This window comes from Hevea brasiliensis, chromosome 16 (assembly GCF_030052815.1).
Source record: "Hevea brasiliensis isolate MT/VB/25A 57/8 chromosome 16, ASM3005281v1, whole genome shotgun sequence".
NCBI classification, from domain to species: domain Eukaryota; kingdom Viridiplantae; phylum Streptophyta; class Magnoliopsida; order Malpighiales; family Euphorbiaceae; genus Hevea; species Hevea brasiliensis.
The window spans coordinates 3,368,322-3,418,826 of record NC_079508.1 but is presented as its reverse complement, the minus strand read 5'-3'; the positions used below and the strand labels follow the sequence as shown (position 1 = coordinate 3,418,826).

The 50,505-nt window shown below is 34.5% G+C and overlaps 1 protein-coding gene across 1 annotated transcript; it reads right to left on the bottom strand.

The window, feature by feature from the left end:
• Nucleotides 1-27,454: 27,454 nt before the first annotated feature.
• LOC110653490 (biotin carboxylase 2, chloroplastic) lies at nucleotides 27,455-48,137 on the bottom strand. Its single transcript, XM_021809150.2, has 16 exons — nucleotides 47,878-48,137; nucleotides 47,311-47,639; nucleotides 45,354-45,495; nucleotides 43,231-43,329; nucleotides 42,970-43,026; nucleotides 42,003-42,074; nucleotides 33,942-34,031; nucleotides 33,416-33,475; nucleotides 31,192-31,377; nucleotides 30,997-31,089; nucleotides 30,834-30,915; nucleotides 30,273-30,379; nucleotides 28,972-29,047; nucleotides 28,477-28,523; nucleotides 28,313-28,375; nucleotides 27,455-27,748 (listed from the first exon to the last, which is right to left on the bottom strand). The coding sequence occupies exons 1-16, from the start codon at nucleotides 47,926-47,928 to the stop codon at nucleotides 27,701-27,703; spliced, it is 1,602 nt and encodes a 533-aa protein (XP_021664842.2). The 5' UTR covers nucleotides 47,929-48,137; the 3' UTR covers nucleotides 27,455-27,700.
• Between the last annotated feature and the right edge of the window lie 2,368 nt (nucleotides 48,138-50,505).

The window sequence follows — 50,505 nt, the reverse complement described above, 5'->3', positions numbered from 1 at the left end:
AGCAGCTCAGTCTGCTGCTCCTCTAGTCTCTATATCTGCGACAGCAATAAAAACTATCGCTGAGTACTAGGACTCAGTGGTGCACAACATACTAAAATAATCTTCATGCAGAACTTAAATCACATTTATTCAAAAATTTGACTGAACATGAGAATTAAATACAAATCATGCATTATGAGATTTTAATCCCAAACAATTTCATTTTGAAGTATCAAATCACATTTCATAAAACCCACAGTTAGATCATGCCATTCGAAACAAATATAATCTCAATAGCCAGAGGCTAAAGAGAAATCACATCACAAGGCTAGCTAGCTCAAATATATGGATATCCATTCACATCCTCTTCTACTGGCACAACTCAACACTTCTCCATAGAAGGAATCAAAATTCGAAACTGACTACCCCCACTAGTCAGTCGTGCTAGTGAGGTGTTCAAATATATGGTCATGACACTGTGGTTTCAAAACTTATCTTAACAATTTGCTAAACATTGTTATTTCAAATATACACAATAACTTTCACAATTTAATTTAAAACATCATAAATAAGGTCACAATAAACTTTCAACAATTCAAAGCAAAAGTAAAATGCATATTTTATTCACTTTATCAATGAATTTTAAAGCATAGTGATGTTGTGCACAAACCTCAAGCGAGTCGCCTCTTGGCCTTGACTCAGTTCCTTGGGTTCTTTCCCGGTATTCTTTTCAACTGAAACACACAATTTTACAGTGTTTCAGTACCATAACTTAGCATAAATCCAAAAATAAATTTAACTTTACTTTTACCTAGCTCTAACATGCTAAACTCGACGTTCTTGAAATTTTGTGTTTCGATGTTACTATTCACTATATTATTCAAGTCAAATTGTTGACTTTCTAAGGCTTAATAGGTATGGGAATTTCAAATTCACCCACATACCACATTTTGGTCACTAAATTTGTTGGTTTTGGTCATTTTCTCAAAACTTAGGTTTTTTAGGCAAAATTGCCAAATTTTTAGTTTTGGTGTCTAAGGTTGCACTGTTCCATTGGTCATTTTCTGTTGGAATTTGTCAAAACTTTCTTCATAGAAAATATTTTCTATTTTCTTAAGTTTATTCTCCTTTTTGAATCACTCCAATTGGAGTTTTGTAGCTCAAGTTATGTCCAACATACGGTTACTGTTCAGGCTGCAGATTTTAGTTATGGCAGGTTTATTGATCCAACTTCGTTCAGCAATTTGATCAAGTTAAGTCCATAATTTGGTCTAATTTTATTCATATGAAATGTTCTACTATGTCTTAGGTTTCCATCGGTTCAAGAATAGCTTAAATCAGAGTTTTCTAGAGAGAGTTATAGCCATTGAAACTTTACTATTCATATGGTAAATCTGCAGTCCTGCAGATTCAGTGATCCAACTTTGCTCAGTAATTTGATTGGGTTAATGGCATAATTTGGGTTGGTATTCTTCATGAAGTTTTAGGTCTATATATCATCTAACCACTGGTAAAATTTAGTCAGTTGTACAGAGGCAGACTGTGATTTTTCAACTTTGGTCAATTTATTCACTAGGTTTTGGTCACTTTTTGGGCATGCTTCCTAAATTAAAATTTTGTCATTTAGTGCCTATTTTCATTCCCAATTGGTCCCATACCAATTGGACTTGTAAAATTTAACTTTTGGTCCCTTAAAGTTGAACCACACTCCCTCCGAATTTGGCTTTAATTCCAACACTTCTAACACACTTAATTAGGTCACAAATAACCATTTTTCACTTCACATTCGGTCAAATACATCATTTACCAATTTCTCACATTTTTGTCTCTAAACCCTAAGTATCCAAAACCCTAATTTGCATAATTTACTCCACTAATGACATTTAAGTGTGAAATCAACATCCACACACTTAATCTAACTTCTCTAACACTTAAATTCCAAAATTTTCCATCAATTCATGAATATATATATCAAACCCTAGCTGACCAAAATTCATGATTAGTCCTCCAACAATTAATTTCATTTCTTTTTTTTTTTTAGTTTCTAAGTTACTTTAAGCATATTTACATGAAATTTGAAGAAATAATTTAGAGTTCATTACTAACCTTTTTTTTTTTGTTGAATTTCTCCCTCTTCAAATCTCCTTTCTTTCCTCTTCTTTTTGTTGTCAATAGGCTTGTCAAGATCCAAGAACAAGATTTACTTAAAGGAGTTAGGGGGTTTATAAAATAAAATCAAGCTTTGAAAGCTTAAGATGGGTGTTAATGGTGGAAAGGAAATGAGAGAATTGAGAGAGAAAAGGGGTGACGGAAAAAGAAGAAGAAGAAGTAAAATTTTTTTTTTTTTTATTTTGGATATTTATCTCTTAATTGACTTAGTCAAATTATCTAGTAAATAAAAATTATTTATGACTTCATATGTGATGTCACCATGATGATGTCACTACCTTTTTAACTTTTCTTTTTCCTTTTTTTTCTATTTATTTTTCTATTAGTTCTTTAATTTAATTCTCGACTCTGAAATTTTCTTTTCTCCAATTTTATTTGACAGTTAGGTTAGGAGTCAGCTCTCGGGGTCAATTGACCAAATTGCCCCTCACCGGTTCAACCCAGTTTGTAAATAATTCAATACTTCTTTCGGCTCCGTGACCTAATTATTTGACTGCTTAACAACCTTTTTTCGTGATTTTCTCTTTTCCACAGTGTTCATAATGGTCCTAAGGACCGCAGTGTCACATTTTACGGTTCGAAATTTGGGTTTAAATCGACTTCGCAGTCGTTCCCGAGAAGGTCACCCATCGCTGTGACTATTGGCTCGTTTAACTTCTTATGTTCTGTTTTTCTTATTTATACTTAACTAATTGGCAATTACTAATTATTTGTGTTTATGGCTTCTCTAGTTGTCATAAGTATGGTTCTAATCCCCTTAATTGTCAGGACCGACACTGGTCACCGGAATAGTGAAATATACTAGGCTATACAAATAGGGGTGTTACATGTAGGTTTTTATAGCTAATATACATGATATTCTTAGTCATTGGCTATAGTGGCTTTTTAGACAATGATTACTCTTTTTGGATATTTTATGATATATTGATTCATATATTCGCTTAAATATTAACTCTCAATGAATTGCTCTTGTTTTAGCAATGCTTTTGCACTATCATACATTTAGGAATTATGGCATCATATCATTGCATTCATTGAGTCGAAACCAACCTCCTTTATGTGCTCTCCTTATTTTATCTATTAAGGCATCAATTTTTTTGAAAGGAGGAGTATACTAAAGGGGAGAATTTTTAAAAAATACACACTTCACTTATGCTTAATTTTTTCATCCACTAATTGTTTGTCATCATTAAAAAGGGAGAGGTTATTGGACCTAGGGGTCTTAATCCATGTTTCATTGTTTTGATGATAATAAATAATTAGTGTGCTACTAATTCACCTTGAAAGTGTTTATGTTAAGATTGTATGTCTCAAATTCAAAATTATGAAATTACTTCAAAATCAACATTGAATGAGAGTAAGAAATTGAAGAAAAGCTCATGGGAGACTCTACAATATAATTTTTTTTTATTTTCTTTATACCATGTGAATTTCAATTAATTAATTATATTAACTCAAGTCTAGGTATTTGCAAAAATTTCTTAGTGTCTTACTTTTTACCTATTTATTAACCAAGGGGAGTTAAATTAAATTTTCCTTTTCGAGAAATGAAAAATTAGTTTTGAAAATGTTTAGGTGGAAAATTTATTAAATTAGCTTTCCAACGGTTCAAACGGATCGAAAATCTGATTTCAGGGTAAAAAGTTATGAGATTCTTAAGCTTTTGTGGTCTTTAGTCCAGTGGGGACTTTGATAGTTGAAGTCATGTTTTTAAACTTGCTATTTTGGCACTTCAACCTTCAGCAACCAAAGAAAGGACTTCTGCAGCCAAATCTAGGTTTTTAAAACTCGATAAAACAGGGTTTTAATTAGTTAAATAGCTATTTTTGCATTTAATGCACCCTCAACGGTCATTTGCTTGCCAAAACTATAAATAGGGACCATTTATGACTTGAAGGAAGTTACAACAACTTGCTATTTAAGAATTTATTGAGTTTAAAAGCATTTCCTTACTTTCTCTCTCTAGAACTTGAGCTATTACATTTAATTTCTTAAGAACTTCTTTATCAATTGTATTTGTTGTATTCTAAGAGTGAGATTGGAGTTGATTAGCGTATTTATTGTATCTAGAGTGTGCTAAAGCATTAAGTTGCTCTTGTGAGAAAAGAAATTTATAAAAGAGTAAGGGTTTGCTCTTGTGGCTTTATAAAGGGTTTGTTCTTCACCCAAAAAAGAAATTTGGTAAAGTTAACTCTCATGAAGGGCCTTGAGGAGAGGACGGACCTCTGTAAATCAATTGTGTCATCATTCTTCCTCCACCCTTCTTTGTGTTTGTTTTTCCTTAATTTCCTTTAGCCTTCAAATTTGTGAACCCAATTCACCCCCCTTCTTAGGTTGCTTAAAGGACAACAAGATAATATCATTTTGGCCTAAGAAATTATTCATACAATGTGAAATAAGAGAAATGGGAGGAAATGGATGGCTATTAAAGTTGGCCTTTAGGAGGCCTATGACCGCTTGGGTTGGAATGTTATCCGGTCTACTCTTTATCTCATCGGGTCCCTCAATGTTTTGATTAATGTTATTATGCGGATATATTATGTCAACTATAATGTGCATTATGTGGAATAAGGAGATGATAGGTTTCTTCACTCCTTCGAAGGGTTTCAGGTAGCACGACCCAATTTGCCCCTATATTTTTGTTCTCTATGTTGAAAGATTATCTCATGGGATTGGAAGCCCATTTTTCTTTCAAAGGGGGGCCCAAAGTTATGCCATCTCTTATTTACTGATGATCTTTTGCTCTTTACTAAGGCCTCTCCCCATCAAATGGAAATTATTTTGAGAGTTTGTGAGCAATTCACCAAAGCTTCAGGATAAAGGATTATTGTTAATAAAACTTCCCTTTACTGCTCGAATAATGTGAAACTTGAGGAAGCGGTTGCTATAGGTAATGTATGTGGTTTCAAGTTGACTAATGACTTAACGAGATATCTTAGGGTACCTATTATTCATGGACATGTTAGTCCTGAGAAGTATGATTATTCGATCGATCGTATTAGGAGACACTTGTCGAGATGAAATGTAAGATCTCTATCCCTAACTGGAAGGATTACCCTTACCAAGGCAGTGATTATGTCCATTCTAGTGTATGCCTTATAAACAATGAATTTGCCAATTTCAGTGTGTAATGCTATAAAGAAATAATGTAAGGGGTTTTTTCTAGGGTGGTAATGGAGATAAGACAGGGTTGGTGTTGGTTAATTGGGATTTGATTTTTCAATCGAAGTTGTGTGGTGGTTTAGGAGTTAAGAAAGTTGAGCATGTTAATAAAGCTTTTTTTGTAATGAAGTTGGTGTGGAGTCTTATTATGGACAGGCATAAGCTTTAGGTGCAAGCTTTAAGAGCGAAATGCTATACTGGGGAGGATGAGGTGCCCATTAAGTTCAACATTGTGAACTCATCATGGTTGTGGAGAGGTATTATGAAAGTTTGAGATCATGTTTGAGGTGGTATTAAGTGGTCAGTGGGGAATAGTTACTCAGTGAAATTCTAGATGGATAGTTGGTTACCCAATTGTGAACCCTTTCTCTTTCATACCTTTATCCTTATTCATGAAGAAGAAGCTACTAAGAGTGTCTCAGAGTTTATTAGGGAAGATGGGAGTTGGGTTGGATGAAGTTTAGTCATTTGCTTCCTGCTAATGTGTTGCATAGAATAGCGGGTACTTTTATTAGTAGTTCTAATAGGGAAGTTGATACAGTCTGTTGGAATGCCTTTCGAGTGGAAATTCATGGTATAATATGCTTACACTGCTCTTACTAATAATAGGTAGATTCTTAATAAGTGAAGATGGAAAAAGGTTTAAGGCTGGCCTGGAACAAAAACTATTCACTCTTTCTTATGGTTGGTGTTTCATTAAAGGCTCCTAATTAATTTTGAGCACTGTCGTAGGCATATAGCCATTAATAACCATTATCCCTATTTGTCTTGTGGCAGTTGAGACTACTTTGCATGTTCTCTGTGACTACTTTCCAACTAAGAGAGTGTGGAACTCCATTCTTCCTCTCTTAATGAGTGAGATGTTCTATAATGTATTAATGTGGAGCATTAGTTGGAGGATAATTTAGTGTCAGGGTCTATTTTGATTGATGGGGTTTCATGGAATGTTTTATTTGCTATTTTCAAAGTAAAGTAGTCATTGTGGCCTATGCTAAAGAGTGCGTGAATGCTGCTAATTAATGCCCTTGGTAGCTTAAATTTGGAGAGGATGTTGAAGGAATGGTGTTGGTTGGGTTGGGATCTTCCAGTCTTTGACTTGTACAAGCTTAATGTGGCTTCAGGTGGGCTTACTTCAACAGGGGGAGTTATTCGCAATCACATTAGGGCTTGGTGCAGTGTTTTTGCTGTGAACCTTAGATCATGCTCAGTCATTATGGTAGAGCTCTAAGGTGTGTTCTATGGGCTAGAGTTGGCCTGATGCAAGCTCACGTCTAGGCTAGAAGTAAGCTCACATTCTGTTGAAATGATTTTCCCATGGAACGTCCAAAACCAAGCAGCAATCACAACTTAAATAACTCTTTTACTAACAAGATGACATAAAACCAACATGTGATAAATAACCACTTTGATTAGTAGAAGAAAGTCAAAGATCTACTACAAATAGGGCAACTTGTGCCAGATTACACCAAATATGAAAATGAGACAATATAAGTGACTAACTTATATTGAATCTAAGTTCTTAGTGAAACTTAGAAAGAACATTCATAAAACTCTCTCAAATGAGTTCTTAAGCTTACAAGCTTAACAATGACAGATTCTAAAAACTAAACTAATAAAATGAAGAAGAAAGCCTTATAAGGCTGCCCATGGTTCTGCCAACACTTGGAGTCTTTATCCAAGAGTTTCTCCAAGTATTGGATAAAATACATTCACCCCCATTTTAGGTAAAAACCACATTTATAAGTCTGAACCAAATCTGAATTTTAAAATCTGATCATAAAAGAAGTTTCTTTTGTCTATAACTAAAAATGGCAATGTTGTTTTTTCCTTTATATCTTGGACAAAAGACTCTCCTGCTTTCCTTTGCAACTTAGATAAAGCTCACAAGGTGCAAGGCTGTTGAATGGACAAAATTAGAATCTCTTTGAGATGGAAGAGGTTTGGTTTGGTGCACTTAGTCAGACCTTAGTTCGGCTCGCTTTGCTAGACTATGGTTCTGTTTACTTTGAATATTGAATTGCATCAACATACCATACTTGCACTCCTATTGAATTCCTTGCATGTTGGGTTGCCATACTTGATCAATATGTGCTTGAATTAGTCCTTGCAATGCATTGGCCCTAGCTCTTGTGATTGCTCCTTTAAACATGGGAAGTGGTTTAGCCATGTTACCCTCATGATGCTCATTATAGCCTAGATGTGAGCTTGCATCAAGAAGGGAGAAAAAGTCAGGCATAAACCACTTCAGCTACCGAAGTCCTCAACTTCGGTTGTCGAAATCTCAGGCCTTGGACACCCTTTTTTATTTGCTAAAGTTTCTGAGAAATTGCATGCTTTGGTTGCCACAACTTTGGTTTTTGGCAAACGAACCTGGAAATTTCTAAAATTTCCAAGTCGAAAACCTACAGAATCCTTCTCCCAAAAACCTCAAAACTCATCCCAACATTCCAAAACATAATCTAATCACATATACACATCTCTAAGGCCTAAAACAATGTGAAAACATACTCAATACCTACATACATTAATCAAAAACTCAAATCCTAGGTTTTTCCTAAATCTAACATAACATATTCATGGATTTCTTCAAATCCATTAAGGGGAATTAGCCATTTGAGGCCCATAACACTTTAACATTACTTAACTAACAATAAAACATGAAATTTCCACATAAATCATAAAACCCTAACCCTAACATACATAAATTTCCCCAAAACTCAACTTAAAAACAACTTTTCATGAAATTGAAGTTACAGAAACCAAATCCCTTATCAACTTTCTTAGATCTACCCATTAGATCAAGAAGGAAAGAAAGTTATCTCTTTTCTTGGAGCTTATGAATCTACTCTTCCAAATTTCTAAATGAAAGAATTCACCTCCAGATCTTGAAAAACCCAAGGAAATCCCTGTAAAAAGCTCCTTGTATGCCCCAGTAGTTGAGAGAGAGAAAAGGAGAGAAAACTCAAGTGTTTTGGTCCCTTTTATACACCCTTGATAATCGAGAGACTTTCGGCTGCAAAAAGCCTTAGTTCAGTTGTGATGAGGAACCGGTTGCACCAATTCCACACCAAGGGCCAATAACTAGAGCAATGGCTAAGAAGCTTCAAGGCTTGGTGCATAAGCACATCACCAAGTCCAACCTCTTGCAAGTATTCGGTTTGGACTTGAAAGGGGGAAGCCAACCTTGCTGTACATTCCTTTGCATATTTGAGGAGCCAAGAGACCAAGTGGCATCTGTCCAAGTTGGCATACATGTGGCAGCCACCTCAGCAAGTCCATCCTAGTTGGCATCCAATGTGGCGTCCAGGTGGAGTGCCTAGGTGGCAGCACAATTGACAGCCCATCTCCACCAACTTTTTGAAGATGTTTTTGTCCATTTTGCAAAGATTGGAAGCCATAACTTTGTCCAAGAGCTCCAGCCATGCTTCAACTATTTATAGGAAAAGCAAAGTTACTACTTTCAGCTTCAAGACAAAGCATCTCTTTTCAGATTGTCTCTCATTTGTAGCCTGCCAAATCTGACATTTCTATTAATGTTTGAACTTTGTATCTATTTTTAGGAGAGATTGGTGTATTAACCAAGACTTGCACATGTCCCATGGTTGTTGAAATGTCTTGGCAGAATACACCAACCCATATTAGCCTTCTTTTGTTTCATTTTGGGAACAGAATTCATATGGTAATTTTTTGAGCAAAATTGCTGGAGCTTTGCTTCAAAGTTCTTCTTAGAAATCTCTTTATTTTTCTTAGCAAATTCTTGCCTTGATTTGTTAAGTTTTATTATATATTCAAGGTTGTTCATCAGCATAGGTGAATTGGTCTTGTTCTTAGTTGTCTTTCTTGAGAATTATATTTTCAGTTCTCCATCTTCAAGGTGAAGGGTTGAAGGTTCAAGAGAGTTTCTTGGCTTGTTTTGAAGACAATCCTTTGGTCTTTCTTCTTAGTGGAATCAGCTAATAAGGGTGGAAACCGTATCAAGTTGTCAGAATCCATTCTATTAAAAAAAGGATTTAAGTCGAAAAAGGACTTCGACTGCCGAAGTTCCTTCTGTCCAAATACACATTTAAAAACTTTTAAGAAATAAAACTTTTAAAACATTTTTCATTTTTAAATACATTTTGAACATCTAAACACACAACATAAACATATTTTCACATCTTGCCGCTACTCTCTTATCAGTAAAGTTTTAATTTTAACCAGAAGATTCAATCAAGGCTAGATATTCTGACATCAGAAAATGGTGGGGTATTACAGTTTCCTTCTAGTAATTAATTGTAACTTTTACTCAAATGTTGACTAGAACCTTTAATTATTATATATGAACTATAATGAAAGAAAATTTTAATTTTATTATATATATACAAATACACTTTATCTAATTATATTGCTTTTAACTAAACTCAATATTATTGATTATTCAAATTTAATATATGATCAATTTAATTTTAATGGGATAAATGGTCAATATTAAGTGGAAAAATAATCATAAAAGTACATATATAAGTTTAAAGGGGGTGTGTGTGTATAGAGAGAGATATTTTTAAAGGACGCATAAAGAGACAATACTTAGAAAGATGGAGATTGTGAGAGAGAGTAATAATAAATGGGTAACTTAGTGTTAAAATTGAATGTTAGTCTTTTAAAAGTTTAAGAACTAGTCAAAGAAATAGGGAGGGAGAGGGAGAGGGAGAGATACTATATATAGATAGAAAGTAATAATAATGGTTTAGAGAGAAGCAGAAGAGAATGAGGGTGGTTCATGTTTTCAAATCACATCAACACCAAAACTACATAATTTTGGTTTATTTAGTAATATGTATAAAATAATTCACATAATAAATAACTATTTTTTATAAATGCAATTTTTATTTTGATTATTATATCATAATTTAAAATAATACTATATTATTTTATATTGAGAGTATATATTTATTGTAACACCCCTATGTTCGGTAGTGCGTTCTACTGTTTCGGTGACCAGTGTCGGTCCGGACAGCTAGGATGCCTAGAACTACATTTAAATGTTAGTGAGGAGATATAAAATAATAAAATACAAGAAAAAAATACAAGAAAATCAAAGGAAAAATAATAGCAATAAAATGAAACTAAGTTAAACGAGCCAGCACCGCAGTGATGGGTGACCACACAGGCAAGTTACGATGCAGGCAATAGCCGACCCCAGGACTGCAGGGAACCCTCGGAATTTAGTTTCGAGACATAATTAAAGACTTATTGAAGCATAAATTTCATTAGAAATATCAAATAAAAATTAATTAATTAATACAAAGAAAAATGAGAAATCGAGAAAATGACAAAACTCGGTGTTACCGAAAAATCGGGAATGCAACCCGAATAGGGGCATTGTGGTCAATTGACACCCCGAGTCGCCTTTTAACCTAAATTTCCATTAAAAATAAGTGACATTAAAGTTGGAAAACCCCATGAAAGAAATGAAATTTAAATGAAAAATAAATAAGAAAACTTTAGGGGTAAGATTTTGAATAATGAAAAGTTTAACATTAATTTATCATTAAGCTAAGTTAGTGGACCATTATTCCTCATATAATATCATAAGTGGATAGAAATATCCACTAACTCTCTGCATTCATCATCTTCTCCACTTAATTTTCATTTGGCCGAACCAAATTTTCTCCCAAGGTCCATCCATGGCCACCCCTTCATGCAAGCTCCATCTACCATGATTAAGCCATGGTTTCTTGCAAGTTTCTTCATTAAAAGTGGTGTATACCCCTTGGGCAGCAATAAGGGAGCAAGAAAGATAAGTTTTGTTGGAGTTTTGAAGAAGTCCAAAAGAGGTAAGTGGTTATTTTCAATTCTTGTTTCATTAAAAGTGTAACTAAGGTTGTGGGTAGTTGATTTATGGAAGAAATTTGAGGTTTGATGAATTATTGGTGATGGAGCATTTTGGCAGCCATGAAACCTCACCATGAACAGCTTGTCCTTGCATGTAAATAGTGTCACACCCTACCCCTCTGTAAGGCATAACATGATCCCGTAGTATACCTAATGAATTACCAACTCCGTCTACTGATAACCCATTAAATACACTACAAGGGATTTTAAAAACTTTTCTTACTTCTTTTACAGTGGTGAGCACTATTTACAGGTGTTAAAAACCTTTTTGAATTGAAGTGATAGAACTAACACATTTGAATTATTTGGAATTTCTGTAAAAATTTTGGCAGGGTGCCATCTGTATTTTGGATAAAACAGTTCTTCAGAAAACCTGTAAAAAGCACTTCAATAGATTTTCAAATCTCAACTCCAACATATTCTCAACACAACATTTTTTCTCAACTCAAATCCACAGTGATTTTTCAAAGACTGAGATAAAAGAAATATAATACAATTTTTACAAGTCAAAATAACTCATAATTATTTTACAACTTCAAGGTACAATTTGAATTTACAACTGCTCAAAATCAAAAACAATATATACATACAGGGGTCATACATTACAGTATAAAATGCAAAATGTTGGTATACTCCTTATACCCGGTAATCTCTCGCTGGAGGTACTAGCAGCCTAGTCTGCTGCCCTATCTGTCTGTCTACCTGCGACAGCAATAAAAAGCTATCACTGAGATGATGTCTCAGTGGTGCACAACATTAACCAAATACAATTTAAATCACAATTCATAAATCATATAAATAATGGATACTTAAAACCATAGTTAATTTCAAGACAGTAATTGTCAACAAGAATTTAAACTCCATTTCTCAATATCACAATAAATTTCAATAAGTCAGATCATGGTTGAATTCAAAAGACAGTATATGTCAATAAGAGTTTAAATTCATTTCACAATCTCACAATACATATCAATAAATCACACACAGCTTAATCATGTTCAAAAGTTCAATTCGTCCCAAAAGCCGGTGGCTAATGAGGTATTCAATTCGTCCCAAAAGTCGATGACTAATGAGGAATAACATAGCTAGCTAGCAAAAATATGAGTACTCATCCAATTCGTCCTCAACGGGCACACACCTCAACACTTCAACCAGAGAGGGAATTCAATTCATCCCACTAGATAAGCTAGCGAGGAATACAATCAATATACATGATAGCTGTGGTTTCAAACCATTTCCAATGCTTTTCAATCAATAAGTATCCATCAACATCATTCAAACAATTTCTCACAGTTTCAAATCATTTACAATGCTTTTTAAGCAATAAATATCCATTCAAACACATTTCCACAATTTAAAACAATAATGTACAAATAGTCATAATTCATTTTAATTGAAAAATTTAAAAGAAATAGTTGTTGTGCATAAACCTCTGATAATTGTCTCCTGGTCTGGACTCAGTGTTTCCTTTCCTTTCCCTGAGTCTTTACTAACTGAGAAACACAATTTAAAGTGTTTCAGTACTAAATTAAACTGTCTCTATCGATAATGCTTGATAAGTAATTCACTGAAAGCTATTATTTGCTTAATCACCTAATATATCGACCCTCGATGCGTTCTAGGTAAATTAGGTTTTAGTGTCACTAATATGTCACATTCGATAGTGTTTTAGGGTTGGTACACGTTACCAATTTCATTTCCTTGTTTAGTGCATTTTATTGCAACTTGCTGGATTCCGGGATACTAGTTTGACCTAGCCGGACGACCTAGTTCCCTCGGTTTTTGGGTTTCGGTCAAAACTACAATCTTGTAGATCTATGTCTTATGGAATGCAGGGCAAAATTTTAGGTCATTTTGAGTTATGTAGACCAAGTTATGGTCATTTTACTATTGCTGGTCAAATGGCATCAAATTAGGTCATTTTAGGTCAAATTTGGTCAACTTTGGTTCGGCCAGTTTTTGGACCCGAACTTGTGCAAGCTGTTTGACTTGCTTATGGTCATTTATGGGCTTTGGTGTCTTCATAAGACTTGTAGGTATGGGTCTTAACTATTCATGGTTAAAATTTCAGGTCAATTGGACCTGTTTTGAGTGAGTTATGGCCTAAACACTAACTGCTGCCCAATTGGTCAATTTTCAGGACTCATTTGCACTTAATCCGAATTGGTCATTTTTCATGCTACCTTGCAAGCAGAATTTTGGTATGCTTTCTCAATGAAAGTTGGCACATTTTGTGCCTAGTTTCACCTCCAATTGGTCTCATACCAATTGGAGTTACACATTTAGTTTTATAGGTTAAAATGCACACTGCCCTTCATTACATTGCTTAAACATCTATTCATTACACATTTACCTTGCTACAAATCCACCTCTCAATCCCATTCTATTTTGGTACATTACCAAAACCATTTACCACTTCACATTAAAATCATTTTGGGCAGAATATAAACATCCTTAATACACCAAATAAAACTCTAATTCATAAGGTCCAAATACAACCACATATAAATATAAACATTTCTAATTCTTACATACACTTTACACAACCAATTTACATGCATATTCATCAATCCCCAATATCACAATTTATCCAATATCTCCATGAATTCAAACATTCATTAAGGAGTCTCAAAGCTGCCGAAATGCTCCACAATGCCAAATTGTCCATAATTTTATCAACTTCATTTCAAGTGCACAATCACCATATACATGTGGGATTAACTTACTAGGACATTAAATCACCCTACTCAACATGAATCCACATCAAATATATGTAAGGATACTTCATCAAATATAGAACTCCATGGCTGTCCAAAATTGGACATATCAAGAACTCTTCAAAACTTAAAAATTCCTTCACAAAGCACACACCCATAACATGTATACAAAGTTTAACAAAGCAATATTCAAAAATACAAACTTGCCTATGGTTGGGACTTGCTAAACCTTCACTAAACTTCTTGATTTTGGTATCAAACTCTTCCTTATGATGTGGAGATAAAACTTAATGAAGCCACTTAGGTGATTGGTGGTGAAATGAAGGAGAAGATGAAGGTTTGAAGCAAAACGGCTATGAAGTTTTTTTTAGGGAGTTTGTTTCGGCATGGTTGAAATAATTGAAGAAGATGATGTTTGAGTGGGAGTAATCTGCCCACTTATGATTATATTTAATCCATATTATAATTCTTAGTGGTCCACTACTCAAATTAAATCATATAATAAGTTTAACTTTCATTTATCCCACATTAAACCCATAATTTTTGCTATTTACTTTAGGTACCACCAATTTAATTTTTCATTATATTTTCCAAGTGTAATATTATTTATTTTTAATGGACATTTAGGTCAAAAGACAATTCGGGATGTCAAATGACCATAATGCCCCTGTTCGGGTTGCATTCCCGATTTTTCGGTAACACCAGGTTTTGTCTGTTTTTCGATTTCTCACTTTTCCTTGTACTAATTCTTTAATTTTTTTTTTTGATATTTCTAATGCTATTTATACTTCAATAGGGGTCTCTTTAAGTCCTAAAAATATTTTCCAGGATTTTCCGCAGTCCAGGGCTAGTCAACGGTCCACGCCGTGACTTCCCGGTGCGGTCACCCATCGCTAGGGTTCTCAGCTCGCTTAACTTGGTTACCTTCCTTTGCTATTATTTTTCCTTTGTTTTTCTTGTGTTTTCTCTTCTTGTATTTCATTATTTTATGTCTCCTCACTCATAACGAAGTGTAGTTCTAGGCATCCTAGCTGTCCGGATAACACTGGCCACCGAAACAGTAGAACGCACTACCGAACATAGGGGTGTTACAATTCTCCCCCACTTAAAATAAATTTCGTCTCAAAATTTTACCTGGCATTAGTCTCTGAACAGCTGTGGGTGCTGTCTCCTCATATCCTCTTCACGTTCCCAAGTAGCTTCCTGGCCTGAATGATGGTTCCACAGCACTTTAACCAGGTGTATCTGTTTGTTCCTCAGCTGCTTCACCTCATATGCCAGAATTTTTATGGGTTCTTCCTCATATGAGAGGTCTGGATTTACCTCAATCTCTTCAACTGATAGTACATGAGATGGGTCAGATCTGTACCTCCTTAACATGGACACATGGAAGACACTGTGTATCCTTGCTAGTTCTGGAGGTAATGCCAACCGATATGCCAAAAGACCCACTCTTTCCAGAACCTCATATGGTCCGATGAAACGAGGACTCAGTTTCCCCTTTCTGCCAAATCTCATAATCCTCTTCCAAGGAGAAACTTTGAGGAATACCTTATCACCCACTGCATATTCAATATCTCTTCTTTTCAAATCAACATAGGACTTCTGACGGTCTGATGCAGCCTTGAGTCTATCTCTAATCAATCTGATCTTTTCCTCTGTCTACTGAACAATTTCTGGCCCAATCATCTTCCTTTCACCTACTTCATCCCAACATAAGGGAGTTCTGCACTTCCTGCCATACAATGCTTCATGTGGAGGCATCCCAATGCTTGATTGGTAGCTGTTGTTATAAGAAAACTCAATCAAAGGCAAGTGTGTATCCCAACTACCTTCAAATTCAATCACACAAGCCCGTAGCATATCCTCCAATATCTGAATAACCCTTTCAGACTGGCCATCTGTCTGTGGGTGGAATGTCAGGTTGAAGTTCAATCTAGTTCCTAGGGCTCTCTGAAGACTACCCCAGAATCTAAAAGTGAACCTAGGATCTCTGTCAGATACAATTGATACTGGCACTCCATGCAATTTTACAATCTCATATATGTACAATCTGGCCAATCTTTCCAGGCTATAGTCCATTCGAACTGGTAAAAAGTGAGCAGACTTGGTCAATCTGTCAACTATAACCCATACTACATCATGACTACTCTGTGTCCTTGGAAGTCCTGTAACAAAATCCATAGTTATCCGTTCCCATTTCCACTCTGGTACTGATAAAAGATGTAACAAACCAGCTGGAACTTGATGTTCTGCCTTTACTTGCTGACAAGTTAGGCATTTAGAAACAAACTCAGCTATATCTCTCTTCATGCCCATCCACCAGTAATGCTCTTTCAAATTTCTCTGACATTTTAGTTCCACCAGTGGTGCATAGCAAATGGAGACTCATGTGCTTCCTTCATAATGATCTGTCTCAATTCAAAGATCATTTGGAACGCACATTCTCGCTTCGATGTAGCAATAAACCATCATCTCTCATAGAGAATTCGTGTTTCTTGCCCTGCTGACTTCTTCAAGAGCTTTCCGATATTTTTCATCACTCTGAGCAGCCATTCGATCCGATCAATCAACACCGTTGTACATGCTATGCAACTACCGTCCCTCATCATCAATCTCTAAACCGGCATGTCAGGCTTTCAATTCATATACCATGGACAAAGGAGAAACTCTGAGACTTGCGATAGTCTTGCGACTTAAGGCGTCAGCCACCACATTTGCTTTCCCTGGCTGATAGTCTATTAAGCAATCATAATCTTTGATGAGTTCTAACCATCTCCTCTGCCTCAAATTTAATTCCTTCTGGGTGCCTAAGTACTTCAAGCTCTTGTGATCTGTGTAAATGTAGCATTTCTCTCCATACAAATAGTGTCTTCAGATCTTTAGAGCAAAAACAATAGCTGCTAGCTCCAGATCATGTGTTGGGTAGTTCCTCTCATGCGGTTTCAGCTGGCGTGATGCATAAGCAATGAAATTCCGATCTTGCATCAGTACACAGCCTAACCCATTGTGAGAAGCATCACTATAAACTGTGTATTCTTTACCCGGAGTAGGTAAAGTGAGAACTGAGCTTCACCAAACACCTCTTCAACTCATCAAAACTTTGGCATTTATCACCCACGAAATTTTACATCTTTCCAAGCGGTTTGGTCAAGGAGAAGATAACATAGAAAACCCCTTCACAAACCGACGGTAATATCCAGCTAGACCTAAAATCGCGAATTTACGTGATGTTCTGGCGCTTCTAATTAAGGATAGCTTCTACCTTGCTAGAATCTACCTTGATCCCTTCAGCTGACACAACATGTCCCAAAAAGGAGATTTCTTTCAGCCAAAATTCACATTTCGACAATTTGGCGTATAGCTGTTTCTCCCTTAAAGTCTGCAGTACAATCCGCAGATGTCTGTCATGCTCCTCTGCATTCCTTGAATATATCAAAATGTCATCAATAAACACCACCACAAATTGATCAAGATATGGTCTGAAGATAGTGTTCATCAGATCCATAAAAGCAGCTGGAGCATTTGTTAACCCGAATGGCATTACTAGAAACTCATAGTGGCCATACCGAGTTCTGAAAGCAGTTTTTGGAATACTCTGCTCTTGCACCTTCAACTGATAATAACCAGATCGCAGATCAATTTTGGAGAATACAGCTGCACCCTTCAACTGATCAAACAGATCATCAATGCGAGGCAATGGATATCTATTCTTTATTGTCACCATATTCAACTGCCGGTAGTCAATGCATAAGCGGAGAGTACCATCCTTCTTCACTGGTGCTCCCTAAGGTGACACACTAGGGCGGATGAAGCCCTTTTCAAGTAATTCTTGCAATTGTATTTTCAACTCCTTCAACTCTGCTGGTGCCATTCTGTATGGCGTTATGGAGATTGGATCCACACCAGGCATAACATTAATTTCAAACTGCACTTCTCTTTCCGGAGGTAATCTTGGCAATTCATCAGGAAACACATCTGGAAAGTCATGTACTGTAGGGATGTCCTTCAATACTGGACTCCCCACTTGGGTGTCTACCACATGTGCCAAGTAGGCTTCACACTCCTTTCTGATCATTTTTCTGGCTAGTGCAGCCGAAATGATGTTTGATGGCAATAATCGCTTTCCCATGTATTACCACATCATCATCGAGGAAGGCCAAAAGTGATCTTGACCTACAGTCAATCATGGCATAATGCCTAGCTAACCAATCCATGCCCAAGATGATATCATAATCTCTGAAGGGCATTTCAATGAAATCAGACAGGAAAGTGTGTCCTTGGATCACCAAAGGACAATCTCTATACATTCTATTAACCCTGACTTCCTGTCCTAACGGACTTGTTACTAGCACCTCAAGGTCCATTTTTGTACATGGAACAGCAATGCAATCAATGATGCTAGCACTCACATAAGAATGGGTAGAACCCGGATCAAATAACACAAACACATCTTGGTTAAAAGTTGAGAAGGTACCAGCCACAACATCAGATGTCTCGGCCTCTTCTCTCTGTCTCATTGCATACATTCTGACTGGAGCACTGTCTTGCTCTGATTGTTTCACTGTGCCTTGGCCGTCACGAGCTACCTCTACCCCTCGCCTCTACCTCTGCTGGGTGGTTGTGAACTTCTAGTGACAGTGGCTCGAATCGACCTTCAGAGTAATAGGAGGTGGTCCAACTCGCAACCATCGTGCGATCCTTGGCAAAGTGTCCTGTGCCTCCACAGTTATAACAGGCTACAATAGCCTTGTAGCAGATCCCACCATGATTTCTTCCACATGTTTCACATTGGCGGGGAGGGTAGGAACCTCTGGTACTCTGCTGACTAGATAGGGGAGGCTTCTGTCCTGAATATCTTCCCCTACTGCATTTCTTGCCACCTCTGTGTGTCCCCATGATTCTTCCTCTTCCAAGAGGGACCACCTGGAACTCGTTTCTCTGATTTACCCTCTTTCTCTGTCTTCTCGATTTCTTTTTCTCAGAGCGACTTGGACTCAATTCTTTCTAACTCTGGAGCTTGAGAAATAAGTTCAGAGAAGTTAGTGTGTTTGAAGCCGACTACTTGTAATCTGATACTGGGCTTCAAGACAGTTTCAAACCTCTTGCATCTCTCCCTGCTGGTAGAAAGTAAACTTACTGCATAATAGCTCAGGCGGGAAAATTCTCTTTCATACTCAGCCACTGATCTGTTCCCCTATTTCAGACTTAGGAATTCTTATAACTTCTGGTCTACATAAGCATCAGGGACATATTTCTGTCTGAATTCCCTGAGAAAGTCATTCCATGTTAGCACTGCAGGTTCTACTAAACTGTGGGGAATGGTTTTCCACCAGTCATAAGCATCCCCCTATAACAAAGATACATAGTATTCGAATCTGAGCTCCTCTGTGCAATGCAGTTTCTTAAATACCCTATCCATCCTTTCTAACCACTATTCAGCCTTAGAGGATCTATTGTCCCCTTGAACTCTGTAGCCCCATACTTTATCAATTTATCATACTGCCTAGTAGGAGATTGTGGTTGTACCACTGGTGTCTGTATTGGGACTTGAGTAGGCACATTACCAGCCATTTGTTGGAACATTGCAGCCATCTGCTAAGCGAACTGAGCAGGAAACTGCAGTACTGCAGGGGTTGGTGCTGCTGAACCACTGACATTATGTAGGCCTGGGGCATCCCCTTGCACCTCAGCTTCAATAGATTGATCGACTGAACGATCACCCTCTTCCATAGTCAATGCGAGGATTTTAGATCTCCTGAACAAATAACACAAGGAGATTTCCTCCCGTTAGTGCATATTTATAATGTAATGTACTGTATGTAGCAAACAATGATATTGAGCAGTTGCACTATGAAGAAAGAATATTCAAGTAACATGTGAAAACAGAATTTAAAAACTAGCTCTGATACCACCAAAACAAGTCACACCCTACCCCTCTGTAAGGCATAACATGATCCCGTAGTATACCTAATGAATTACCAACTCCGTCTACTGATAACCCATTAAATACACTACAAGGGATTTTAAAAACTTTTCTTACTTCTTTTACAGTGGTGAGCACTATTTACAGGTGTTAAAAACCTTTTTGAATTGAAGTGATAGAACTAACACATTTGAATTATTTGGAATTTCTGTAAAAATTTTGGCAGAGTGCCATCTGTATTTTGGATAAAACAGTTCTTCAGAAAACCTGTAAAAAGCACTTCAATAGATTTCCAAATCTCAACTCCAACATATTCTCAACACAACATTTTTTCTCAACTCAAATCCACAGTGATTTTTCAAAGACTGAGATAAAAGAAATATAATACAATTTTTACAAGCCAAAATAACTCATAATTATTTTACAACTTCAAGGTACAATTTGAATTTACAACTGCTCAAAACCAAAAATAATATATACATACAGGGGTCATACATTACAGTACAAAATGCAAAATGTTGGTATACTCCTTATACCCGATAATCTCTCGCTGGAGGTACTAGCAGCCTAGTCTGCTGCCCTGTCTGTCTGTCTACCTGCGACAGCAATAAAAAGCTATCGCTGAGACGATGTCTCAGTGGTGCACAATATTAACCAAATACAATTTAAATCACAATTCATAAATCATATAAATAATGGATACTTAAAACCATAGTTAATTTCAAGACAGTAATCATCAACAAGAATTTAAACTCCATTTCTCAATATTACAATAAATTTCAATAAGTCAAATCATGGTTGAATTCAAAAGACAGTATATGTCAATAAGAGTTTAAATTCATTTCACAATCTCACAATACATATCAATAAATCACACACAGCTTAATCATGTTCAAAAGTTCAATTCGTCCCAAAAGCCGGTGGCTAATGAGGTATTCAATTCGTCCCAAAAGTCGATGACTAATGAGGAATAACATAGCTAGCTAGCAAAAATATGAGTACTCATCCAATTCGTCCTCAACAGGCACACACCTCAACACTTCAGCCAGAGAGGGAATTCAATTCATCCCACTAGACAAGCTAGCGAGGAATACAATCAATATACATGATAGCTGTGGTTTCAAACCATTTCTAATGCTTTTCAATCAATAAGTATCCATCAATATCATTCAAACAATTTCTCACAGTTTCAAATCGTTTACAATGCTTTTCAAGCAATAAATATCCATTCAAACACATTTCCACAATTTAAAACAATAATGTACAAATAGTCATAATTCATTTCAATTGAAAAATTCAAAAGAAATAGTTGTTGTGCACAAACCTCTGATAATTGTCTCCTGGTCTGGATTCAGTGTTTCCTTTCCTTTCCCTGAGTCTTTACTAACTGAGAAACACAATTTAAAGTGTTTCAGTACTAAATTAAACTGTCTCTATCGATAATGCTTGATAAGTAATTCACTGAAAGCTATTATTTGCTTAATCACCTAATATATCGACCCTCGATGCGTTCTAGGTAAATTAGGTTTTAGTGTCACTAATATGTCACATTCGATAGTGTTTTAGGGTTGGTACACATTACCAATTTCATTTCCTTGTTTAGTGCATTTTATTGCAACTTGCTAGATTCCGGGATACTAGTTTGACCTAGCCGGACGACCTAGTTTCCTTGGTTTTCGGGTTTCGGTCAAAACTACAATCTTGTAGATCTATGTCTTATGGAACGTGGGGCAAAATTTTAGGTCATTCTGAGTTATGTAGACCAAGTTATGGTCATTTTACTATTGCTGGTCAAATGGCATCAAATTAGGTCATTTTAGGTCAAATTTGGTCAACTTTGGTTCGGCCAGTTTTTGGACCCGAACTTGTGCAAGCTGTTTGACTTGCTTATGGTCATTTATGGGCTTTGGTGTCTTCATAAGACTTGTAGGTATGGGTCTTAAATATTCATGGTTAAAATTTCAGGTCAATTGGACCTGTTTTGAGTGAGTTATGGCCTAAACACTAACTGCTGCCCAATTGGTCAATTTTCAGGACTCATTTACACTTAATCCGAATTGGTCATTTTTCATACTACCTTGCAAGCAGAATTTTGGTATGCTTTCTCAATGAAAGTTGGCACATTTTGTGCTAGTTTCAACTCCAATTGGTCTCATACCAATTAGAGTTACACATTTAGTTTTATAGGTTAAAATGCACACTGCCCTTCATTACATTGCTTAAACATCTATTCATTACACATTTACCTTGCTACAAATCCACCTCTCAACCCCATTCTGTTTTGGTACATTACCAAAACCATTTACTACTTCACATTAAAATCATTTTGGGCAGAATACAAACATCCTTAATACACCAAATAAAACTCTAATTCATAAGGTCCAAATACGACCACATATACATATAAACATTTCTAATTCTTACATACACTTTACACAACCAATTTACATACATATTTATCAATCCTCAATATCACAATTTATCCAATATCTCCATGAATTCAAACATTCATTAAGGAGTCCCAAAGCTGCCGAAATGCTCCACAATGCCAAATTGTCTATAATTTCGTCAACTTCATTTCAAGTGCACAATCACCATATACATGTGGGATTAACTTACTAGGACATTAAATCACCCTACTCAACATGAATCCACATCAAATATATGTAAGGATACTTCATCAAATATAGAACTCCATGGCTGTCCAAAATTGGACATATCAAGAACTCTTCAAAACTTAAAAATTCCTTCACAAAGCACACACCCATAACATGTATACAAAGTTTAACAAAGCAATATTCAAAAACACAAACTTACCTATGGTTGGGACTTGCTAAACCTTCACTAAACTTCTTGATTTTGGTATCAAACTCTTCCTTATGATGTGGAGATAAAACTTAATGAAGCCACTTAGGTGATTGGAGGTGAAATGAAGGAGAAAATGAAGGTTTGAAGCAAAACGGCTATGGAGTTTTTTTTAGAGAGTTTGTTTCGTCATGGTTGAAACAATTGAAGAAGATGATGTTTGAGTGGGAGTAATCTGCCCACTTATGATTATATTTAATCCATATTATAATTCTTAGTGGTCCACTACTCAAATTAAATCATATAATAAGTTTAACTTTCATTTATCCTACATTAAACCCATAATTTTTGCTATTTACTTTAGGTACCACCAATTTAATTTTTCATTATATTTTTCAAGTGTAATATTATTTATTTTTAATGGAAATTTAGGTCAAAAGACAATTTGGGATGTCAAATGACCATAATGCCCCTGTTCGGGTTGCATTCCCGATTTTTCCATAACACCGGGTTTTGTCTGTTTTTCGATTTCTCACTTTTCCTTGTACTAATACTTTAATTTTTTTTTTTATATTTCTAATGCTATTTATACTTCAATAGGGGTCTCTTTAAGTCCTAAAAATATTTTTCAGGGTTCCCCGCAATCCAGGGCTAGTCAACGGTCCACGCCGTGACTTCCCGGTGCGGTCACCCATCGCTAGGGTTCTCGGCTCGCTTAACTTGGTTACCTTCCTTTGCTATTATTTTTTCTTTTTTTTTCTTGTGTTTTCTCTTCTTGTATTTCATTATTTTATATCTCCTCACTCATAATGAAGTGTAGTTCTAGGCATCCTAGCTGTCCGGATAACACTGGCCACCGAAACAGTAGAACGCACTACCGAACATAGGGGTGTTACAAATAGTTGTTTAGATGTTGATTTAAATATTTAATTGTATTTAAGTTGAATTCCATGTATAAAGTTTGATTTGTAAGCTTGAAAAGTGAAAATGGAAGTTGATGTATATGTGTAATTTTTGGGCAGCCTCAAAATGAAAATTGGTAAAGTTCAAATTCATGAAATGTTTTTGAAATATTGTACAAAAGAATGGCAGCATATATGTGTGTGGAATAGTAGTGATAGGTATGTAATTTGATGATGAAAGTTTGTGTGATAATTAGAAGTATTTATGTGTACATATATTGTTGGGATTGAACTTTGTGAATGGTGACTGCATTTGCTGTATTTGAAGTGGTTATATTCTGTCCAAGTTGACCTATAATGTAGAGAATGGAATGGTTTTGATTAGTGCCAAATGCAGAATGGTATGGGAAGTGAAAATGTAATTGGTAAACATGTGTTTGGTTTGGTGTTTGAAAAGCATGTAGAGGGCAGTGTGCAAATGGACCTATAACCCTAAGTGTGTGGCTCCAATTGGTATGAGGCCAATTGGAGGTGAAACTAGGCACAAAATGTGCCAACTTTCATGAAGGAAGCTTACCTAAATTCTACCTAGAAGGTGACTTGAAAAATGACCAAATCTGGATTAGTGACTTGAAAGCCTGGAAATCAACCAATTGGGTAGTAGTTAGTGTTTTGACCATAACTTACTCAAAACAGGTCCAAATGACTTGAAATTTTTACCATGAATAGTTTAGACATAGATCTACAATTCTTATGAAGACACCAAAGCCCATAAATGGATAGAACCAATCCAAATAGCTTACACAAATTCAGGTACCAAAACTGGCCGAACCAAAAGTGACCTAAAAATGACCTAAGCCTACCATTTTAGTGCATTCTGTCCAGCATTGGTAAATTGACCATATCTTGGTCTACACAACTCAGAATGACCTAAAATTTTGCCCTGCGTGCAATGAGACATAGACCTACAAGTTTGTAGTTTGGACCGCAATCCGAAAACCGAGGGAACTAGGTCATTCGGCTAGGTCAAAATAGTATACCGAAATCCGATAAATTGAAATAAAATGCAATACACTTGAAAATAAAATTGATAACATATACCAACACTAAAGGGCTCTAAAATGTGACATATTGGTAACATTAGAATTGACTCACTTAGAGTGCATCAAGGGTCAACATTATAAGTTGACTAATGAAATGAATTAAAGGGAATAGTACCAAGAAAATTTAGATATTGGATTTTATGATTGGAAACAAATTCATTGAGTACTGAAACACTTTAAATTGTGTGTTTCAGTTGATAAGGATATTGAGAAGCATAAAGAACATTGTGTCAAGGCCTAGGAGCGATTCGAATCAGGTTTGTACACAACTAGTTTTTAACTGATTTTGCTCTGAATATTTCATATGATTAAATGATATATTTTTCTTATGTATTATGTTTAACAAGCATTGGATTTAATTCAATGATTATTGAAATTGTTATAGTATGTATAAATTTAGCTTTGTGAAATGGTATTTCCACAAGTATTAAGCATTGTTGTGAATTGAATAAATTATGTTTTGGAAAATTGTGATAGAACATGTTTTGAATTGTGATGGGCAATTTGCATGGAAAAATGCAAATTTATGATTTGAATTGTGATGAGCATAAAAATTATTGGATATTGGAATTGACTTTGAATCGAATTGTATTGTGATTTATGCTCACTAAAGGATTGTGATATTGTTTTATATCTCACTATAGATGCTTGACTATGTTATTACCCGTCTCTCTCATTTGTTGAGAAGACAATGGAGTTAGTTATGTTTTGATTACCTTGGTACGTGCACAGGCTTAGATTCTCCTCTTATTAGAGGGTAGATCTAAGTTTTATGTTATGGCCCTTTCGGAAGTTTCATTATTGTGATATGTACTCTGCACAATGATTCGACCTCCCCAACCATAGGGAGTTAGAATCCGATTCAACCTCCCTAACCATAGGGAGTTAGAATCACCCCAAAGATGGCCCTTTCGGATTAGTTTTGCATAGTTAATGAGATAAATAATGGTTTTTGAGATAAATAATGATTTTTGAATAGTAAAGAATTTCGATTTCAAATGGGATTTATGTATAATTGATTTTGTTGGAATTAATCTTTATTTCCAATGAATTGTTGAAATTACCTTAAATGGTTAGTTATGATTTGATAAATTGAATTTCGTGATCAAAGTCATTTTATACAAATGATTTATATTATTGGCAATGAATATTTTGAGTTTTGGAATTTGATGAGTATCCAGATTTCCAAATTATTTACTGTAATTTTTGTTAAGGTATATTGTACTATGTTTTAAATTATAGTTGTGCACCACTGAGTTCACCACTCAGCAATAGCTTTGTATGCTATCGCAGGTGAAAAGAGCATAGAGCAATTGAGTAAGCTTCTTTGAAGAGACATTCAGATCAGCTCCAGGTATATCATAGGTATACCTATGTACACAGGTTTTGATGTATGCATGTAATAATATGTATGTAAGTTATTTGAGCAGTTGTATAAAAACTCTTGCAAAATATTTTGGCATGTAATTAAATGTAAATTATTGTAAATGTAAATTTGAGACTTCATTTACTTGAATAGTTTTGTAATATTAATTTTGAGTCTTGTAATCAATGAAATGTTTCTTTATGATGAGATTGGTTTGAAAATGAATTGATTTGATTATTGAGATTTGAATTGTGAGTTGAAATGAAGTTATTGGAGTTGTATTTGAGAAAACATATTGGAAGTGTTTTCCTTTTCAGGTTTGAAAAACTGTTTTCTCAAAATACAGCAGGCACTTTGCCGAAATTTTGAAAAATTTTTATAACACCAGATTTTAATCGATGATTTAAATTTCACGAAAATTGTTTTAAAATCTCTTGTAGTATATCTAATGGGTTATTGGTTGGCGAAGTACGGTAATTCATTAGGTGTACTACCGGATCATGTTACATCTTACGGGGGAGTAGGGTCTGACATTTATTATATAATATTATAATTTTATCTCTATTATCAAATTAACTTAGTTTTATTAGAAAAATTAAATTTCAAGTATAAATAATTACATTTTTTAAATATATTTTATGTATTGATCATAGTATATTTTTAATTGATATATTAGTATTAGAATAATAATAATATACAAAATAATTAGATGTCGCCAGCCTAGCGTCGTAGCCCAGTGGCAAGAGAAGCCATATTCATATCGCCCTTTTTCAATTTTTTTTCTTTTTATTTAAATAAGAAGAATGGTGCTCGGATGAGAAGAAAATCAAAGGATATATATATATATATATATATATATATATATATAAGATTCTTATAATAAAATTCAATTTCATTCTGTTAAAAAAATAAATAAATAAAACATGAGTGTGCCTTACGCATTTAATAGAAAACTTCACAAATGAATTGAGTTTTTGCAAAATAATGGTAAAATTTTTAGCAACAATTTTTTTTTTTTCAAAATGATTTATTTTACTAATTAAAAGTGTTAAATTCTAATAATTTTAAATTTTCAAGACATGAAAATTGAATTCTCTCAATTTTAGATTTTACAAACGCACCGACATTGATTATGTAACTTTGTTGTCCATTGAATATGTGAAATGCATGTTAGAGGCAGATACGCACGTTCAACAAGTGTCATAACAATGCGAGTCAAGAATGGTATGATTAATCTCTCTACCTTTAAAGGTACATGAGAGTGGAAAATCTCTAGTTTGAGTCTTCTCATTATCTATTATTCTGAAATTTATATTGTTAAAAAGGGAGAAAAAAAAAAAACCTCCCACAATATAATCCAACTCAGTCCAAATGCTCATCAACAATGGCTCAATTTACTCAAAACAAGGCGACACAACCACCATAAATTCAGTAACATTAGATTGTAGCACTATTGAAACGCAGGTATATGTAACTTCTAACCTCTTAACAAACATCACATTCAAGTTCAATATCCAACTCTATGATTTTTTTTGTGTTTATAATGAGGAATTAGTCAAGTAATCAAGGGAACACATACAACATCAAAATTTCATGAAGAATTCTCACATTCAATTCTTTCAAATAATGGCAAATGAAGCCTATAATGCATTTTCGCTGAAAACTGTGGCCATCCAAATATTTCTGAATAAATCTATCTATGCAGTTGCATTGGCCAATTCCTTGACCTGTACAATCTTCTGTGGCTGTAGGCAAAGAAAAGTGCATATTTTAACATCTTAAATATAAGAATCAAGGGAAAAAAATAAATAAATAAAACTCAACTGTGTGTTTTATTAGTTCATTTTTCCTCGAGAACAAATGTAAAAATTTACTGTTTTGATAAGATTTAAACCGTAAATACATTATTTATTAACTGAACATTTCACATTGGTTGTGATTTTATCATCATATATGTAAATTAATCCTAAAATAGAGATTAATTTATGCAGATGAGTGATACTTCGAGGATATAGAAATTTAATATCTTTCATCTTGATAATTTAAATCATATCCCAAAGCCAACGAAAATGCACTTCACATCAAATAAATGCATGACCATGATGCACTGGAAATATAATGAACATTCAAGAACATATTCTGATTCTACTTTAAAAACAAAGAACCCCAAAAAAAGATATGAAGATCACTTTATTGAGTATTTTGCAATGTGAAACTAGGAAATGGGGCTCATGCCATATGGAAAATCCGCAGCATTAATGAACATCTTGTAAATCCTTGTGTCAACCACAATTATATCAACCTCTTACCGCTGCTAATTCCTGCTCATGCTTTGGAATGAAAGCAGTGTCAACCTTGCCATTTCTGAAGTCCTGTGTACAATATACAAAGAAAGATAAGATCACAGAACAACGCCTCAACTCAACCTAAACTACATGGTTTTCTTAATTAAAGGTACAAATGCTTTTCATACCTCAATGTCAAGGATAAGTTTATGATAGTCGATGGTTGTAGGAACTCCTGGAGTGAGAAAGAGTAAGAGATCAAACAATACTAAAGGTATCAAGCACAAATTAAATTTGATATAAGAGTTTACTGTCTTTAAGGCTCTATTTGTTTCACGGAGTCTATTTTCCAAGCAAAACGCTTTGAGAAAATGACTCATTTTCTGTTTTGATGCAAAAAAAATTAGTCAAAAAAATCTAGCCTTAATTAGTTCCTGTAATTAAGTACGATCAGCTGTGATTATGTGTCTATTAGTTAGGCTAGAATCTATAATCTTCCTCTTTTGTATTTTGTAAATCTTATAAATTCCCAATCAAGCTTGAGGGAAATAATCAAGCTTTTCTCTCACAAAATACTATCTTTTCTTTCACTTTCTTCAATAGTGAATGCATTGCTACCACCCCAATAGAGTACTAATAAAAGGCCATTGGGAAGGGGAGCTCATCAAAATTCTTGCACTTACCTGTAATAATAGTGTCATCCAGTGCTCTTTTCATGCGTTCAATTGCCTTTTCTCGAGTCGGAGCCCACACGATAAGCTACAATAAGTTGTCAAATTAGCACAATAACTAGATTCGTGTTAAAGCCAACCGTTTTCAATTCAGATAAGCAGTGATACATGCATTGTAGCTTTCAAGAATAGGTTACAAGACACCTATCAACAATGTCAAGGTGGAAAGAAAAAGAATTTAAAACCACTAAATCATGTACACATTTAGACACCTATGTCCTCAACAAATGCAAAGAATAGCTTAAGCGACAAATCAAATAATCAAATCATTGATGTTAAAAAGAGCCACAACTTGTTCTGATACCTACAATTACATTATTTTAATTATTTGATATTTTGTTTCATATTTGGATGTCCAAAAACCTTAATTCTTACTTACTAGAAGACCTGCATAACCTTCAAGATTTAAAATAAATTAGCTTTTACTAATTCATAACTTCAATAAATCTCGCCTTCCAGATTTTAGGTCCTTCGGGTACAGTTGTAATCCCCCATGTGCATGAAGATAGCAGGAAATGCTAAAGCCACAAATACAAAAGCTCAAGATATTAGGTAGAGACTCAAACCATGAAAAGCCGTGCAAAACTTTACTCTTGATTAATAAGTGATCAGTCACATGTTCACCCCATCATATACAAGTCAAACTTGATTAATAAGGGATCAGTCACATGCTCACCCCATCATATTCGAGTCAAACTAATGGCCAACATTGACAACAAATGGGTATTCTAACAACAATAATAAAACCTACATAACAGCAGCTGGCTGCCTGGCTCTAACAAAAAGCTGAAAAGCCAACCCAGATATCAATATATCATAGAATACTATGAGGGAGCCAGATAGCACAACAGTCCACACAAAACCTCATGCTTATCCAATACTGGATTCATCAAGAACAGTGACACTATTTGGTCCACTAGAACAAACTTATGATGACAAGTGAACAATAAAGCCAAGTTTTTATTTCACCCTACCACCAGTAAAACAAGTGTGCCTAAATACCTGTAAAGTACATTGGGAGAAAGGAAAAGAAATAACAGTGGCCAAACCATAAAAAGAAGTGGCTCAGTTATGTCTGTATAATGAGTACATGCACACATTATCATTAATTCACATGCAAACCACAAAGGAAATTCTAGAAGATAGCAAGTATATATATTCATATGAATCCTTAAGAATAATGATGACATATGGCTCATGCATCCATCTTGCTGCAGCCAAAAACTTCAACAGAAGCAAGAAGTTTGACAAACCTTTCCCAGTAGGGAATCATAGCTTGGTGGAACCACATAATCAGGATAAACATGGCTATCCATTCTGACAAACGGGCCTCCAGAAGGCAAATATGATGTTATCCTTCCTGTTGTTCAAAATGAGAAGTGGATGAATATTTAGGAGAAACTGAATATATTATCCTATTGTGTCCCATTTCCTTCATTTTCGTTGTTTTGAAAGGATACCTATGCAAGTGAGAGTAATCAAAAAAGCTTAATAAATGAACATCAAAAAACTTCAACAAAAGGCACAGGTAAATTGTGATGAAGCAGCCACCAAACAGGTAAAATTAGAAAAGGCAACAAACCCCAAGGCTTCATCAACTTATCACTTGACTGCATTCCCATACAGAAGGGTAAAATACATGTCAAATGGAAAATGAAAAATTTATCCATAGACTGATGGGATATGATGAGCAAAACTAATCATAATGGGATAAGAATACCTTTAAGCCGAAAACAAGGCACTCAAGAGGAACAAATAGCAACAATTAGATTGCATAAACATAAAAGACAGGACAAGCAACATTGTAGACATACCTGGCCCAGGTCGGAATCCCTTAAAAGCATCTTCTGCATTGATACGGCATTCGATTGAATGTCCTCTTAGCACAATATCTTCCTGCATATCCATCACCAATTAATTCATTGCACTTAGGGACTAAATTCTTTTGAGTAACCTCTTTTTTTCCCTTTTAAATACCTGTTTGTAGCGGAGCTTTTCTCCCAAGGCTACACGAATTTGTTCCTCAATCAAATCAACAGAGGAAATCATTTCAGTTACCGGATGTTCAACCTGCATTTTTCTTTTCATCATTGTTTAGCATAACATCTGAATGACCTCCATAACTGGTGCTTATAAACACAATAACATGCACATCACTAAACACATATTAACCTGGATTCGAGTGTTCATTTCCATGAAGTAGAAGGAACCCCTTTCATCCAAAAGGAACTCAACTGTTCCAACACCAATATACCCTATAGATGCTGCTGCTGCAACTGCAGCATCACCCATAGCTTTCCGCAACTCAGGGGTCAATGCAGGAGAAGGTGCCTCTTCAAGCAGCTTTTGATTGCGTCTCTGCATAAGCCATATTCAGCATAACTTGTTACATCCATATGCAGGGTTTTTCTCAGAAAACTAAATATAAAACATTAACAAACAAAAAAGAAATTACAAAAAGGACAAAGGGAAAAAAGCTCATTCTCCTACAAATTTGGTAGTAGTTTCCATGTCATACAGTATATTACAGAGAAAAAGCGTGGGAGAAATATACATTAACACCCACAAGAACAATAAGATGCCGTCTAAAGGATAGTTTCTATCAGTGACTTTCATACCTTAAATGAAAGGATAATATTTTGGTTTTTTGACATTCATCTTAGAAATTGTAGAATTAACATTTTTTTGTCCAAAAAACCTTGTAATCAGTGCATATCTAGTAGTCCTAGAAAAATGCAATCATTGTGAAAATTTGAAGGGTCAGCAACAGCTTCTGAACATGATTTCAAGCTTAAAATGTGCTTTATATTTTACTGTAAAGTGTGACAAGGAGGCATGCACTCATTACCTTATCTTCCTTATCTCAGTCATATTAAGCAGATTCAACAAGCATAAGTAAAAATTATCTTATAGCTGTTTCTTGAAGTTGAATCAGTATTTGCTGATTTGACCTTTATCGTAAATATAAAGTTTTCATGATTTGGACTTTCATGGACAACTTAGATCCATGCAACACATACAAATATATTCCCAGGTACATAGCTTCTTAAGTGCTGCAAGGTGAGATATTATATGCTAAAGCATTGTTTGTTTCATGTATAAAACTAAAAATAAAAAATAAAATAAAAAACTTGTTCTGAGGAAAACATCTTCTTAGAAATGACTTATTTTCTGTTATTTGGCTGCACTAATGAAAATCCATTGCAAAATATTTAGGTCTCTGGAATACCACATATTTTAATAAAATAAAAGTGTTCGGTGACTTTCCCTAGAAGATGTTTTTACTATCATAGTCCATTTTTTCCAAACAAGGGTGCTTTTAAAGTAAATGGATGAAAGTCCAGCAAGGGAGAATACTTTGGTCATTTAGTGGATATAAAATAATATATTGATCATAAATTTGGAGCAGTAACTTTTTTTTAACGTATTCATCTACAAGACATTTAATAAAAATTGAATTAAAAAAAATTATTTTTTCAATTATTTCCAAATGCAATGTTAGTTAAAATCTAATGGTTATCTCTGTTAAAAGCATAGATTATCTTTAAAGCTTAATTTATTATTGCACTTTAAAATAATAATAATAATAATAATAATAATAATAATAATAATAATAATCAAGAAGGAAGTTAGTAACAGTTCCTAATATATTTAGGTCAAAATTCAAATTGATAAAAAGTTAAATTTAAGAATACTAACAAACTCTAATATTATAACATGATGTTAGTGATTTTCAAATTTTCAGACAAATTGAAGACCCATATGAATGTTATTTTATAAACCAAATTCATCCTTCTAACATTATTCACAGAATAATGTTGGACAATGTCAAAACCTATTACTCTTTGACAATTAATTTAGAAAATAAATTTAATTATTTTTTATCAATAAATTCAAAATGGTATAAATATAATATGCATGAATTATGTCATTTGATTTCAAAATCTTCTGAGTTGTTTGCAACTGTTCCAGCACAATTTCATGAGAATGTTCTTGATCATTTTTTAAAATATTAGAAATCTTTAAAACAAAAATGTGTGATGAAGTCCACGGCAATGAACTGTACTTAGGCTTGTTTGAAACTAAATGCCTTAGGATTTATCTCAAGAACTCTGTCTAAAATACCCTACTCTCACACCCATACTTCATTTGCATCCACATGTTAAAAAGCATACCCGTGGTACCACCAATAACCAAACGTAGTGAGCATGATTAAGTTGGAACCAAATCTCTCAGTTAGCTCACTTGACAAATTTGATTATCAACATAATTCAGGTTACTTTATATAGTAACAAGAAGCATGCTTCTCCCCCTCAGTTTTAAGCTTGCAGAAAATAATTTGCTGAATTGTAATGCATTTTACAGGTGCAAGCAAAATGTTGATACTTAATGGTACCTGGATGCTGCAGTCACGCTCACCAAAGTGGACAACATTTCCATATTTATCTGCAAGAACCTGCAAAATCACAAGGAATAACAAAAGATAAAAACAGATGAGTCATTTAGAATCAGGCACAACATCAATTCCGCCTTCTAGTTTTATCTATGTTGCTACCACAGGCATTGGTATTAGGTGTAGGTTATATAGATAGGAGTCTGACTCGTTTAATGTCAAAACTCTTACTCAATGACAAGAAGACAGCCAAGGATTCAATACAGGTATATATTTTTCTCTTTTATTAATGTTTTCTCTTTATTATTCAGTTTATGTCAATGGGCTAGGCTATATGCCATAAACACAGTCCAGATCTAATGAAACAGGCAGACTCTCAACATAGTCCACTACCCTCAAGGGACATTTAATTCTAAACAGAAAAAATGACGATGCTTAACTACACACACACACACACACACACACACAAGGTTTGGGTTACATAATATATTTGGGCACAAACCGACAGTAAAATAGAAACAAAATATACCTGGAACTCAATATGCTTTGGATTTTGAATGTACTTCTCCAGATAAACTCCATCATTTCCAAATGCTGCAGCTGCCTCACTCTTAGCTTGCTATTAAAGGGAGAAAATCAATTACCAACAACATTTACTTGAATAAATCATAACTTAATTTCGCAGAAATATTTACTATAGCTGATAATTAAAATTCTGCAAAAAATGAAAAATATGTAATTAATATATGGAGTTCATCATAAAAGGACCAAACCACAATAATGCTAAAAATTGTGTCAAGTACATGTTTGAGGCTATATCAGATCTATTTAAGATGTGAATAACTTTTTTTTTCTTTTGTTCTCTAAGAATTAGGGGCGAGTAGTTTTCAGTTTAAACCGAAAAACCGAACCGAACCGATTAATTCGGTTCAATCGGTTCGGTTTTAAAATTTAATCGGTTCGGTTCGGTTTATAATTTTGATAATTTCAGGTTAATCGGTTCGGTTCTGTTATTTTCATAAAAAAATAAATAAAACCGAACCGAACCGAAATTATTAATATATATAGGAAATAAAAAAAATCGAACCAAATTGAATCAAACCGAAATCAAAGAAAACCGAACCGAACCTTAAGATTTTTTAGTTTTGATTTCTAATTTTTTTTGTTTTTATGTTTTTATTATTTAGATTTAATGTTAAAAATATGAAATTTTATAAATTTCGGTTTGATCGGTTTAAAACCGAACCGAACCGATATTTATCGGTTCGATTAGGTTCGGTTTCTCTTATCAATCAGTTCGGTTCGATTTTTAAAATTTTTTATTTTCGATTTTCGGTTTTATCAGTTCGGTTCGGTTCGGAACCGAACCGACCGTTTGCACACCCCTACTAAGAATATCAATAAGCAAATATTTGTAGAAAACTGAAACCCTTCAATAACACCAACATTTAAGTGATGAAACAGGAGCAACATAATTGATTGAAGCCTCTTTTGGATGTGTACTTAAAACCTCTATAATGACTGACTAGTAAATTGAAGAGAGAAGAGGGAAAGGGGAAAAAATAAAATACTCAGAACCTCTATCTTATTTAAATAATATATCAATGCTAACTTTTTGGAACATCTTATGTTTGACACTTGTTTTGATCACAATAGTCACCCATAAGTTATACCCTTAAAGAAGTGAAAAATCCATGCTAATTAATCTTTCTCCATATTTTATAAAATGTTACAACTTATATTACCGTAATACTATAATGGATATTATTCATTCCCATTATTGTTGATCATGAATGTGTTAATATAGCAAGTTATTACATATCTTTGGTAAACAGGTATCAGGTACAGGAAACCCCAGCTCTGAATAGTGAAAAAAGGCATGGCAGTTGGAACAGGATATTTGCATTGAAGTCATGTCTTGCTCATAGTGGAAATAGAAGTAAGATTTTCCTTTTCTTTTCATTAATGACAAGTTTTAACCTTTGTTAATAAAATAGCCATGCTTTCCTTTCTTATTTATTGTCTTAAACCTATTCTTTTCTTCTTATTCATCTTAACTGTTCTAGAATTCAAAATAGAGTCGTCTAGCATACAAACCAACAGTGGAAAAGTTCCAGCAAGCACCCAGAAACCATAAGATTATTTTAATCAGTATATTATTACTAGTATTCATATCTAAACTATCATAAAGCATTTCTTTCATCAACTTAAACAACATGATATTGTCCAACAAAGCTCACAAGATTAAAAAGCAAAAAATAAGATCATCTGTTCTAGATTGAAATAATGTTTCTTTGATGGCATAAAATCTACTTGGGAGGATGGACACTGAGGAACGGAAGGATACTACGGAAAACAAGGAGAAACAAAAAGGGAAGGATCCTACTCTTTGCATCCATTTGTTTCCCTAACATATAAGAGAAAATAGGAAGTTTGTAACTTTTTTTTTTTTTTTGGTCTTTTAATTTACCAAAAACTCAAAATCCTAGGTGCATTTATTAGACTCAACTCAAATCAACTAAGCCTTTATCCCAAAAATTTATTGGGGTCGGTTATATGGATTTTCTTTCTCCACTCTAAACGATTTTGGATTAAATCCTCAGCAATATGTAATGTTTCTAGGTCATATTATACTACTCTCCTCCAAGTCAATTTAAGTCTACCCGTTCTTTTCTTTCTATCTTCTAACTCAATGTGCTATATTTGTCTAGCTGAAGCCTCCGTATGTCTACGCTTCACATGACCAAACCACCTCAATCTCCCTTCTTTCAACTTATCCTCAGTTGACACCACTCCTACCTTTTCTCTAATACTCTCATTCCAGACTTTATCTAGTCTAGTATAACCACTCATCCACCTTAACATTCTCATCTTCGCAATTCTTATCTTAGACACATACGACTCTTTCATTACCCAACACTCACTACCATATAACATGGCTGGTCGTATAGCTGTACGGTAAAATTTTCCTTTCAACTTATTGCGAATCTTGCAATCACATAAAACTCCCGTAGCACGTCTCCACTTCAACCATTCGACTTTAATCCTATGACTAGCATCCTCCTCACGTCCCTCATCTACTTGAAAGATTGAGCCGAGATATTTAAAGTGATTACTTTAGGGCAATACTACTCCATCCAAACTAACTCATTCCCTATCACTAGTTCAGCCTTCACTGAACTTGCCATACATGTATTCTATCTTCGTTCTGCTTAACTTAAAGCATGTTCATTTATTAGACATGAGGGAAAAATTTTAAAAAATGGCACATTTGATCATTTGTTTAGTTTTTTCTTCCCCAATACTTCCAATTTGGAAGGATGGAATTTTGCCAGTGCAACTTTAAGGATAGAAGCTTCTTCTTTCCTCACAACCCATTCCCTTTGTTATGGAAAGTCAATCACCATATTATTTCTCTGTATATTTTGTATTCTGTATTCCTATTTAGGATTTATTATTTAGGATTTCTTCCTAATTAGTAGAACACAATTATAGGAATCAATTGTATATATATACCCATGTACAGATTAATTGAAATTAAGGAGAATCATCTCTTTCTACATGGTATCAGAGCAGGTCATCTATCTAGGGTGACTATTTGTTCTCACCACCTAGCTCAGGAAAGACCTTGGCCGCCGACTAGCAGTTTCGGCCCCGATCAACATTGCCGGCGTCGCCTCAACCCCCTCATTCCACCACTATGTGCTGTTGCCTGATCCAATACACCATTAAAGGACTTCTGAGGTTTGGCTCTCAGATCCTATTTCGGTATTTGCTTGATTTGTGATTTTAGGTTATTTTGCTGCTATAAGCACTTTGGATTAGCGTTTCGATTAGTTTTCTTTGTCTCAACAAATGGCAGACAATAAGAATATTATTTCTAATGTGATTCCGGTGATGACTAAGATCACGGAACACAAACTTAATGGTTCGAATTACCTGGAGTGGAGTAAGACTGTTAGGGTCTATTTGCGTAGCATTAATAAGGATGATCACCTTACTAAAGATCCACCCACTGATGATACACAACAAACTTGGCTAAGGGTGGATGCTCAGCTGTTTTTGCAGCTTCGGAACTCGATTCACAGTGAGGTAATTAGTTTAATTAATCACTGTGAATTTGTTAAGGAATTGATGGATTACTTAGATTTTTTGTATTCTGGTAAAGGGAATATCTCCCGTATTTATGATGTTTGTAAGGCATTCTACTGTGCTGAGAAAGAGGATAAGTCTCTCACAGCTTATTTTATGGATTTTAAACGGGTATATGAGGAACTTAATGTATTATTGCCTTTTAGTCCTGATGTGAAAGTTCAGCAAACTCAACGGGAACAACTGGCTGTTATGAGTTTTCTTGCAGGCCTTCCTTCAGAGTATGAGACTGCTAAATCTCAGATTCTCTCCAGTTCTGAGATTTCCTCTTTGCATGAAACGTTCACACGGGTCCTTCGTACAGAGAGTACCCAATATTCACAGCTTGCCAGTAGTGCTCTTATTAGCCATAATCCAAATGGACAACAGGGTAATAGAAAAGGAAGTAGAAGAGGAATTACAGGTAACAGAAGTAATCAGCGTAATGGAGAGGCTAGTTCTAATCAGGACTCAAGAGGAGTCATTTGTTATTATTGCCATGAGCCTGGCCATACAAAATATAATTGTCTGCAACTTCAGAGGAAAAATCAGCGATCACATATAGCAAATATGACAGCAGAGAATTCTACAGTATCTTCCTCTGAGAAAACTATTTTGGTATCTGCAGAGGATTTTGCACAATTTTCCCAGTATCAGGCATCTCTAAAGCCTACCAGTTCCCCTGCCACTGCGATCGCTGAGTCAGGTAAATCCACTACATGCCTTGTGTCTTCCTCATCCAAATGGGTTATTGATTCTGGTGAGACAGATCACATGACAGGTAATTTTAGTCTTATATCAGCTTTTCAGTCTAATCTCACTTCCTCTACTGTTACTTTAGTTGATGGTTCTACTTCTTGTGTCATGGATTCTGGAACTGCAAACCCAACTTCGTCAATTTCTTTGTCTTCTGTTCTATGTCTACCAAAATTCTCTTTTAATCTACTTTCTGTTAGTAAACTTACTCGTACCTTAAATTGTTATGTTTTCTTTTTTCCTGACCAGTGTTTGTTTCAGGATCTTACGACGAAGCAGATTATTGGTAGAGGACGCGAGTCAGGTGGTCTCTATATTCTGGAAAATCATGTACCGCAGTCGCTTGTTTGCTCCAGTACCTTAACACCTCTTGAAGCTCATTGTAGATTGAGTCATCCTTCTTTGTCTACCATGAAAAAGCTGTGTCCTCAATTTCAGTCTTTATCAGTACTAGAATGTAAGTCGTATCAATTTGAAAAACATCATCGTTTGCCTTCTGTGTCTAGAGTCAATAAACGGGTCTCATCCCCTTTTGAGTTAGTTCATTCTGATGTTTGGGGTCCTTGTTCTATTACTTCTAAAACTGGATTTCGTTATTTTGTTACTTTTGCTGATGATTACTCTCGTGTTACCTGGTTATATTTAATGAAAAATCGTTCTGAGTTGTTTTCTATCTTTTGTGCCTTTTGTAATGAAATCAAAACTCAATTTAATATTTTTGTGCACATATTAAGAAGTGACAATGCCAAAGAATACTTTTTAGCATAATTTCAGTCTTATACGACACAAAATGACATTTTTCATCAGTCTTCCTGTGTGGATACCCCATCCCAAAATGGCGTGGCCGAAAGAAAAAATCGGCATCTTCTTGAGGTAACTCGTGCTCTTCTTTTTCAGATGAAAGTTCCTAAACACTTTTGGACGGATGCAGTTTCTACGGCATGTTTTTTTATCAATCGTATGCAGCCTTCTGTCCTTAATGGGGATATTCTTTATACTGCTTTGTTTCCTACAAAATCTTTGTTCCCTATTGAACCCCGTATTTTTTGTTGTACCTGTTTTGTGCGTGATGTTCGTCCACAGGTTACTAAATTGGATCCAAAATCTCTCAAATGTGTCTTCCTTGGGTACTCCCAGCTCCAAAAAAGGTACCGTTGTTTCTCTCCTACTCTTAATCGTTATTTTGTTTCTGCAGATGTCACATTTTTTGAGTCCACTCCATTTTTTCCTCAATCATCTGTGTATGAGAGTCAGGGGGAGGAGGAGGATGATCTCTTAATATATAATGTCCAACCAATGTCTAGTCTTCTCCCACAGCCTGTTCCTTCTATCTCGAGACCTACTCGACCTCCCGTTGTTCATGTTTATTCCAGGAGATTGGAGATTCCTGACTCAGATCCTCCACCAGCTACTTCGTTGGGAGATCCTGTACCTCATACTGATCATGATTTTAATTTAAACTTACCCATTGCTCTTCGTAAAGGTAAACGTTCATGTACTTACCCTATCTCTTCTTTTGTTTCTTATAATCAATTGTCTTCTTGTTCTCGGTGTTTTGTTACTTCTTTAGACTCTGTTCCTATCTCTAATACTGTTGGTGAGGCACTGTCTCATCCTGGCTGGTGTGCTACTATGAAAGAGGAAATGGAGGCTTTAGATGCTAATGGTACATGAGAACTGTTGCCTTTGCCCACTGGTAAGAAAGCTATTGGTTGCAAATGGGTATTTACAGTAAAGGTAAATCCTGATGGTTCTGTGGCTAGGTTAAAAGTACGCCTTGTAGCAAAAGGATATGCTCAGACATATGGGGTTGATTACTCTGACACTTTTTCTCCTGTAGCTAAACTTACTTCTATTCGCTTGTTTATCTCTTTAGCAGCTACATATGATTGGCCCTTGCATCAATTGGATATCAAGAATGCTTTCCTTCATGGTGATCTTCAGGAGGAGGTGTATATGGAGCAACCACCTGGGTTTGTTGCTCAGGGGGAGTTGGGTAAAGTTTGTAGGCTTCGAAAGTCTTTTTATGGCTTGAAACAAAGTCCTAGGGCATGGTTTAGGAGATTCAGTGAAGCAGTACAGGAATTTAGTATGCAAAAGAGTAAGTGTGATCACTCAGTATTTTATAGGCAATCTGAGGCTGGTCTGATTCTCCTGGTAGTCTATGTGGATGACATTGTCATCACTGGGAGTGACTCTGCAGGTATTTCATCTCTTAAAACCTTCCTCCAAACCCAGTTTCAGACAAAAAACTTGGGATTGTTAAAGTATTTCTTGGGTATCGAAGTTATGAGAAGTAAGAAGGGTATTTTCTTGTCTCAAAGAAAATATGTCCTTGATCTATTGACAGAGACAGGAAAATTAGGTGCTAAGCCTTGTAGTGCACCAATGACTCCAACTTTACAATTGTTAGCAGGGGATAGTGAGTTGTTTGAATATCCAGAGAGATACAGGAGATTGGTAGGAAAATTTAACTACCTTACAGTCACTCGTCCTAACATTGCTTATGCCATTAGTGTGGTGAGTCAGTTTATGTCTTCCCCAACTGTTGCTCATTGGGAAGCCTTGGGACAAATCTTGTATTATCTGAAGGGCGCTCCAGGAAAAGGTTTGCTATATGGTAATCATGGGCATTTGAATATTGAATGTTTTTCAGATACCGACTGGGCTGGATCTAAGGTTGACAGGAGGTCAACTACTGGATATTGTGTTTTTGTTGGAGGAAATTTGGTGTCTTGGAGAAGCAAGAAGCAAAGTATAGTTTCTCGATCTAGTGCTGAATCCTAATACGGAGCCATTGCACAATCAGTATGTGAGGTAATGTGGATACTTCAATTATTAGATGAGACAGGTTTTAAGACCTTCCTGCCTGCGAAATTGTGGTGTGATAATCAAGCTGCTCTCCATATTGCTTCTAATCCGGTGTTGCGGACCAAACATATTGAGATTGATTGTTACTTTATTCGTGAAAAGATTTAACAACAGATCATCTCAACAGGACACATCAAAACTGGAGAGCAGTTAGGAGATATTTTCACATAAGCTCTTAATGGAGCTAGGATTGACTACATTTGTAACAAGTTGGGCATGATTAATATCTATGCTCCAACTTGAGGGGGAGTGTTATGGAAAGTCAATCACTATATTATTTCTCTGTATATTTTGTATTCTGTATTCCTATTTAGGATTTATTATTTAGGATTTCTTCCTAATTAGTAAAACACAATTATAGGAATCAATTGTATATATATACCCATGTACAGATTAATTGAAATTAAGGAGAATCATCTCTTTCTACCCCCTTCAACTGAAGAAAGGATTAAAATTTTTTCTTCCCATCTTTTCCCCGCTTTTTTCCACTTGCAATATTATACAGCCTCCTTATTTTTGCAAGGAGATAACACACTGTACTAGGTTTCACCTCAGGCAAAATAAGTGGTTGGACATAGCTACAGTTTCTAATGATCAAAAAGATGAAATAGATATGCTATTTGATGTCACCAACATCCCACATCAACAGAAAGTCAAAGGTGCTTGGACCTTGTGCTTTCCATGGGGAAACACAACACACTGTCAGATAGGAAATTGGGCATCATCACTATTTTTTGAGGTGGAAAAAAGAATATTCACAAAAAAATTTGAAAAAAAAAAATCTAAAATAGGTTTAGAATATATATAAAAAAAAAACTCATATTAATAGTACCTGTAGCAATTTCACAAACTCATCAGGTTCTTTAGCAAGGCGCATTCCACGTCCTCCACCACCTGCTGTTGCCTAAAAAATGTAACGCAGCTGTCAGATCATAGCTTCAACACATTATTTGATTGAAATTGGTAGGAATAACTATAAGAAAGAAACCATAAAATCCCATAACTGCCTGCAGTCAAAAGAATGTTGCTAGGAAGTATGTAACCAGAGGATGGCCACAGATGTAAAACCTTAAAGCCTGAATGGTTTTCAAAATGTATTCTTTGACAAGAATGTCCATTTTATCACGTGGAAAATCTTGTCTTCTAAAAATGCACACAAGCTATAGAAGTAAGTAACTAAGTATACATTTGGCCCCTGAACTTTTCGATCTTTCACAATGTAGTCCCTAAACTTTAAAATTTTAACAATTAAGCCCTCAAATTTCAAAAAACGGGGCAACTTTTACCTTTCTTTTAGGATTTCATTAAATTTGCATAGGCAGACAAAGTGACAAACAGAACCCTATGTATATTTCACGGAATCCTAGCTGAAAAGGTGCATTACAAATTGACCTCTCTTTTCAATTTTGAGGGCTTGATGTGAAAACTTGAAGTTTAGGAACGAAATTGGAAAAAAAAAAAAAAAAAAAAAAAAGTTAAGAGGTAAACGTACACTTCATCCTAAATGGCATAAACACATATCTATTTGGCAGGTTGATGATTTCCAATCGAAGATAAGCAATTTCCAGTGAAAATTATTGGAAGCCTGTAATCTCTTGTTCTATAACTTAGAAGCCCTAAAAGAAGGGCACATATATTTTTCAAGTTAGTAGAAAGGTAATACTGCTGAATAAATCCTAGCTGCTAGTTGCATCAGCACAAAGATTAGAATTAGATGTACAATGTAGTTCCGTATGGTCAAAAAAGGGAATCTGAATCTGATGATGCAACTATTCGATAGCTAGAAAGGAAATTTTTACCTTGATCATCACAGGAAATCCAATCTCGTGAGCAAGCTTCAGTGCTTCCTCTGTACTCTGAAATAATGATAATTAAAAAAAATTATAGTCATATAATAGCAAACTAAACCTTGTTATATTCAACAATACAAAAAAGTTAAAATAAAAACTAAGTAAAAAGAAAGAAAACCAAATAATGGCTAACTAAATCTAAAACATGAATTGTTTTAACGTCCAGGTGCTTCTAATCATAGTAACCAAATATCGGCCAAAAAAAAATACCTGTAGCAACCCATCACTCCCAGGCACAGTTGGAACACCTGCATTCTTCATTGTTTCTCTAGCAGTTGATTTGTCACCCATGACTCGGATACTGTCAGGCTGCCAAATTGCACATTCACAATATCTTTACCAATTATGTCCGAAATAATTGTAAACACGCAATCCATTAAAGATTTTCATAAGCTATAAGTTTTTCAATTTCATAATGTCCAAAATAACCAATAATCTTTCTGTGTTTAAAATAAGGGCATATGAAATTCTCAAAGATCTATTTTATAGATAGGATTGATATTTTCAGAATTTCTATAAAGACAAAAAACAATCCAAATATTACAAGATACACAAAAGTGAATCCTTTAATAATTTATAATTCATATTATTGATTCTAATAAGCACTTCAGATTGTATTTACAATAAATTATCCAAAATTCATTTTGACTAATACTAGTCCATATGTTTGAAACTATCTGAACCAATATAAAAATTCTATAAATATATATATAATTTAGGATTTCCCAAAACCAAACAGAATAATTATCATAGTTTATCAATATAAAATCTGATTGTAATTAATTTCATTATAGTTTGAAATCATGACATAAATAAATGCACAAAGGAGGGGAAAAAATTAAGCAGGTATTGGTTATTAGTTTTTTTTTAATAAAAATTTGATGTGTGTGTGTGTGTATTTAAAATTATCATTAAAAACTTATTTTAATTTTGATAATTAACATAAATATTCATGTGTTAAATACCATTACTATCATTGCAACATATGTGAAAAAAATGGCAAGGAAATAAATTTATTAAACTCAAAGAATAATAAAATGAGCGTTTTGTATATGACAAAAGAAAATCTTTGGCAAGTTGGTTTATGAACTCAAATGCACAAAGTAGCCTTTTCTTTCATTGTTTTCTGTGCTAAACTTTTGCATATTGAGAGTCAGATAGCCTAGCCAATATTTTTAGAGGCAAGCATCGTCAGTTCAGATCAGCTTAATTTGAAATTAAGTCAAATTGAGATCGCGAAAATATTTTAAGGAGAACCAAACTACACTGAACTGAAATAATTCGGTTGACCTCAATTTAATAAAAAATATATATATATATATTTTGCATGCTACATTTATATTAAAAAAATATAAACATATGTAATTTGGTCAGTTTGGTTATTCAGTGCCCAACCAAAATGAAATAACCAAACCTATAGAAAACCAAAAAAGAATCGAAAAAATTGAAAAGCATCAATTCATTTCAGTTTCAATTTGAACCAAACAGAGCTCAACCCTAAAGGTTTTTCCCTATGTAATCATCCCCGTACCATCCAATTAACAACTCTGAAGACATGCCCAAACAAATGCAACCCAATATAAAACTTAAACAGCATGAGATTTGAGAGTAAAGAATCACATTCCAGATCAGGAAAAAAAAAATCCTCAGTCAGTTGCAAAGTACATAGAGTAGTGTTGAGATTCTAGAATATTTACATTATTCCAACAATACATCGAGTGAGGAAGTTCAATCAAAACAAAAAGCAACTCCATAATACAATGTCTAGACATACATATTTAGCTTCCTACACTGCTGAATACGTATTTTTACTTGTCAAATAAATTATAGTTTTATTTGGATACGTGTGCATTTAAAATAAAGGGCTATTTGAATTTGACATTATGTGACAGTTATGATTTTTCATTTGAAATACAAATAAAAATCTAACTTCATTTCAAATGCACACATCCAAATGGACCCTTAGAGAATTCCTATTCTCTAACACAGAATATGTATCACATCATACCTAGCTGCTTAGATCTTGAGCCATATGATTTATCAGTCACTATTAACTATAACCACTCCAATTTCCAATTGCATATTGCATTTTATTGACTGTGGCACTGAAAGGTCAGAGTTTTTTAACCAAACCACACAATACTTATGGATATCTCCTAGACTAGTTTGGAATTTTGAAAAAGGAAACATTTAGAATCTATTTTCAAGTTACACCAAATTCAAAAAAAATATATATATATATTCCCTTGTCAAAAACTAGCTAGGCTCAAAAGAATAAAAGGATAAATTTTGACTGTCTAATGTCTATAATAAATTTATTGATATATACTTACATTAGGCCCAATAAAGTTGATCCCATGTTCCCTGCACATTTCAACAAATACTGCATTCTCAGCAAGGAAACCATATCCAGGGTGCAACATTGTACATCCACGACTTATAGCAGCCGATAAAACATTTGGAATCAATAAGTACCTGTTGAAATGCAAGTCAAAGTTAACCATAGACATTTTTCCATTATCATCCAGATGTGCAACACAAATGTGCTTAAAATTAATTAATGGGAAAATAAATGACTGTTCAAGCAGCAAATTGCTTTGCCTACCTCAAATAAAAATGTAAAAAGTAAAGAAATATTTACAGAGAAAGAGAGAGTGCTTTCAGCAAGGGGTAAAGGATGTAACTGGGGCAATTTGTAAAGTAGCTATGGGAACTTAACGCAAGAAAACTACTTCTCCAATTGGATCTGTAGTAAGAAGGCAGAGCTTAATGAACAAGACATCAAGTAAAAAGCATACTATAATAATTTAAGAGAACAAAAAAGAACTACAATTTTTTGTCTAGAATGGGGAATAACTTAAATTTCACTATAGAGATGTGAAAAAGACCTAGGAAACAAGAAGGATTCATAGAGTTAGTAATTTTCCTCAACTTCTTTTATCCATGTGCAATTCACATGGTCAATTTTTTCTCTAATTAAATGCTAAAGTGCACGACTCAACTAAGCCTTAATCCTAACTAAGTGAGACAGCTATATGGGTCTTCTTCCTCCATTCTGCTTAATTTAGACATACATTCATATAGAGGTATATTGATGCTGAATCCTTCCTAACCACTTTCTCCCATATCAGGTTTACCTCTCCTCTTCTTCACTTGTGTTACTTATGCATGTAAGCTGCACAAAACTATGGGAGAGAGCAATGGATCACATGTTAAACTGCGGGGTGGTTGTCTTGTAGTAGCTCAAGCCTATATGCTATAAAAACCGATTTATGTTCAAAATAACAACTCTTTAATGGGAAATGTTTCAATTATATTAGGAAAGTATAGGAGACATATAGGGATAAAAAATCAATTGATGTCAAGATTGATTAAATTAAAAGTGGGTACACAAGAGTTTTAGTAATCATTTGCTACCAGGTACAGTGTGGAAAATCCCAACCACCACTATTATCAGATTTTTGAGCTAATCCAATGTCATAAATGACATTCATAAATTTAATTACACTTCTTACCATCTGTCATTTTATTCAGATATGTTTTAATTTCTTATATATCATTTTATTCAATATATCCAATTTTCTTAGGCATAATAAAACTACAGAGTTTTCTTCGAAATTTCTAAAAGGCTTTTTGCCTGTCATAACAAGGCATTTCTTGTTTCTATTCCCATCAATTATAACCTAACCATCAATAATAAGTAATTAATTCCAAGTACAGAAATCATTTCAAAATGTTCATATTATATTAGAAATTCCAACAGTCAAAAAGTAATGTGGTAAACACATAGAAAGGTTATCACCAGGATATCATAACAAGTGGACAAAGAAAACTGAAAATTATTTGTAAAATACCATTTGCTATGGAGTTCAATATAGGTGTAGTCAAGATTATTCCACTAGATCCTTAAGACCAGATTATGGAACCACACATCTTATATGCTTAAGGAGGCTCAAATCTAATTGTTTTCTGTCCATACTTTTTTATCTCTTTTCATAACCCAAGTGATTCAACATTTCACACTTTGTTTCCCAATAAACTATTGCAACAAATTAAAAGCTCCAACCTGTGATCTCTACCCAAGCACCCACCAATCAACTACCTGAGGAAAAACCTGGGTGGCAGGTTATGACTTCATCATAAGAAAATTATTAAATATGGGATATTAGACATGGGAAATTTACTGGAGATATGAATAAATATTACTACTTATCTTGAAAAGACAATAAAAATCAACAAAAATAAAAGAGTTAAGAGGAAGTAGTTGCATAGGGAATTGCACACACTTACGACTGACTGCTTGGTGCTTCACCTATGCAAACTGATTCATCAGCCAATTTGACATGAAGTGCATCCTTGTCTATGGTTGAGTAAACAGCAACACAAGGTATACCCAGCTCGTGCGCAGTTCGGATAACACGAACAGCAATTTCTCCTCTATTTGCAATTAAAATTTTATCAGCACGGCATGTAGCCCCAAGCGCACCTACACCAGTTTTTTTAGCTTTATAGCTAACTTGGGCAGCCCGAACTCCTTGTCTTGGAAAATTAATCCTACTTCCCACCATAAAGCTACATTGGGAACTCCCAATTCCTCTAGTCCTCCCCATGAATAAGCCCTTCCATTGAATAAAACATCTCAGCATTTGAAACACATATACTAACAAAATATGGGATATGCTTCAATCACACACAAGTTTAACAGTTTAATCACTCAAATTACAACCAGCCCAAAATGCATCCAAACAATAATAAGCAATTCTTTACTAATTACAGAGCATAACATGATAAAGACTCTTAAAAAGCTAAACAAGAATATTGAAAGAAAACCCAGAAAGCAAAAAGGAAGGAACTTACAGGAGTTGTTGAAGTAACAACAGATTTGCACACTGGCAATGTAGCCTCCATTGTTGAAAACCAAATTGCCAGAAACCAAGATCTCAAGGAGAGTAAAGAAAGAGATTGGAGAGGAAGAGTAAAGACTTGGGCTTTATTAAGGTTTAAGAGGGGAAGGAAAAGGGCCGATAGAAACGAGGAGAGGGTAACATTGAATGCTCCGCCTGATTTGGTTGGCAAACTTACCTGCTTCTGCTCGACTTTATCTACGGTTCTCTCTCTGCAGTTTCCTTCCTATTTTCCAACCACGTCATGCCAAATGTTTCATTAAATAGTTTTTCATTTCCTTTTTTTCTTAGAGAAATTTCACTCTTTTTTTATCCAAAAGGGTCAAAAACCTTACTTACAATAGAAATCAAAAATATTTTAATTTTATTTTATTTTCTTTTTTTAATCTAACAATGGCATGACATAAATAATAATTTTAATAAGAGACAATAAAATATATTAACCAAAAATTTTCTTTTACATTTTTTCAAGTATAAAATATCAATTGATTTATTCTTAAACTCTTATTTAATGCTTAAATGATTATTGTATCTATAAATTTTTAATCATTTAATTAAATAAATATATTTAATTAGATGGATATCAATTCATATAGTGTGCATCTCTATAATAAATATTTTCATTTATTTTTAATAAAATATTTTTTCAAAAATTTCAATATAAATAATATCAATATCAATATCAAAAGTCATATTTTATAGTTTGGATTAAAAAAAATTAATGTTTTATAGAATTTTTTTTTCTCTATTAAGTGAGCTACATAAAATTTATATCTATTAGTTATGTTTTAAATGTGCATTACACATTTTTTGTACTCGTTATATGTATCGTAATTTAATATCATTATATGTAATTTTTTTATTAATTTTTTATATGATATACTATTATTATAATATTAAATATTATTATGATAATATAATAATTTTTATTTTTTATGACATGTATATTATATTATATGTGTACTTATTATTTTTAAATTAAGTTAACGAAAATGAAAGTATATAAATGAAAATAAGAAATTACTTTGATGAAATTTATTATAAAAATTTTATTATTATAACATAATTTTAGAATTGTAACTGTTTTGATGTATAATATTTTAAATAATTTATATTTTCTTATTACAATGACTTTCTTTATTGGAAAAATATGATGTATTACTTCCTTAATTCGAAAGGAGGAGATTTATGGGATGTTGTTGAGGATAAACTATTCACCCCAACTAAAGTAGTAGAAGGTGTACATGTAGCAAAACCAAAAGGTGAATGGAGTAAGCAAGAAAAGAGAAGAGTAGCTTTAAATGACAAAGCAATTCATGTTTTGTTTTGTGCTTTAAGTAGAAGTGAGTGTAACAAAGTATGGAAGAAGTCTACCACAAAGGAGATTTGGGATGCTTTGGTTGTCACTCATGAGGGCACTAGTCAAGTAAAGGAGAATAAGATGGATTCTCTGATCTCTATAGGTTTATCCCCCGCTTTCCGATCTTCCCATTGTGACTGATCAATTTTAGGGTTATTATTCCGATCTCTATCTCTTGCATCTGGCCTCTTCTTACTTCCCGATCTCTCTTATTTTCTGATCTCTCCTTTTAATCTGACCTGTATCAGTCAAAGCAATAAATTTTTCAGTTACCGATGCATCCGCTTTGAGTTCTGTATGCAATAAATGCCAGGGCCCTATATATATGCTGACAAATTTTCCTTTGCATACTCACAACTTTCTCTGGTGAATCTTCAATGCTTTATTTCTTAGTTCTTGGCCTTTCTGGCAAGAATTCTTCTCATGACAACCACTTTAATCTTTTTTCGAATGCTTTCTTTATTCATCTTCTAAAAATGAGCAATTTCGGTGATCAGAGGTTCATGAGGGTGTCATCTAATGACAGTGAGAGAACTAGACTAATTGATCGATCAAGGTCGAAACTAACTACCACGCCGATCTTGGGTCAACCCATCGGTATGGCTTGTAGACCGATCTCTAATAAGAGGATCGCTAATTTCAATCTTAATATCGGTGACTGCCTGACTGCCTCTTGAAGTTCATTCGGCTCCTTACCATCTCGAGGGTTCCGATCGTAGCTCGGTTCTGGTTGATGACATCGACAATGACACCGCTCGATATCATGAGAGTCATAGTCACCCCATCTGAGCTGTACATCTGCCCAGTATTTATTGCTGGCTTTCTAATCAAACACATCTTTTGATTCAGTCACAAGACTAAGCTTTGACATAGGTTAACATTCTAGGCTCAGGAGTGGTCTAAGTTAGAATGTAGTGCTGATTTTGAGAGATTGCCCAAATGATGTAATCTGATCTTTTGAGATATCACCCAAATGATGTAATCTGATCTTGAGAAATCGCCAAAATGATATATGATCTTTTGAAAATGAAATGAAATTTTACTTGAATGTTTTTGTTTTATTATTGCATTGGTTATTATTCCGATCTCTGATAAATATGCCCGATCTGATGACCTTCGTTAACTGATCTCATTTATCTGACCTTTTACTATATTTCTGGAACCTTCTTTCCACGTGTCATTGAAATGGCTCGGTTCTGCTAATCGATGAGTCACTTGGGG

Coding starts and splice junctions, on each gene's coding strand:
- LOC110653490 (XM_021809150.2), bottom strand. CDS start 47,928: ATGGAGGCTACATTGCCAGTGTGCAAATCTGTTGTTACTTCAACAACT. Junction 34,032..42,002: donor AGTTTGTGAAATTGCTACAG/GTACTATTAATA, acceptor TCCCTTTAATAG/CAAGCTAAGAGTGAGGCAGC. Junction 30,380..30,833: donor GGGATTCCGACCTGGGCCAG/GTATGTCTACAA, acceptor TTTGAACAACAG/GAAGGATAACATCATATTTG.